The sequence below is a fragment of the Oryx dammah genome, unplaced genomic scaffold (assembly GCF_014754425.2).
Source record: "Oryx dammah isolate SB20612 unplaced genomic scaffold, SCBI_Odam_1.1 HiC_scaffold_10, whole genome shotgun sequence".
In the NCBI taxonomy this organism is placed as follows: Eukaryota; Metazoa; Chordata; class Mammalia; order Artiodactyla; family Bovidae; genus Oryx; species Oryx dammah.
In genome coordinates, this window is record NW_024070194.1 from 51,288,948 (window position 1) to 51,361,036 (window position 72,089).

At 39.1% G+C, this 72,089-nt stretch overlaps 1 protein-coding gene and 2 long non-coding RNA genes across 4 annotated transcripts; 2 read left to right on the forward strand and 1 right to left on the reverse strand.

Moving 5' to 3' along the window:
• The first annotated feature begins 15,514 nt into the window (after positions 1-15,514).
• On the forward strand, positions 15,515-39,579 carry HACD1 (3-hydroxyacyl-CoA dehydratase 1). Of its 2 annotated transcripts, none has more exons than XM_040248093.1 (7): positions 15,515-15,606; positions 26,856-26,973; positions 27,149-27,167; positions 27,251-27,339; positions 28,850-28,971; positions 33,625-33,803; positions 37,529-39,579. In XM_040248093.1, the coding sequence occupies exons 2-7, from the start codon at positions 26,878-26,880 to the stop codon at positions 37,609-37,611; spliced, it is 588 nt and encodes a 195-aa protein (XP_040104027.1). In that variant the 5' UTR covers positions 15,515-15,606; positions 26,856-26,877; the 3' UTR covers positions 37,612-39,579. The 2 variants fall into 2 exon arrangements, with proteins under 2 accessions (XP_040104027.1, XP_040104026.1); XM_040248092.1 differs by lacking the exon at positions 15,515-15,606 and adding an exon at positions 16,462-16,778.
• LOC120869043 lies at positions 19,895-22,177 on the forward strand. The gene is made up of 2 exons (XR_005722408.1): positions 19,895-20,405; positions 20,450-22,177. It is a non-coding gene; the product is annotated as an uncharacterized LOC120869043 (long non-coding RNA).
• Positions 38,841-40,460, reverse strand: LOC120869042. Its single transcript, XR_005722407.1, has 2 exons — positions 39,787-40,460; positions 38,841-39,614 (listed from the first exon to the last, which is right to left on the reverse strand). It is a non-coding gene; the product is annotated as an uncharacterized LOC120869042 (long non-coding RNA).
• Positions 40,461-72,089: the final 31,629 nt, after the last annotated feature.

Below are 72,089 nucleotides of genomic sequence, written 5' to 3' on the forward strand. Positions count from 1 at the left end.
TAACCTAAAATATCCAATGTGTTTAACTGAACTGGAAAAAGAGGAAGCAAGATTTACAGAACTGACAGAAGAAATAGATACATCCAGAGTTTTGTTATCTATTTTAATATTCCTCTCTCAGGTAAAGATAGAACAAATAGAAAATTAGTAATTACATAGAAGACAAAGAACGCTCTCAACCAACTTGACCAAATTGACATTTGTGATGGCCCCACTCAAACACTGCAAGACAAACATTCTTGTCAAGTAGATAAGAACAGTAACAAAGACAGACAATATGCTGGCTGTATAACGACTCAAAATAGTTTAAAGGATAAAATTAAGTAGATTGTTTTCTTGACTAAAACAATTACCTTAGAAAGGTAACAGAAAGCTCTCTGAAAATTTTCAATTTATGTAAGGATTAAACAATACAGTTCTAAATAATCTGAGTCAAAGGAAAATCAGAGACTATTTTGAACTAGTTGAAAGTGAAAACAACAACCAACATTTGTGAGATGCAATTAAAGTAATGCTTAGAGGAAGTACTTTAAGCATTAGCTATTAGAAAAGAAACTCTAACATCAACGAGCTAAGCTCCTACCTTAAGAAGATAGAATTCAAGTAGAAGAGGGAAATAATAAAGATAAAACCAGAAATCAATAAAACACAAAGTCAATAAAATCAAAATTCAACCTTCCTAAAAGTCAAAATTGATAGCACTCTACCTAGATCAAAAGATTGATAAGAGGAAACAAATTACCAGTATCAACAATTAAAGAAGCATCATGACTCTAGATCCTATAATTAAAACATTACAAAAAACATTCATAAAGGAATATTCTTTTAAGAATCTTTAGGTTGATAAATTTGATAACATCAGTTCAGTTCAGTCACTCAGTCATGTCTGACTCTTTGTGACCCCATGGACTGCAACACACCAGGCCTCCCTGTCCATCACCAACTCCCAGGGTCTACTCAAACACATGTCCATTGAGGCAGTAATGCCATCTAACCATCTCATCCTCTGTCATCCCCTTCTCCTCCCGCTTTCAATCTTTCCCAGCATCAGGGTCTTTTCCAATGAGTCAGTTCTTCGCATCAGATGGCCAAAGTATTGGAGTTTCAGCTTCAGCATTAGTCCTTCCAAAGAATATTCAGGACTGATTTCCTTTAGGATTGACTGGTTGGATCTCCTCGCAGTCCAAGGGACTCTCAAGAGTCTTCTCCAAAACCACAGCTCAAAAGCATCAATTCTTCAGCTCTCAGCTCTCTTTACAGTCCAACTCCCACACCTATACGTGACTACTGGTAAAACCATAGCCTTGACCAAACGGACTTTTGTTGGCAAAGTAATGTCTCTGCTTTTTAATATGCTGTCTAGGTTGGTCATAGCTTTTCTTCCAAGGAGTAAGCATCACACATATTGATATATATATATATAATACATATTATTTATATTTATATATATCAATGTGTGTGGTTAGTCACTCAGTCGTAACTCTTTGTGACCCCATGGACTGTAGTCTGCTCAGCTCCTCTGTCCATGGGGATTCTCCAGGCAAGAATACTGGAGTGGGTTGCCATACCCTTCTCCAGGTGATCTTCCCAACCCAGGGATCAAACCTAGGTCTTCCACATTGCAGGTGGATTTTTTTTTTTACCTTCTGAGCTATATATATATATATATAGCCCATATATATATCAGTACCAGAAATTAAACTCTTAATTACACTTTACAAAAATCTCTAGGCCCATGAGTTCAATTGTTAATTCTATCAAACTTCTAAGAAAGAAATAATATCAAACATTTACAAAATCTTTTAGAAAATACACCAAATGAGAACAATTTCCTAATTATTGTATGAGACCAAAAGCATCCTGACACCAAAATCAGATGTTATAATTATCAAAATTATTCTAAAATATAATATTTTAAAATATTATAAAATTATATTAAATAATACCTTTATTAATAGAAATATAACAATCCTTTAAAAAAAGAAATTTATAGGAATATGAAGAGAATACATCATGACCAAGTAGTGTATCCCAGGACTATAAAGTTACTTTAGTATTTGAAGATCAATCAACATAGTTCACCATACTAACAGTATGTAAGAGAAAAACCATATGAAAATTTCAATAGCCACAGAAAAATACTATTTGACATAATTCAAAACCTTTGTGATAAAAACAACAAAGAGTAGAAGAAACATTTTTCAACCTGACAGAAGTCATCTCCAAAAAACTTAGACCTAACATCTTACTCAATGGTGAAAGAGAATGATTTTCCTATAGTAAGAAGCAACAGGAAAATGCCCATTTTTATGCTACTATTTAATGACAATCTTAGTGCTAAAGTCATGGAGAAGGCAATGGCACCCCACTCCAGGACTCTTGCCTGGAAAAATCCCATGGACGGAGGAGCCTAGAAGGCTGCAGTCCATGGGGTCGCTGAGGGTCAGAGACGACTGAGCGACTTCACTTTCAATTTTCACTTTTCACTTTCATGCATTGGAGAAGGAAATGGCAACTCACTCCAGTGTTCTTGCCTGGAGAATCCCAGGGACAGGGGAGCCTTGTGGGCTGCCATCTATGGGGTCGCACAGAGTCGGACGTGACTGAAGTGACTTAGCAGCAGCAGCAGTGCTAAAGTCAAGAAGAAAAAGGAATATACTTTTCAGACTTTGCCTTTAGCCAAGATGGAATAACAGAGACTGGATTTGCCATTTTGCCAGAAACAACTGAAAACTAGGCTAAATGATTATAGTTGGAAATTTCAACTCCCCATCTCAATAGTAGAAGACTTGAATACACTATCATCAAACTTGGCTTAAATGAAGCTGATACAACACTACATCTGATGAAAGCTGATTACATAGTCTTTTCAAGTGCATGACATATTTACCAAGATAGAGAGTATTCCATGCCATAAAACAAATCTTGACAAATTTAAAAGGAGTCAAGTCATACAGATTATGTTCAGTTCAGTTCAGCTTAGTCGTGTCCAACTCTTTGCGACCCCATGGACTGCAACACGCCAGGCCTACCTGTCCATCGCCAACTCCCAGAGTCTACTCAAACTCATGTCTATTGAGTCAGTGATGCCGTCCAACCATCTCATCCTCTGTTGTTTCCTCTCCTCCTGCCTTCACTCTTTCCCAGCATCAGGGGTCTTTTCCAATGAGTCAGTTCTTCACATCAGATGGCCAAAGTATTGGAGTTTCCGCTTCAGCATCAGTCCTCCCAAAGAATATTCAGGACTGATTTCCTTTAGGATGGACTGGTTGGATCTCCTTGCAGTCCAAGGGACTCTCAAGAGTCTTGCTCCAACACCACAGTTCAAAAGCATCAATTCTTCTGCACTCAGCTTTCTTTATAGTTCTTCAGCTTTCTTTATAGTTCAACTCACCCATCCATTCATGACTACTGAAAAAACTATAGCCTTGAGTAGCTGGACCTTTGTTGGCAAAGAGTATGTTCTCTGAGTGCAAATGAATTAAATTAAAAATAAATTACAGAAGGCTATTTAAAAGTCCCCAAATATTTTGAAACTAAGTAACAGTTCTAAATAACCCAATGGTTAGAGGAGAAATAAAGTGAAAAATAGGAAGTATTGAGAATGGGTTGATACTGAAAATATAAAATAACAAAATTTATGGGAAGCAATTATAGCAGTATTTAGAGGGATATTTATAATATAATATAGCATATATGGGCTTCCCTGGTAGCTCAGCTGGTAAAGAATCCACCTGCAATGCAGGATACCCTGGTTTGACTCCTGGGTTGGTAAGACCCCCTGGAAAAGGGATAGGCTACCCACTCCAGTCTTCTTGGGCTTCCCTGGTGGCTCAGATGGTAAAGAATCACCTGCAATGTGGGAGACCTGGGTTCAGTTCCTGGGTTGGGACGATCCCCTGGAGGAGGGTATGGCAACCCACTCCAGTATTCTTGCTTGGAGAATGCCCATGGACAGAGGAGCTTGGTGGGCTACAGTCCATGGGGTCGCAAAGAGTCAGACACAACTGAGTGACTAAGCACAGCACAACATATAGCATATATACTGGAAAAGAGGAAAGTTCTCTAATCAATTATCTTGATTTCATTTTAAGGATCTAGAAAAAACTGCAAATGAAACTCAAAGAAAGCACAAGGAAGGAAGTATTAAACATCAGAGAGGAAAGCAATGAAAAAGGAAATAGAGAAACAATAGCAGAAACCACACTTAAAGTTAATTTTTGAGGAGATAAATAAAATTGATAAAACTATAGTCAGATTGACAAGGGAAATAGGGAAAAGATACAAATTACCAGTTTCAGGAATTAAAGAAGTGACATCACTACAGATGCTACACATATTAAGAGGATAATAAGGGAATATTATTACAGCCAATTCTCTTTAAAACATAAATATATATAGGCCTCACAGCTTGCAGTATCTTAGTTCTCTGATTACGGATGGAACCTGGGCCCATAGCAGTGAAAGTGACAAGTCATAACACAGGACCACCAGGGAATTCCCATATTATGGCCTACTCTATACCTATAAATTAGATAAGAAGAAAAGGCAAATTCCTTCAATAGCACAAAATTCTAAAGCTCAAGACAGAAATAGTTCACTTGAATAGCTCTATTTCTATTAATGTAATTTCTTACTGTCACTCAATTCCTGACTTCCACTTTGACCCCTTTCTTATTATAAGGATTATATATTTTCTTTAACCTAATAACTGCTAATGACTGGGTAACTGGATTAGCAACACTCATCAGCTGGTTCGGGGTTTATGGTGATTCTGCTGACATAGTTTGCATCTAGTGTATCATGAAGGATGTTAGAAAATAAAGACATGCCCAAGAAATCTGCTCCTCCCCAGCATTTACCATTCAAAGACTTTTCAGAGGCTTTCATGCATGTTAGAATAAGCTACAGATTTTCAAAAGAAATAACTACAGTTATGAAGGTGGCTCAAAGTTTCAGGGCAGAATGAATCAAAATATGTAAAATTTCTAACCATACCAAGTGTTCTCTGGGATGTAGACCCATTGAAACTTCTCCACTGTGCTGGTGGGAACGTAAAATGGTACAATCCCTTTGGAGAACACTTTAGCAGTTTCTTTGAAAATTAGACAAATATCAACCATGTGACCCAGTCATCCCACTCCTAACTATTTATCTAAGAAAAGTGAAAGTGTGTCTCTGTACAAAGACTTGTCAACAAATATTCATAGTTGCTTTATTTGTAACTGGGAGAAAAAAACACAAATATGTAAACATGAGTAGATAAACTATGTAGTAAATAGATAAACAAACTTTCGTATATCCATGCAATAGAATGCTTCTCAGCAATAAAAGAGAGTAAATTACTAATACACACTGCCACATGGATGAATCTCTAATTCATAATTGGTGGAACACAGAGAAAAATGAAAATGTGCATTCCCTCGTTCATATATTATTAAGAATTTCAAAACAGTGACAGCAGAGCATTAAAACAAGTGCCAAGCCCGTTTATGTACAAGATCCTATAGGACTGCACCAGCCACATGCCTGTGAAGCTGGACCTGCTCAAAATAATTATCCTGAGTGAAGGAAGACAGACAAAAAGGGCACATAACATATGATTTCACTTATTTTTAAATTAATTTTTACTGGAGTATGGTTGTTTTACAATGCTTCGTTAGTCTCTGCTGTACAGCAAAGTGAATCAGCTATATACATACATACATCGCCTCTTTTGGATTTCCTTCCCATTTAGGTCACATCAGAGCATTGAGTAGAGTTCCCTGTGCTATACAGTAGGTTCTCCTTAGGTATCTATTTTATGTACATGCGTGCTAAGTCACTTCAGTTGCGTCTGACTCTTTGCGACTCTATGGACTGTAGCCTGCCAGGCTCCTCTGGCCGTAGGATTCTCTAGGCAAGAATACTTGGAGTGGGTTGCCACGCCCTTTTCCAGACGATTTTCCTGACCCAGGGATCAAACCCTCATCTCTTGTGTCTCCAGTATCGGCAGATGGGTTCTTTACCACTGGCACCACCTGGGAATCCCTATGTATTTTATATATAGTATCAATAAGGTATGTATGTCAATCTCAATCTCCCAATTCACCCCACCACTCTCTCTTCTCCTCTTGGTATCCATAAGTTTGTTCTTGACATCTGTATCTCTATTTCTGCTCTGCAGATAAGTTCATCTGTAACATTTTCCCTAGATTCCACGTATAAGAGATGTAAATAAAATTACGGAAAATGCAAATTTATCTAAAGTGATAGAAAGCTGATTGGTGGCTACCTGAGGAGGAGTAAGAGGAGGGATTTAAAAGGAGCACAAAGAAGCTCTTTGAAATGATGTATATGTTTACTATCTTGATTGTGGTGAAGGTTTCACAGATGATACAGTTGTGAGCTGTGCCATCCAGCCCAGGTACTGACCTCTGGAGAGTTTTCCACACTGAAGAGCCTACTTTAACAGCAGACAAAAACAGTGTTTTAGAAAAGTTCTAAAAAGTTTTAAAGTTCTAAAAGTATTTTCTTTGCTAAAAAAAAAAAAAGTTCTCAGAGCATCTTATTTTGTTCTAAATCCAACAAATCACTTTCTGTGGGGGGAAAAAATCACAAAACACTACTTGGCCTTTGAAAAGGATTTTTAAAAAATACAGTGCATGATCTCTATGCAGTTCTTCACCACAGCCAAAACACACACGGTCCAGTTCAGTTCAGTCGCTCAGTTGTGTCCAACTCTTTGCGACCCCATGAACTGCAGCACGCCAGGCCTCCCTGTCCATCACCAACTCCTGGAGTTTACCCAAACTCAAGTCCATCAAGTCAGTGATGCCGTCCAACCATCTTATCTTCTGTCATCCCCTTCTCCTCCTGCCCTCAATCTTTCCCAGGATCAGTGACTTTTCAAATGAGTCAGCTCTTCACATCAGGTGGCCAAAGTATTGGAGTTTCAGCTTCAACATCAATCCTTCCAATGAACACCCAGGACTGATCTTTAGGATGGACTGGTTGGATTTCCTTGTAGTCCAAGGGACCCTCAAGAGTCTTCTCCAAAACCACAGTTCAAAAGCATCAATTCTTCAGTGCTCAGCTTTCTTTATAGTCCACCTCTCACATCAATACATGACCACTGGAAAAAATATAGCCTTGACTAGATGGACCTTTGTTGACAAAGTAATGTCTCTGCTTTTTAATATGCTGTCTAGGTTGGTCATAACTTTCCTTCCAAGGAGTAAGCGTCTTTTAATTTCATTGCTGCAATCACCATCTGCAGTGATTTTGGAGCCCAGAAAAATAAAGTCTGCCACTGTTTCCATTGTTTCCCCATCTATTTCCCATGAAGTGATGGGACCAGATGCCATGATCTTTGTTTTCTGAATGTTGAGCTTTAAGCCAACTTTTTCACTCTCCTCTTTCACTTTCATCAAGAGGCTCTTTAGATCTTCACTTTCTGCCATAAGGGTGGTGTCATCTGCATATCTGAGGTTATTGATATTTCTCCTGGCAATCTTGATTCCAGCTTGTGCTTCATCCAGCCCAGCGTTTCTCATGGTGTACTCTGCATATAAGTTAAATAAGCAGGGTGACAATATACAGCCTTGACATACTCCTTTTCCTATTTGGAACCAGTCTGTTGTTCCATGTCCAGTTCTAACTGTTGCTTCCTGACCTGCATACAGTTTTCTCAAGAGGCAGGTCAGGTGGTCTGGTTTTCCTATCTCTTTCAGAATTTTCCACAGTTTATTGTGATCCACACAGTCAAAGGCTTTAGCATAGTCAATAAACCAGAAATAGATGTTTTTCTGGAACTAAAACACACACAAGTATGAGTTAAGTAAAAGCAGAAGATGATATGTAATTAACTGCTAAAATTAATGACACATTACCAGTAGAGTTTTATTTGCAGAAGTATAAAGATCTAGCAGGATTTGAAGCCATCAGGGAAAGCCAATAGAAAGGCCTGCTATTGAATATAGCGTTGAAGAGTGAATGAGACTTACACAAACATAAAAGAAGGGAAAATAGCAGTTTGGGTAGAGAGAAAAGAATGAAGATTTGGACTAAAAGTTATCCAGATCAGTTTACAGACAGTGAACACACCTGCTTGGTTGGGTCAGTGTATTTTGGTGACAGGCACTTAATAAGAGATAACATTTGATTGGCTCCCCAGGGTTAGGATATTGTAGAGAGCTCTGAAGGTAAGCTGAGTAATCCATTTTTATCTGAAAGAGAAGGGTTAACGCGTAGGGTGATAAAAAATGTTGTGAGAAGTGAAAGGAGGTTATATATAAAATGCTATTTCAAATATTCTTTGTTTGGGGGACTCCTTTCTTTCTTTTATTCTTTTTAAACTTTTTTTATGTTGGAGTATAACCGATTAACAATGTTTTGAGTTTCAGGTGAACAACAAAGGGACTCAGCCATACATATACTTGTATCCATTCTCCCCCAAACTTTCCTCCCATCCAGGTTGCCACATAACATTGAGCAGAGTTCCCTGTGCTATACAGTAGAACCTGTTGGTTTTTTTCATTTTAAATATAGCAGTGTGGACATGTCCATCCCCAACTCCCCGACTATCCCTTCCCTGCATCCTTACCCATGGGCAACCACAAGTTTCTTCTTTAAGTCTGTGAGTCTGTGTTTTATAAGTTCATTTGTATCATCTCTTACTAGATTCCTCATATAAGAGATGATGTCATGTGATATTTCTCCTCTTTCTGGCTTAGTTCACTCAGCGTGACAATCTCTAGGTCCATTTATGTTGCTGCAAATGGCATTAAATTAGGCTCCCACCTCAGCTTTCTTTTTCCTTGCCTCAAAATATCTCCACCTCCATTTCCTTTATTCCTGTCTGAGAAAGAAGTGTCCTTTCTCTTTTTGAAAATGCATTCCTCCATCTATCTTCTTAATTGCTTATCCTCTCACATCTTTCTTCATGAAGTAACCTATTTCACATAGACAGTCTCTTCATATCTTAATGGCACCTTTCCTTCAACAAATAAGAAAATAAAAGCTTTTGCTTGGACTCTGCTGTGTCTTCAAGAAAATTAGAGATTCCAAGATATTAAGAAGAGGTGGCAAGAATACACAGAAGAACTGTACAAAAAAGATCTTCATGACCCAGATAATCATGATGGTGTGATCACTCACCTAGAGCCAGACATCCTGGAATGTGAAGTCAAGTGGGCCTTAGGAAGCATCACTACAAACAAAGCTAGTGGAGGTGATGGAATTCCAGCTGAGTTATTTCAAATCCTGAAAGATGACGCTGTGAAAGTGCTACACTCAATATGCCAGAAAATATGGAAAACTCAGCAGTGGCCACAAGACTGGAAAAGGTCAGTTTTCATCACAACCCCAAAGAAAGGCAATGCCAAAGAATGCTCAAACTACCACACAATTGCACTCATCTCATACGCTAGTAAAGTAAATGCTTAAAATTCTCCAAGCCAGGCTTCAGCAATACGTGAACGGTGAACTTCCAGATGTTCAAGCTGGTTTTAGAAAAGGCAGAGGAACCAGAGATCAAATTGCCAACATCTGCTGGATCACGGAAAAGCAAGGGGGTTCCATAAAAACATCTATTTCTGCTTTATTGACTGTGCCAAAGCATTTGAGTGTGTGGATCACAATAAACTGTGGAAAATTCTGAAAAAGATGGGCATACTAGACCACCTGACCTGCCTCTTGAGAAATCTGTATGCAGGTCAGGAAGCAACAGTTAGAACTGGACATGGAACAACAGACTGGTTCCAAATAGGAGTACATCAAGGCTGTATATTGTCACCCTGCTTATTTAACTTATATGCAGAGTACACCATGAGAAACGCTGGACTGGAAGAAGCACAAACTGGAATCAAGATTGCCAGGAGAAATATCAATAACCTCAGATATGCAGATGACACCACCCTTATGGCAGAAAGTGAAGATCTAAAGAGCCTCTTGATGAAAGTGAAAGAGGAGAGTGAAAAAGTTGGCTTAAAGCTCAACATTCAGAAAACGAAGATCATAGCATCTGGTCCTGTCACTTCATGGCAGATAGATGGGGAAACAATGGAAACAGTGGCAGACTTTATTTTTCTGGGCTCTAAAATCACTGCAGATGGTGATTGCAGCAATGAAATTAAAAGACGCTTACTCCTTGGAAGGAAAGTTATGACCAACCTAGACAGCATATTAAAAAGCAGAGACATTACTTTGTCAACAAAGGTCCATCTAGTCAAGGCTATGTTTTTTCCAGTGGTCATGTATTGATGTGAGAGTTGGACTATAAAGAAAGCTGAGCACTGAAGAATTGATGCTTTGAACTGTGGTTTTGGAGAAGACTCTTGAGAGTCCCTTGGACTGCAAGGAGATCCAACCAGTCCATCCTAAAGGAGATCAGTCCTGGGTGTTCATTGGAAGGATTGATGTTGAAGCTGAAACTCCAATACTTTGGCCACCTGATGTGAAGAGCTGACTCATTTGAAAAGTCACTGATCCTGGGAAAGATTGAGGGCAGGAAGAGAAGGGGATGACAGAAGATGAGATGGTTGGATGGCATCACCAACTCGATGGACATGGGTTTGGATGGACTCCGGGAGTTGGTGATGGACAGGGAGGCCTGGCGTGCTGCAGTTCATGGGGTCGCAAAGAGTTGGACACAACTGAGCAACTGAACTGAACTGAGCTGAACTGCTGTGTCTCAGAATATTTCCTCATTCATTCCCTGCTTTATGCTGTGGTTGACCAGTGACCTAGTTCTTAGGTCGGTGGCTTTATTACTTCTTAGACTGAAGTATCTCCTTTCCTGCATGCCTTCAGCATTTACTATACTGCTCTCAAATTAACCTTGGGAAAGAAGCTTCTTTAATATGATTTTCCTTCTCTTTAGTCTTCAGAAATTCACTACTGCCTTTTAAAATAGAGTGGTTTTCAACGGATTTCTATACTACCTTTCTCATGGTGCTTTTAAGACTTAGTCAAACGGCACAAATCACTTTTCCGCAAGTTTGTTTGCTTTTCCTGCCCATTCCTGGTGAGATCCCAGCTTGCAAGATCCTCTTGCAGCTGTCTGTTGGAATCAGATTCATTCTTCAGGTATTCAAAAGTAATTTATTGCATGAAGCCTTTTCTGAGCCCCCCAAACAAGTTACTCCTATAGCTCTGTGCGATTCACTTTTCAAGTTTATTTTACTCTGCATTTGATGATAGAATACAGACTTTGGTGTCAGGCGGAACATCAAATGTTCTACTTGTTAGCTTGTGATCTTGGGCAAGTTTCTTAATCCTTCCAGACTTCAATTACCTCGTTTGAAAATGCAGATAATAATACCTATCTGTAAAGATTGTTGTATGGATTAAATCAATAGAAGTGCCTGACGCATGAGAGGTGGTATGTTTCTAACATTATCTTGGCATACATTTGTTTGTATAATTTTCTTAGCCACTAAAAAGTACATTTTTGATACTTATTTGTACATAGTATAATTTATCTACCTTTTAAAGGGACAGTTTTATTTATTTTTAAGTTAACTTTATTGAAGTATAGTTGTTTTACAATGTTGTGTTAGTTTCTACTGTACAACAAAGTGAATTAGCTATATGTACACATTTATCCATACTGTTTTGGATTTCCTTCCCGTTTAGGTCACCATAGAGCCCTGAGTAGAATTATTACTTGAGCTATACAGTAGGTTCTCATTAGTTATCAATCTTGTGTTGTTGCTGTTCTTTAGTGGCTAAGTCGTATCTGACTCTTTGTGACCCCATAGACTAGCCTGCCAGGCTCCCACTGTCCATGGGATTTCCCAGGCAAGAATCCTGGAGTGGTTGCCATTTCTTTCTTTGGGGATCTTCCGGATCCCCATCCACATCCACTTCATTGGCAGGCAGATTCTTTACCACTGAGCCATAGAACCAATAGTATATATATATGTCAATCTTAAAGGGATAGTTCTAGAAGTCTGTTGGCATGTTATGTATTCTTCAGTTCAGTTCAGTCGCTCAGTCGTGTCCGATTCTTTGCGACCCCATGAATCGCAGCACGCCAGGACTCCCTGTCCATCACCAACTCCCGGAGTTCACTCAAACTCACGTCCATCGAGTCGGTGATGCCATCCAGCCATCTCATCCTCTGTCGTCCCCTTTTCCTCCTGCCCCCAATCCCTCCCAGCATCAGAGTCTTTTCCAATGAGTCAACTCTTTGCATGAGGTGGCCAAAGTACTGGAGTTTCAGCTTTAGCATCATTTCTTCCAAAGAAATCCCAGGGCTGATCTCCTTCAGAATGGACTGGTTGGATCTTCTTGCAGTCCAAGGGACTCTCAAGAGTCTTCTCCAGCACCATAGTTCAAAAACATCAATTTTTCGGCTCTCAGCTTTCTTCACAGTCCAACTCTCACATTCATACATGACCACTGGAAAAATAGCCTTGACTAGATGGACCTTTGTTGGCAAACTAATGTCTCTGCTTTTCAATATGCTGTCTAGGTTGGTCATAACTTTCCTTCCAAGGAGTTAAGCGTCTTTTCATTTCATTGCTGCAATCATCATCTGCAGTGATTTTGGAGCCCCCCAAAATAAAGTCTGCCACTGTTTCCACTGTTTTCCCATCTATTTCCCATGAAGTGATGGGACCATGATGGGACCAGATGCCATGATCTTCGTTTTCTGAATGTTGAGCTTTAAGCCAACTTTTTCACTCTCCTCTTTCACTTTCATCAAGAGGCTCTTTAATTCCTTTTCTCTTTCTGCCATAAGGGTGGTGTCATCTGCATATCTGAGGTTATTGATATTTCTCCTGGCAATCTTGATTCCAGCTTGTGCTTCTTCCAGTCCAGCGTTTCTCATGGTGTACTCTGCATATAAGTTAAATAAGCAGGGTGACAATATACAGCCTCGACGTGCTCCTTTTCCTATTTGGAACCAGTTTGTTGTTCCATGTCCAGTTCTAACTGTTGCCTCCTGACCTCAGGATATTTCAAAGTTGGGTTTTTTTTTCCCCCAAAATGTTACATTCAACTTTGCAAAAACATACAGCCATTCTGAAAATCAGTTACATCTCATATCATGTTCAATGTTTTAAAGTAACAATTGGAGGAAACAATATTAACTATTAATACACAAACCCATTCTGCCACAAAATTTGGATTTTATGCTAAACATATCAATATTGTAAATGTTACACTTTAAAATATTTCTTATTCAGGACACTTTAAAATCAACTCTAATTAATAATTTATATACATAAAATACATCTGCTTTATGTGTTTTCTGTGATGAGTTTTACCAAATATATACACCTGTGTAAAACCACAGTCAACAAACAGAGCACTTATATTGCTCCAAAAGGATTCCTGTGTCTATTCTCAGTCTCTTCTCTTTGTACACATCCCCAGCACCAGGCAACGGCTTTCCTGTTTCTTGTCACTGTAGATTTTTAGATTTAGATTTTCCTTTTCTGATTTCATGTAAATATAATTATCTACTATGCACTCTTTCTCTCTGATTTTGCTCAGTGTAGAGTTTATGAGATTCATTCATGTTGCATGCACAATAGTTCATTCCTTTTCATTGCTGAGTCATGTTCCGTTGTGTGAACATACTACAGTTTGTTTATTCATTCACATATTGATGGACACACTGATGATTTTCAGTTTGAGGTTACTATGAACAAAGCTGCTAGGAACATTGGTGTCCAAGTCTTTGTACAGACCTATTTTCATTCTCTTGGTTAAATACCTAGGAATGAAATTGCTGGGTCATATAGTCAGTGTATGTTGATCTTTTAAAGAAATTGCCAATTTGTTTTCCAAAGTAGTATTCTCTTTAGCCATAAATGAGAATGTCAGTTGCTCTGCATCCTTGCCAACCTTTAAAAATACTAGATGTAGTGATGTCTTATTGTGGGTTTAATTTGCATTTCCCTAGTGACAAAAAAGATTGAACATCTTTGCTTGTGCTATTATTTCCATATGTTCTTTGAGATGTGTCTATTCAAATATTTTGCTAATTAAAAAAGTGTTATTGTATTCTTAAGTTACAAGGATTCTTAATATATTCTGGATACAAGTTCCTTGTCAGATACATATATTGTGAATATTTTCACTTTTTTATGGTATCTTTGGGATAACAGAAGTTTTACATTTTGATGAAGTCTAATCATATTTCTTATGATTAATGCTTTTATTTTTTGGTTGTTGTATCTAAGAAATCTTTGCCTTCCAAGGTCACGAAGATTCTGCTGTTTCCTTCTAGAAGTTTAGAGATTTATCTTTTATGATAAAATTAATCAAATCAAATTAATTACACACAAATCAAATTAATACTTGTCTAAGGTGTAAGGTAAGGGTCAAGCATTTCCTTTTTTTTTTTTTTTTAATGTGGTACCTAGTTGTTTCAGCACTGTTTGTAAAAAAAGAATTAGCTTTGTATCTTTGTTAAAAACCAGTTGACTATATGTAAGGGGCCTGGACTTAATTCATTGATCTGTATATCTAACCTTATGCCTATCACACTGTCCTGGAAACTGTAGTTTTATACTAAGTTTTCAAAACAGGTACGTGCATGTTCCAACTTTGATTTTTCTACACATTTCTGTATAAATTTTAGAGTTATCTTGTCAAATTAAAGAAATATTCTGCTGAAATTTGCAGAGAACTGACAGTTTAACAATTTGAATTCCAATTCATGAAGCTGTAATCCTTATTTATTAGGACTTTCTCTTGTTTGTGATTTATCACATTCAGGGTACAGGTCTTGCATGTGTTTTATTGAATTTATCACTCTATATTTCATGGTTTTGGATGCTAAGTATTATATAGTTTTACTCTAAATTTCAATTTACTGATTTTTGTAACATTGACCTTGTATCCAGCAACTAGTTCCAGTAGCTTTTTTGGGTGTGGATTCCTTAGGTTTTTCTAGTAATACAATGTTGTCACTTGTAAATAGTTTTATTTATTCTTTTCCAATGTAAATACCTTTAAAAACACTAGTTCATAGTTTTCATCAAAACTTCGACAATTTTCAGCCAATATGTCTTCCCCAGGCACACCTCAGACGCCTCCTCCCCTATTGCAAGTCTTGCTAAATTATGTCTAAGTTCCCTGTATCAGGCTGGAAGTGCCTCCTGGGTGGCCCACCCAGATCAGAGCCCAGTGTGGAACAGATCCAACTTTGGTCTTTCTGGTCTTCAGGTGCTCCTCCCCTCCCTGAGGTCTGGCTCAGGTTCCAGGTAGCTGGAGAGCGTGCTCAGTCAGTCCTGCTGGACTCTTGCAACCCTGGTGGACTATAGCCCACCAGACTCCTCTGTCCACGGGATTTTCCTGGGGAGAATTCTGGAGTGAGTTGCCATTTCCTTCTCCAGGGGATTTTCCCACCCAGGAATTGAACCCAGGCCTCCTGCGTCTACTTACTGCATTGCAGGCAGATTCTTTACCACTGAGCCAGCAGGGTAGCCAAGAATGACCTAACAAGCAGATCGGTTTCCTTGGCCCGTGCAGCATTTCTTTCATTGGATGAACCGAACCAGGAATTGTCCCAACACTGATAACACTGATTTTGGGTGACTCAAACTGTCAGGCCTGTGAGTGGTGTACATGAACGATTTCACTTAAATCTCACAACGACCCCACGAGGTAGGTTTTAAATTTATTCTCATTGAGGAAATTGAGGTATGAAGAGATTTTAGTTTCCCAAGTTCACACAGCTACTAAGACTGGTGGAGCCACGAATTTGGGGGTTGAATTTCAGTAATCTGACTCCAGAGCCTGTCTTCTTAACTATGTGCTTTTAGAGGAAAGAGGAAGAGCTATCAGGAGCATGTGTATCTGGAGGAAGGGTTTTTTTTTTTTTTTTTTTTTTTTTGAGGGAGATAGAGTGGATAACAGTGGGATACTATATTTCCTGCGGGAAGGGTTCTTGTTAGCTTTACAGCTATAGATTGCCTCTGCCTGTTCAAACTTTTCTCCTTTTATGTCTTGTCACGTCCTGTTTCCCCCTGACTTTCTGTGTTCCGCGCTGCACTGCAATCAGTGCCCTTAGATCACTGGCTCCAGTGGAATCCAAGCAGGTGGGGCGATCCGACTGCACCTCCCGCCCCCCAATACCTGCTCCACTGGCTGTGAAAAGGGAAACAGGGTGAAGTGGGTGCTCCTTCCCCAGAATCTCTTAAGAATGAGTCTTTGGCGGGAAGATACCTAGGCCCCTCCCCACAACCAGAAATTTATCTTACAAAAGTCGGGCGGGGCAGGGCTACTCCAAGTCCAGGTGGGTTTAGACTCCGTGCACTAGCAAGGCTCCCGTGCACTAGCAAGACTTCCCCGGCGTTTCTAAGTGGAGGTTCCCCAGTCAGTGAGGTTTCCCCGGTAGGGGGGCAAAAGATCGTAACCAGAGTATCCCAGGACCCCCGCGCCCCCGCGCCCAGGCCGGGCGGCCAGGCCCTCGCGCGGCGCGCGCTCCCGAGGGCCGGGGGCGGGGCGGCGGCCGGGGGCGCCCGCTCCTCCCACTGCGGGCGGCTGGTCTGGCGGCGCCGAGCCCCCTGCGCGCGGCACATGGGGCGCCTGACGGAGGCGGCGGCAGCGGGCGGCGGCGCTTCAGCGGCGCGCTCGGCCGGGCCCCCTCCCGCTCCCCTTCCCCTCTCGTCCACGTCCCCCGGCTGCGCGGCCGCCATGGCGTCCAGCGAGGAGGACGGCACCAACGGCGGCGCCTCGGAGGCGAGCGAGGAGAGGGAGGCGGTGGGCAAGCGGAGGCGCCTGGGTTTGTTGGCCACTATCTGGCTCACCTTCTACAACATCGCCATGACCGCGGGGTACGTGCGCCCAGAGCGGGCCCTCCCGCGCCGCCGCGCCCCCGACTTTGCGCGCTCTGGTCGCTGGCGGAGCGTGCCCGGCTCCCGGGAGGGGCGGCGAGGGGCCGGGTGCGCGTGCGCGCGGGTAGCCGGGTGGTCGCGGCTCAGGGGTGCTTGCGGCGCAGGAAGGGGGCGCGGGCTGCGGCCGTGGGGGGAGGGGCGCTGCGCCTCGGGGCTTGAATGGAGCGGGGCGGGGGGGCCGGGCCGTGCTTGCCCGGCATTGCCTAATACGGTGCAAGGCGCGCGCGGCGGCCGCGGGGCGCGGGCCGGAGGTTAAGTATAGACCTGGGCAGGAATTCGGGGCCGACCCGCGGGGGAGGCGGCCCCCGCGGGCGCCACCGCCGCCGCTACTGGTGAAGAAGCGCGGAGTCCCGCCGCCCCCGAGCCCGGAGCTGTCCGGAGAGTGGCCCCAACCTTCTTTCCCGGTCGCCGGTCCCTGGACTGCACAACCTCGGGCTCCGGATCGCTGGGCAGAGTTTGCTAACTGTTCCTGTCTCTGCGATTTTTTTTTTTTTAAGTAATAGTGCGCCCGAGAGCTTCTTACCTGGGACGATTTTCCAGATACCCTGCGGGATCGGAGCGTGGGACTGGTGTCCAGGATCTGTGGCTCCGTGACTGATACTCTGTACTTTTATTTCTGGCTTTGAGTGCGATTTACAAGTTAAAGTTACACAATGACTATCATAGCTCTGCAAAGAGCTGCCGCAGTGACTTTTAAAAACCTGCTGGGAAATGCTCTTCCATTTCTAAATGGCATTGCCTTAAAAAAAAAAAAGCTGTTTCCCGTTATCCCACTAAGTATTACTAACCTCTGGAAATGTGAAGGGAAGGCTTAATATCGAACTTTCTCTAGAGATTACAGAAAAATGTGATTGACCGAGATTTAATAAATGATTTGAGGTAGTGCTGAGTACTTATGTGCTTAATGCCTAACGAGGACTCACTGTGGGGCAGGCACTGTGTCGGTCCATCTAGGTGTAATGTGTCATCATTGGTCCTCTACGACTGTGAGGGGCGCATGATGTTACATTTGATAGAATGGGAAACTGAGGCACAAATCGATAAGTAACTTGCTCAAGTTCACACAACCAGTAAGTGTCAGACCTAGACTTAAGCCCAGACAGTTTGACTCCAGAGCCCTGCTACTTCTGCTTTCCACTCTTAAGTTTTCTAATCTTGAAAAAGAAAACTAATTGATTCACAAGCTACTGGAGCACAGTTGGGTAGCCACTGTGTTCTACAGCCTGAAAAAAATTGTCTCTTCTGTGCTAGTCTCATCCAGTTAATAAACACTGGGGAAGCCTGCCGTTTATTAACTTGTCTGCGTTCCCTTTCCTTTCCAGGCCACTTTCCCTTTTGAAGGCCGAGTTACCTTTTAAAAAAATGAAGATCAATGCATACCTCCAGTTCAAAGCCTTCAGTGACTCTGCATTACCTCCACTGTAATGGAAGGGATTTAGGCTGTCATTCAAGGCAATAGCTGCCTGATTACTCTTCCCAGTTTTATTGCTTTTGGCATCTCCTCTCACTCAACTTTGCCCTCAAACCACCCTGCAATTTTATTTTCGCGGCTCTCTCCATCTTTGCTCAGGCTGTTCATCCTGTGGATAATATTCCCTGTGTTCCTGCTATGACTGTTAACCAAGTCACCTCTTTGAAGTTTTCTGGGTGTCTTACCCTACCTGGAGCAGAATTAAATGTTCTCTCCGTTGTGTTCTCAAACTTCATTCCTGACCTTCCTACCTGGCTCGGCAAAATCACTGCTTCCCCAGAAACTTTTCTGTTTCTCAGTTGTTCAAAGGCAAGGGGAGCAGAAATGGAATAATCCATATAACTAACTCTTTGGAAGCTTTCTAGAGGCCTTGAGATTTGAAGAAAGAATAGGATTTGCGTATGTAGAAGGTGGTTATTTCAAGTGAGATGAGTTCTGAAAATAGGCATGAGACGCAGTGAAGCTTCCTGATTTAATTGAAGGGACATAGTGCAGACATTATGCAGATGAGGTTGGAAAAACTGTGGTATTCGAAGTGGGACACACATGTCTACATTGAGTGGTTTGGAAGTTCTTTTTTTTTTTTTGCCTGCTTTTTTACCCCCAGCTTTTTTGAGTTGTAACTGACACCTAACACTGGGAGTTTAAGGTGTACAGTATGCTTGCTTGATGTATTACTTGGTATATGTATATATTATGAAATGATTTTCATCATAAGATTAGTTAGCACATCTGTCACCTCACATAGTTGCCATATATATTTTGGAATGGAGAACATTTAAGATTTAGGATCCTAGCAACTGATTTTTTAAAAAATTGAAGTTTAGTTTACAGTGTAGTGCCAATCTCTGCTGTATATATGCTCTGTAGCATAGTGAGTTATACACATATAGACATTCTGTTTTTATATATTCTTTTTCATTATGATTTATCATAGGGTATTGAATATAGTTATCTGTGCTATACAGTAGGACCTTGTTTATTTAGTCTATATGTAATAGCTTACATCTGCTAATGCAGATTTCTTTTCGTTTATTTGCTTGGTTTTTTCGCTTTTAGAAGAACTTTGGAAGGTTTATTGATTTTTTTGGTAATAGTTTTGAAATTAAACAATATCTGAGAATGAAATTTTTACAAAAGTGTAAAAAAGAAATTGCCGAATCTATAAGCTCAGCATGACTTTTCATGTTTCCTTGTAATGTCTCATCTCATGAGAATAACTTTGTTCAGATTTTTACTCAAATTACCATACTCAGGCAGGCCTTCCCTGGCTGTCTTCATTTAAGTAGCAGCTGCTTACAAATCACTCCTTATCCCCTTTGCCTGCTTAATTTTCTCCATCATGCTTGTTACCATATAACTGTATGATGAATTTTACTAAATCATCTTGTTGTTTATTGGTCTGCTTCTCAGACCCTATACAATGTTAGCTCCGTGAAACTCTCAAGAAATATTGGGTTGGCCAAAAAATTCGTTTGAGTTTTTCCATAACATTTTACAGAAAAACCCAAAGGAACCTTTTGGCCAACCCAGTATTTGTTGAGTAAATGAATATTATAGAGTATTGTAGTTACAATATCTACTCTGTTGGATATTCAGTTTTCATGCACTATTTCACCAAATATTTCCATGTAGTTTTCAAAATTACACTCTTTCATGGTTATATAAAAGTGAATAGAGTTAAGTTACAGTGATAGTCCAAATCATGCCTCTAATAATATTATCCTTTAATTTGTTTCTCTTGAATTACTTGTTTAGGATGAATTCCCAGAGTAGAACTACAGGATGTAATTGATTTAGTTAAGTAATAATGTAATTTAAAGGATGTGAGGATTTTTATGGTAGTTGTTCACAATAGATGCTTGGCTAGGAGTATTTTCTCTCTCTTCTTTTTTGTTTTGCCACAAACACTTTTGAAGCCTGCATGTATTTGTGCATTGTCTTAGGTCAAGTGAGAGACAAAAGCTAAATATTTTAGGCCCTGCGCTTGGAGAAGTGTTACCAGGGACATTTATAGATTGCAGTAAAAGATGGGATGAAGTAAGTGTTCTGCAGAGGTGTCATGTCTATAGGTAGGGAGAATCAGAGAAAGGGGTGTGTGTAACCATTGCATTCTAACTGAGCTTTGAAGGATGAGCAGGATTTACTTGGCAGGGTCAGGAGTTAGTGTACAGAGATGTGACACCACTTGACATGCTGTTGGGGTGAAAACAAGTGGGTCTGAAGCATAGGCTGGGACAGAAAGATGGGCCGGTAACCTGCCCCTTTGTGCAGGCCTGACATGCTTCCCTAACATGTTTGGATTCTAACCTGTAAGCAGTACGGGAAGGTGATAATTGAAGGTTATGTTTTCACCCCTTTTTAGCCGGCTAACCTCAGATAAGTTCCATAACCTCTCTGACCCTGGGTTTTCTCATCTGTCAAAGGAACAACACAACTACTTTGCTAGATTATTACAAGGAATTAAGTGGATATGAAGTGGTCGACAGAGATGCCTGACACATAGTGGGTGTTTAGAAACGATAATTCCTATTCCTAGTGGTGAATTGAAAAGTGCACTTTGTGCAGAAACTGAGATATTCTCACTGTGTACATGGTGTATGTTAGCAGAGCACCAGACCCAAGGTTCAAGCATGTACATTTCTCAACATGTTAAGTAACAGACATATATTTTATTCCTGGGGAGGATGACTCCATGTGTGGATCTGTGACAGCTTTTGTTTTTTTTTTTTTAATTGGAGTATAGTTGCTTTACAATGTTGTACAACAAAATAAATCAGCTATATGTATACATATATCCCCTCCCTCTTGAACCTCCCTCTCACCCCCCACCACCCCACCCTCCTGCATACCACCCCTCTAGGTAATCACAGAGTGGGGTTATACTGCTGGGCTCCCTGTGTTATACTGTAGCTTCCCACTAGCTAGCTATTTTATACAATGTAGCGTATATATGTCAATCCTACTCTCCCAATTCATCTCCCACCCTCTGTGCCCCCAGGTCCACACTCTTGTGTCTGTGTCTCTCTTTCTGCCCTGCAGATAGGTTCATCTGTACCATTTTTCTAGATTCCACATATATGCATTGATATATAATGTTTGTTTTTCTCTTTTTGACTTACTTCACTCTGTACGACAGACTCTAGGTCCATCCACATTGCTACAAATGACCCGATTTCATTCCTTCATTATGGCTGAGTAATATTCCATTGTATATATGTTCCACATTTTGTTTATCCATCCATCTGTCAAAGAACATTTATTTATATAAATTTATTTGTTTTAATTAGAGGCTAATTACTTTACAGTATTGTAGTGGTTTTGCCATACATTGACATGAATCCGCCACAGGTATACATGTGTTCCCCATCCTGAACCCCCCTCCCACCTCCCTCCCCAAAGAACATTTAGATTGCTCCATGTCCTGGCTATTGTAAATAGTGCATTTTATCCATTCAAACCACTCAATGTCTTCGACAGAAAAAGTTTTTGAGAAAGAGAAGGGAGGAGAGATGAAAGGATAGATGGAAGGAGGCAAAATGTATAGATCGACATAGTCATAAAAGACGTAGCAACTAATTACAGTGAATGAATCTTATTTCAGTCATGATTTTTTTTTTTTTTGGCTGTATTGTATATGAAATCTTGCTTCACCAATCCAGGTCACTCACATGCCCCCTGCATTGGCAACACTGAGTCCTAACCACTGGACCACCAGAGAATTCCCCCAATTATGATTTTTAAAAATTCTGAGACAGTTGTATCTTAACTCTTAAGTTTTGTGATTGAAGAAGTTCTCATTCAATTCTTCACATGGGATAGTGGTGTTTTGGTTCCATTTATGGAAAATAAACCTTTGAGAAATACATCATTAGGCATTTATCAGTCATATTATAGGATGTATGAGATTTAATTCAGAATAATCAGAGAGGAAGGCTTGTGGGGAGAGAAGTGAATAGAAGTTTGGATGAAACACAGTTATTTGTAAGATGATACTGTTTGGGTCTTCCTGTGGTCCAGTGGTTAAGACTGTGCTTCTATTGCAAGGGGCACAGGTTCAATACCTGATTAAGGAACTAAGATCCCACATACCTTGTGGTCAAAAAATAAAATGAAAAAGATGGTACTGGTTGAAGCAGGGCAGTGGCAAACAGGGTTCATAGTACCATTCATGCTCTCAGTTCAATTCAGTTGCTCAGTTGTGTCCAGCTCTTGGTGACCCCATGGACTGCAGCGCACCAGTCTTCCCTGTCCATCACCAACTCCCGGAGCTTGCTCAAACTCATGTCCATCGAGTCAGTGATGCTCTCCAACTATCTCATCCTCTGTCGTTCCCTTCTCTTCCTGCCTTCAGTCTTTCCCAGCATCAGGATCTTTTCCATTGAGTCAGTTCTTAGCATCAGGTGGCTGAAGTATTTGGGTTTCAGCTCTACACCTTTCATTCATGCTCTACACCTTTGTATATGTTTAAAGTTGTTCATAAAAATTTTTTTAAAGTAGTGTTGAAATTTTAAAAAATAGGAGATATAGGTGTAGATAACCAAGTTCTTAAAAAAGCAGGTAGTCTCCAAGAGATATTAGGAGAAAAAGAGGCACCAGAAGACATCTGGAAGAGAGAGCTCCACCTTCAATAAGATTTTTTAGGGTCATCACAGCCATAGCGCGTAAGAAGAAGGAGTTTAGTGAGTGCCATAAGGTGTTTAGGAAATGATACGTCTCTCTCCTGCTGCACTGTTGTGTTGTCTCCACTTACTAGAACTATGTCTTATCTCTAATTCCCTAGGACCTAGCACAGTACCTGGCATAGCAGTAAATGTTGATACTGAAGCTGAATGAATAAACAAATGAATCAAGCAAGAAACCTTCTACATGTGGAACACATGTTTATATTTTCCAAAGAGAGTGTTTTGTTAAGGACTGAAAGTGTCTGGGTTCACATTTGTGTAATTGATAGCTCTGAAATATTTTTTAAGAAAACTTTCCAGAAAAGAATTCGGAATTGTAGAAGCTCTAGTTGCTTCTGGAAATCTTTAAAATTATAATGACTCAATTAATGGGGGTAGCAGTCCAGGGTTACTTAAATGCAGGGCCTGTAAGAGAATTTTGATCCTCACCCTTTGTGATGGAGGGCTTAGGAGGTGAGAATGGATTAGTTCAGATGAGCTTTATTGAAAAACAGGTGAGAGGTTAGCATAGATGGTTTCATGGTCCTTTATAACCCTAGAATGTTCATTTTTTTTATTTCCAACAGGTTAGTGGTGGTATTCTCCTAATACTGTAGTATTAATAGTTGGTACAATACTGCCACCTATGGGACAACAGTAAAATGTGTTACTGTTAAGGATGCTTGGATTTTTATATCATGCTTTTAAAAATATAGAAAACTTATCATCTCAATGAATCTTCTGATGAATTCTTTGGTAGTGTAATAATTTTTGTTTTGCACGTGTGGTATCTTCCTGGTCCAGGGATCAAACCCGTGTCTCCTACATTGGCTGCTGCTGCTAAGTCACTTCAGTCAGGGCAGGCGGGTTATTTACCCTGAGCCACCAGGGAAGCTCCGAATTAAAACAACTTATGAAGCTTGTTTTCTTACTAGAAGTCATATAAGGCCTTGAAATTGAGGATATTGAAAATCATAACATTTTACAACTGGAAGATGCCTAAAATATCCTTCAGATGAGCACACTCAGATGAACCCAGCACAGGATTGAGTGTTGGGTCCAATGTGGGGTGAAACCATGAGCTGAATCCAGGAAGCCATGGTGTAGTAAAAAGAGAACAGCAATGGGCTTTAAGAGACCTCCACCATGAAATTACTCTAAGCCTTAGGATAAGTCCTTAGATGTCTCTGCATGGTGATTATCTTGTATTGAACAATGGCCTTCAAACTTTCCTGATAGCATACTACTATCAGCTGAAATATCTGAGTATAACAACCTGTATAACTTTAAAAATTACTACAATTTAGATCCATGTGTTTTTATGATTAGCTAATATCCCCAGGCTGGTAGTTTCACTGGTAAAGAATCTCCCTGCAGTATAGGAGACCCCCACTTGATCCCTGGGTCGGGAAGGTCCCCTGGAGAAAGGATAGGCTACCCACTCCAGTCTTCTCGGGTGGCTCAGATGGTAAAGAATCCACTTGCAATGCAGGAGACCTGGTTTGATCCCTGGGTTGGGAAGATCTCCTGGAGGAGGGCATGGCAACCCACTCCAGTATTCTTGCCTGGAGAATCCCATGGACAGAGGAGCCTGGTGGGCTACAGTCTATGGGGTTGCGAAGAGTTGGACATGACTGAGTGACTAAGCACAACACACCAGGTACAGTGTATACTTAGGGCCCGACCAGTACAGCGGAGTAGTTGACGAGCATAGACTGTGAGATAAGTGGTGGGTTTAGGTCCCAGCTGACTGCCCTATGGCCATTTCTCCTATTTCCACAGCAGTGAAATAGGATAATAGTAGGTGCTACCTCATAGGGTTATTGTGAGGATGAAATATTAATATGTAACTATATATATATATATATATGACAGTGTCTAGAACATTGAAAGCATTCTAAAAGTGTACTTGCTATTACTTCAATACGTCTACATTTCAAAGGTCTTTGTGATAGTTTCAGACATTTGCCTGATTTCATGTCATTCTCACTAGAAAGTGATTGATCTTTACTCATTCTGTGCTGAGGAGGGAGCATTCCCAGGGTTGAAGTACTGTTCTACTATTTTCTCACTGTTCTATTGAATCTGCTTTTCATCCCACTCAATCAGTCATTTCTTCACAGGTACCTTTAAGCCATTTGTCTATTTTATGAGTGCTTTTTAATTAAAAAGTTAAAACTGTGTAATAATTTTTTAATTCATAAATCCATTTACCTAGTCACTTTGGAGACCACTGTTTCTAAAAGCCTGGGGCAGCTATTCATTTCCATGAGTGTGTTATTAAAGATGTTTAAAAGTTACAGGTGATGCAACTTTTTTAAACTTCAAAGTGCTTTTGTAATTTCAATGGAAAAAATGACCTCTTATCAGGGACTCTTGGAGACTGAGTATCTGACTGGTGAGAAAGTTGGTGTCCACAGGTTTGATTTGTGTTTGTAAGTACCATTAATTCACCACAACTACATTTAATGTATAAGTGGACAGAGGAGCTGAGTGGGCTACAGTCCATGGGGTCACAAGAGCCGGACCCAATTTAGTGGCTAAACCACCACCAAGTTGAAAGGGGATGGGGATGTGCATTTTTTCTTTTTTGAAAATGAACCCTTTTTAAAAAAAGTATAGTTGATTTACAATATTAGTTTCAGGTGTGCAGCATAGTGATTCAATATTTTTATAGCATATACTCCATTTGAAGTTATTATAAAACAATGGCTGTATTTCCCTGACCATATGATACATCCTTATTCCTTGTTTATTTTATACATAGTAGTTTGTGTCTTTTAACGCCCTATTCTTGCCTTAATCCCTCTCCCCTTCCCTTTCCCACTTGGTAACCACTAGTTTTAGAATCAGGCTTGGGGCTTCCCCTGGTGGCTCAGTGGTAGAGTCCGCCTGCCAGTGCAGGAGACATGGGTTCAATCCCTGATCTGGGAAGATCCCACATGCCGTGGAACAACCAAGTCTGTGCACCACAACTATTGAACCTGTGCTCTAGAGCCCGTGCTCTACAACAAGAGAAACCAGTGCAATGAGGAGCCTGTGCACGACAACTAGAGAGTAGCCCCTGATCACAACCAGAGAACACCTGCATACAACAATAAAGACCCAGCACAGCCAAAAATAAAAGATAATAAGTGAATAAATAAAAAATTTTATAAAGGTTATAAAAGCAGGTTTACATCTGACCTTCTATACGTGTTCCTTCTGCAGCACCACAATTATTTTTATTTAATGGAAATTATAAAAAACATTAATGGTTCTTATTAATGACTTTTACTTATAACTATATATTTGTATAAAATACATATTTATACACATAGAGCTCTTTACATCAAATCTTTATATAGTTATGAAAGGGACTTTATAATGACTTCATTTTTGATAGAGAAACCTACTTCTTCAGTCTGTCAGTTTATCTGCTGAAACCAAAAATAGAGTGTACATTGTTTGACATTTGTATGTAGCTGATCTTGAATATGGACTTCCCTGATAGCTCAGTTGGTAAAGAATCCACCTGCAATGCAGGAGACCCCAGTTCGATTCACTGGAGAAAGGATAGCCTACCCACTGCAGTATTCTTGGGCTTCCCTTGTGGCTCAGCTGGTAAAAGAATCTGCCTGCAATGCGGGAGACCTAGGTTTGATGCCCAGGTTGGGAAGATCCCCTGGAGACGGGAAGGGCTATCTACTCCTGTTTATTTCCTTGAGGAGTCAATGTAAAAATGATGTTTGTCATTTCTTCCTGTGGGTTTTTGAAAATAGAATAATGAACTGAGCATATTAACACATACATGCTAGTACTGTATAAGTTATGACATATATTTTCAGGATTCAGGAGACTTCATTCTGGTAGAACTTTATAAAATGCTTTTCTTTTCTCTAGGTGGTTGGTACTAGCTATTGCCATGGTACGTTTTTACATGGAAAAAGGAACACACAAAGGTTTATATAAAAGTATTCAGAAGACACTTAAATTTTTCCAGACATTTGCCTTGCTTGAGGTAAGTTTTCAACAATGCTTGTTTTTATATCACATTTATTTGAAAATATGTCTGTTGGAGCAGAATCAGTCTTATTTTGCTTATTACTTACTCCCCATAGATTCACTTAAAACCAGGTGACAGGGATTTATTTTATGCTATTGACATGTGATTTTTTTTGTTTCTTTGCTTACAGATAGTCCACTGTTTAATTGGTGAGTTTTTTTTTTTAAATTTGATTTTTATGTTTGGCAGAGATTGCATTTGGGGCAGTGGTTGACTTGTTTTTCTTTTTAAGGAATTGTACCTACTTCTGTGCTTGTGGCTGGGGTCCAAGTGAGTTCAAGAATCTTCATGGTGTGGCTCGTTACTCACAGTATAAAACCAGTAAGTGACACGACACTCCTCCTACTTGAGCCAGCAGGAAAGCTTTCTTATTAACAGGAACCGAAAATATTAACCTGACTATATTTCAGGAAGCAGAACCCTTGGCCAAAGAAGGGTTGGGTTTGGATGTAAGTGGGATTGTACATTGACTTAGCACTTTCATAGAATGGCTTTGAAATACCAGCAAACCCCCAGACTGGCATTTTTATGGCCATAATATACTTTCCTGTGGAGTTTTGCAGTTTTTAAAATCAGTGTTCTTCTGCTCAGTGTTATGTGGCAGCCTGGAGCGGGAGGGGAGTTTGGGAGAGAATGGATACCTTTATATGTATGGCTGAGTCGCTCTACTGTGCACCTGAAACGACCACAGCGCTGTTAATCGGCTATACTCCAGTATAAAATAAAAATTTTTTAAAATAAGTAAAATAAAATGAAGTAAAATGTTCCTATTCTGTCACGTAGTGAAATGAGAATTTTCTTTTCTGTTGAAGTTGTATGTATTGTATTTGATTATGTAATTGAAGTTGTCAGTATAAACAGTTCCTTCCTCATTTAGCATCGAGCATTGTAGCTAGAGACACATAAAGTTAATCTAGCTCTGTAGCTCTGAATACTTGGAAAAGACTCAATTAAAAGTTAGAAGAGTTAAGGAACTTAGAGAAAAATAAGCTTGCTACTTATTGAAGCATGACAGGAGAGAGACTCGAGTCTAATTAATGGCTTAAAGCCTTTTAGACAAACAAACACCATGTTTAGCATTTCTAGCCATTGGGCCTCTTAAACCCATGACAGAAGCATTTCCCACATGGGCCCTCCTGACCTTCTTGACAGCCTCTGGAGCCTCCTGTCTACTTGAGGACTGCTCTCTGGCCTCCTCTCCTTTCCCTCAGATGCCTGGCTTGTCCTGTCTGCTTGTGGTGACACATAACCTCCCTTCCATGGCCTGCTGGGCTCATGGCCTCCAGTCTGCATGGGGACAGATGGCTGACCTTCTGCCCTTTACTGCTCTACACTTCAATCCTCTCGACTAGAATCTTTCACTCAGCTGACTCAGTCCACCTGGTCCCTAACCAGTGCCTGCCATACAGATGGCAGTGGACACACATGTACATGTATAAAATCAGGCCCTCATTCAGATTGCCTTGTCATTTAAGAGCAGGAGTCCAACCGATAAATAAAAGAGATCAATCAAATAAAAAGAGATGCTATTCTGGACAGTGCATACTGGTTCTGAGAGGCTGATATTGTCCTGGGATGGTTGAGTTATTGGCTGTAGCAAAAGGGGACAGAGAGGACCCAGTAGAAGTTCAACCATTCCTCTGTTAAGGGCATATTTAAATCTGATGTTGGTAAAGACCTAGGTGGTGGTGACTGCATTGAATTGTCTGTATTGCATCTTTCTAACCCTAACTCTCCATTATAACAAAAGGTACGTAGTAAATAATGAAAAAAAAAATATTCATGGAGAAAGAAGTTGAACGAACCTGTGACTTTCTCTGTAATTCCGCAGATCCAGAATGAGGAGAGTGTGGTGCTTTTTCTGGTCGCATGGACGGTGACAGAGATCACTCGCTACTCCTTCTACACATTCAGTCTCCTCGACCACTTGCCATACTTCATTAAATGGGCCAGGTGGCAATGATGTCTTGCAGTTTATTTGCTCATGGTGCTGCGCATGCGTGTTTTGTGTGCTGAGCTAACACAGAAAATTAAAATGTGTGTCTTAGCCATGTGTTGCTAGCAGGCTGTCGTTTTGAATATTAGCAGTTTATAACTTGCATTCTAAATGCTTAATTTAATGACTAGGAAACAGTCATATTAACATATATCTTGAGTGAAAGCAATGCCAGACAAATTATGTTAGTATCCTTAAATAAATTCCAAACTGGTCATTCATTTTTCCTTGAAAGCAAGATATACATCTGTGGAATTATATTAAATCAACTCTTGACCCAAAATGTGGCATTTTGTCTGATTGACTAAAATTTTCTTTTTGACGGCTCACAAACTCTTTATTCTACAAAACAAAGTTAGGAAAATAAACTAAAACACTAAAACTATAAAACAGGCGAGCTTTAGAAACAAAATGGATATTAAAGAAATTATTGGAAACTTTCAGCACCTAGAAATTTTTTTAACATGATAGACTTTCACTGAATTAAATACATAATGTTCTTGTAATTGCTAAAAGTGATCCTTATATCAATCAGTCATTAACTTAATATTCAACCTATGTCATATCCACACTTTTAGTATCTTGTATTTACAATGTCAGCTTTGTGTGTGTATTAAGTAGCAGAGACAGACAGTTTTTAAACATCATCCTTATTTGGAATTGTGTTATTTGGAAGGAGGACATTTATATTTCAAAGGTTCTAAATATAGCTCTCCCAAAGCAACAGTTTGTAAAGTAAAAGATATTCTGTCCTTTTTAAAGTTTGCATTCTTGAGCAGCTGCTATTTTACAAAATTATTATAAAAACAAGACTGCTCTTTGGAGAACAAATCACAAACCAGCATAGATTTGTTCATTTCATTCTCTACATACTTATAATCAGAAATAACAGTAATAATAGTAACATACCAGGTGTAAGGACAACAAAATCTCTGTCCTCTTCTGATGCAAGAGAAAAAAATAAAATGACTAATAGGTCTGAGAAACACTGGGTAGGGAGAAATGTAGGGAGGCTGTTAGGGTAAGAGATGTTTGTCCCATATATGGCTATGTTTTGGATTGGCCAAAAAGTTCATTTGGGTTTTTGGCCAACCCAGTAGGTAGACAATAGATAGATATTAGTAGATAGGTGAAGTGTGTTGGTTGCTTAGTTGTGTCTGACTCTCTGCGACCCCATGAACTGTAGGACTCCAGGCTCCTCTGCCCATGGAATTCTCCAGGCAAAAATACTGGAATGAGTAGCGTTCCCTTCTCTAGAGGATCTTCCTGACCCAGGGATCGAACTCGGGTTTCCCACATTGCGGGCGGAGCATCTTTACCATCTGAGCCCCCAGGAGAGCCCTTAATATATAGATAGATGGATAGATATCCCACATAAGTAGGATAAAAGAGTTTGATGGTATCTTCAGTCTTTAAATTTTTAAAATTTAGCTATGAAAGTAGTATGTTTTCATTATAAAAAACACAGTTTTTAGTCTGTATAATAAACATTGAAAGTTCTGTTAGTATTCCTACCTGATCGCCCTGCCCTCCCCCTAGAGAAAGTTGGGAGTTTACCATCCAGACTTTTTCTTCTTAACAATGGGAACACACAGATGTGAGTCTTTGAAAAATAAATGAATGACATGATACTTGATTTTTGTTTATATGTTGGAGCTCTTGTTTTCTTTTTTAAATTGGTACAGGTCCATTTAGAGCTTGCTCTCTGTCTCTTAATGCTGCGTCCTATTCCATAGGATGAATGACTCAGTTCTCTATTGCCAGAATTTAGATTACTTCTGGTTAGGGTTCTTGATTACCATATACTAAAAACCTAACACTTTTTCTTAAGAATAAAAACTTAAAATTGTCTATATTCCCCTTATCAAAGATAATCACTGTTAATTATACTATCAGTATATATCCTTTCAAACTTTTTTATATTCTCTAGCTCTTTTTTCTGTGGCTTACCATTTTGTATATAAAGTGAGTGAGTGAATGAAAGTTGCTCAGTCATGTCTGACTCTGTGACCCCATGGACTCTACAGTCCATGGAATTCTCCAGGCCAGAATACTGGAGTGGGTAACTGTATCCAGGGGATCTTCCCAACCCAGGAATTGAACCAGGGTCTCCTGCATTGCAAGTGGATTCTTTACCAGTTGAGCTACCAGGGAAGTGCTTGTATATAAAATAAGGCTTTAAAATTATAATATGAGCTTAAACATTTTATCTGCTGAAGGTTACATTACCATTTATAAGCGTTTGGTTGGTTTTCTTTTTCCTGTACCAGAAAATTTAATCACTCTAGCAGTTGGGCCTTTCACAAGATTAGCAGTTTGGAATGTGGCTGGATGTTAATCCCAGAATGTGACTCACTGTCATTTTGCATGACCTCAGTCTTTCAGACCCTCCAGCACCTTTGAAAATACTAATTCAAGATATAGTCTCTTTTTATTTGCTGTATTTATAAAATTTGTTTGTGGAAGGTAATGGTCTTTAATATTTTGTCTGCCTTTAGAATGCATTTGCATGTCTTGAATTTCTGGAAAAGTTCAAAATTCTACCATTGCATGTTTAAATTTGCTGTCAGAAATCCTTTGTCAGTTGCCTTAATGGTAAACAAGTTTCTGTAAAATCTTTCAACTTTGAAATGCATATTTTAACATAATACATCATATCAGTTCATCATAATCAAGAATAATTAATTACGTTTCATGTAAAAACTCATAAAGATCCCAAACTCCTATAGGTATTTGCCCACCCCATTAAACTAACCTAAAATAGCATTCAATGTTCAAATGTTGAAGCCGTTCTTAAATAAAACTTGACTTTAAAAATGGCTTATTTATAAAGCATTGCCCTACTATGATGATTTGGATATTTGGATATGATTTGATTCTATTTATTTGTTAAAAGTGTTCTTAGAAAAGCTCACTGTATATTGTTATGTTTTCATACTGATTTCTTTTTATTTTCAAAAATGCATTCCCTTAAAAAATTTTTGATGACAATTGGGAATCCATAAGGAAGCATCATATCTTTTTTGGAATATTAGTTAAATCTCTCATGGTGCTGCAGAACTTAGAGAATTGGTGACATACAGCCTTTTTAAAGTGCAAATAAAGTCAAATAAATTATGTAATTTCTCCCCATTTCATTGAAAATAATTACTGTTTTTATGACTTTAACATACTTTATTTTGAGTGATTTTTTTTCAATTAAAGAACAGTCCTACCCAAAAAAAGTCATCTGAGAGCCACATAAAGTTAAAAAAATACTTAAGTTTGAATGTCATACTTGAGAAAGGAATATAAAATGTTCAGTTATGCGCTTTTAAGTTGAGATAGGAAAAGATTGATTTAAGTGATATACACAGAACAACACAAGGCTGACGAGAACTGTGCTATGCACAAGGCAAGGAGGGGGCATGCAGGGACTGTTGAAGAATCATTCTTCTTTCTTTACCCGTTCATCTATTTTGGCAAATAATTCTGCCTTTCTCTGTCATCTCTTGTCTTTGCATACATATCCTTGACACATAGAAGTAAGGCGACTTTTAAGTCGTCTCCAAGCTCCTTCTGTATTCACACATTTGACTTCTCTTTACAAATATGTCTTAATCCCAACAAAATGATTAAAATCCAGATCAATTTGCTTGCTTGCTTTTTCCACCTAAATTTTGACCTTAACTTCTGTGGCAACTATTATAGAGCAACTGACTTGGAGAAAACTGATTTTTTTAAAATGGAGAAATGTTATTACCTGGGGTGCTTGAGGCTGCCCTGTTGGTCCACCAGTGGAGACTTCACAGGGTACCTCTAACTATAGGTGGAAGTGATGCCAGGCACTTGCAGGCCCAGTGTGTGTGAGAGGACCACCTGCAATCCAAATGAACAAACTGTGATTTGGATTTTGACTAGAACTTTCTCAGCTCCATTTTAAGTAATCTAACTATTCCTTTAATATGCAGATTCAGGAAATGACCTATCTTCCTTGTTTTATCATAAAAGCAATTTTAGACAATATGTCAATTAGCAGTTATTGATGATACTTCAGATGGTTTTTATCAGTTTTCTAAAATAGGAGTTCCTTTTCATTAATAACCACAAAGGGTTTTCCGAATGCTTCCAAACAACTATTTTGGTAGTTTCAAAATTTAGATCTAAAGTTAGAATCATAACTGGCCTTTTAAAAACATAGCATTGGATCAACAAATGACTAGCTGCAGGGAAAAAATTCAGTATGATTCCAGGTGCCCAAGCAGTTACTTTTATAATATCTTACAATGCTTATATTTACTTTATAATAGACTGTAATAAATACTTGTATTATTTATCATACTTAAAAATCAATCATTGACTTTAAAATTTATAGTTCAGTCCTATAAAGTAAGTTGACTTCTTTCTTTATTAAAATCTTACTGTTTAAAATGGGAACTGCTAGAAGAAAAAAAAGTGATAATAATTAAATTACTAAGTGAATGATTAAAGTAGAAAAGATTAACCTTGTATGTGAGGTTAATATAAGTATATAGGAAGGAGAATTTTTAAACTTAAATAAAGTAGTAGCAAAAGAATTATAAAACCCAGTAATTATTCTAGAAAAATAATTCTGATTATTCTTTCTCCAGATATAATTTTTTTATCATCTTATATCCTGTTGGAGTTGCTGGTGAACTTCTTACAATATACGCTGCCTTACCATATGTGAAGAAAACAGGAATGTTCTCCATAAGACTTCCCAATAAATACAATGTCTCTTTTGACTACTATTATTTTCTTCTTATAACCATGGCCTCATATATACCATGTAAGTATGTATCTGTTAGCACTCTGATATAGCATATGCTGTGAAAGTGCTTCAAAAGATGTCAGAAGATAGACATATATATACCATGATGTATGAAATAGATAACTAACCAGAATCTACTGTATGCACAAGGAACTCTGCTGTGCTCTGTGGTGACCTAAAGGGGAAGGAAATCCAAAAAAGGAGATTTATGTGGACATATAGCTGATTCACTTTGCTATACAGTAGAAACAAGCACAATATTGTAACTTTACTCAAAAAAAAATTTTTTTTAAGGGAGAAATAATGTCTTACAAATACATCAAAACCTCTGTTCAGTTCCATAATTTGAAGTAATTGAAAGGCAAATTGTGAGGAAAAAAAGTCAGTAAATTAACACACAAATGACTGCCTTCTCAAAATCATTTAAAAATAAGCTTAGTATGATTTATGTTTTTAAAGAAGAGATAAGCCTACAGTGAACTCTTTGAAAGCATTTAGAATTATGCATCTGAACAGAAATATTTTATCCAAGGAAATCTGAGGTCATTTCTATTCATTAAGTACATACTTAGAAAAAGTGTCCCAAAGTACTTTTTAGTCTTATGTATGTTTCCCTATGTACTAGAAAATAATGAATAAGCTACTTTCTTAAGATGTTTCTAATAACTCAGCCTTTTCACTAGTTTCTTCTCATCTTTCAAGTTGCAATAAATTGATGAGACTCTATTCATTTCATTTAAATACAGACTGGTGTATTTTTATGTCAGATTTTGATAATCATTAGCAGGAAATGTGAAGATACAGCAAGACTGTTGTTTGCCCTTGTCAATAAAATTAGAGACTCTGAGGTCAGTGCAGGAGAAAAAAGAAATGAGAAACATTTATGGAATCTAAAATCAGCATTGTGACAGTATGAAATATTTCATTTAGAGAGGATGAACATAAAATTTGGCCACTTCTTCAGGGCCTCCAACTTTTAAGTTTTTCTGAAGTAAAAATTGGCTTGATGGTCGTATAGTGTTTTTATTTTTAGTTTAGTTTTTTAAATTAACTTTTAAAATTATTTGGACTGTAATTCTTTTACAAGTTGGTGTTCATTTCTGCCATATAACATTGTGAATCAGCCAGAAGTAATACATTTATAACGCCTCTTCTGGAGCCTCCCTCCCAGCCCCCACCCAGTCCATCCATTTAGGTCATCACAGAGCACCAAGCTCAGCTCCCTGTGCTGTATAGCGGCTAGCTATCTGATTTATATATGGTGGTGTATATATGTCTACTCTCTCTGTCTCCCTTCTCCCTCCTCCCCGTGACCCCCATGACCCCCACGTTCACTTCAGCACTATTTACAATAGCCAGGACATGGAAGCAGCCTGGATGTCCATTGACAACTGAATGGATAAAGCAGATGTGGTACATAAATACAATGGAATATTACTCAGCCATAAAAAGGAACAAAATAGGGTCATTAGTAGTGATGTGGATGAACCTAGAGCTTGTGATGCAGAGCAAACTAAGTCAGAAAGAGAAAACCAAACATTGTATATTAATGCATATATGTAGAATCAGTGGTACCAATGAACCTATTTGTGGGGCAGGAATAGAGAGAGATGCAGACATAGAGAACGGACTTGTCATATGTTTTTATTCCTTGATCCTCTCTCTTCTCAGTCTGACTCTCTTCTTTTTCTCTGCCAGAACGAGTTCAGGGGGGCTCAGGGATGCTAAGCCTAAATACTTGTTTCTTCCCCTGATTTTCCCAGCATCTAGTGAGTAGCAGCACACCTGGAGCAGAACCACACTTGTCCCCTGATACTTACAGGTTCAGGTCTTGAGTTCCCTTTTTCTTCACAGTCACCAAGGCATATCTGTGAAAACCCAGGGCCCAAGAGATCATGGTTTGAAACCATGAAACCAGTAAGTTGTAAGAGCGCATTTTCAGGTGTCCTGTGAAGACTGGCCTTTGCCAGTAGCAGCTTCTCAGTTTATCAGGCTGTCAGTTACCTGAGACCCCACCTCCTGCTGGAGGATCAGTCAGTCAGTAGGGGATGTTTTTCACTTGATTAGTATTAGTTTTGATGTTGTTGTTTAGTCTGTAAGTAATGTCTAACTCTTTTAAATGCTTTGCCGGTTACAAGTATAAAAGTATATTTTGAGCACTTGTCTTAGCACTCAAAACAAGTCTGATCTAATCAGGATGTTACAGACTTATTTGCAAAACTTGGTCAGTTAGCTTGAAGTCTACATTGCCTGAATATATTTAGACTCTTAGATATAATATGATGGTTACATTTATGAAGGTGGATAGTACCTACTTAAATAAAAAGTAAAATCTTTCATGCATTTTGGCTCCATTTGAGCTAAATTCTATAAGTACTTATCCACAGTTCCCTGAGCAAAATATTCAGAGCTTGTTTTGTCATTAGATTCATTCATTTTGGTCATTCTGTATCATTTTCAGATGTATTTTTACATTTGTATTATTTATAGCTGGTGTTAATTTGCTCATCCACTAGCATTTACCTTATAATTCAAAGTACTGGTTCAAACTGACTCAAAATAATTCTCCAAATTCGACAGGGTGGATAACAATTTGTTTAACTGACCTAATACATGTGCATTTGTGTGTTTGTAGATAACAGACCACCCTTATGCCCAACCAGTAGGGGTTTTTGCTCTGGGCCCACACTGATCACTCTTCCACACAGGACCCCTTTCCTTCAGATCACATCCTAGAAAGCTGGAACCATGGAATTTGCTACCCAGATGGCACTGGGCATGCATCCAGGGACTGCCTTGCTCTCTTCCCCAATCTGTTCTCCTGAGGGTTAACTATGTCACCTGTGTGCACGTCCCTGAGACAAGGGGAAGCTATTTGGGAGGTGGATGGATGCAGCTGGGTTGCGTGGGGTTGGACATCCACACAGATGTTCCTGAAACCCCTCATGACATAGGGCAGCTGATAGAACACAGAGAAGGGGCCAGGTTTCTTTGTGCTGCACTGTTTTGGCACAGTATTCCTAAAAGTTATAGAAATCTTCTTTTTTCTTAATTGGAATTTAGTTGCTTTACAATGTTGTGTTTCTGCTGTACAGCAAGGTGAATCAGCTATACATATGCATATATCCACTCTTTGTCACCACAGAGCATTGAGTAGAGTTCCTTGTGCTATACAGTTGGTTCTCATTAATTACCTATTTTATACATAGCAGGGTATACATGTCAATCCCAGTCTTCCGATTCATCCCACACCACCCCCCGCCTTGGTGTCCATACGTTTGTTCTCTATGATTGTGTCTCAGTTTCTGCCTTGCAAATAGGTTCATCTGTAGCATTTTTCTAGATTGCACATATATGCGTTAATACATGATGTTTGTTTTCTCTTTCTGAATTACTTCACCCTGTATGACAGTCTCTAGGTCCATCCAGTGTTATAGAGTTCTCAATTCAAACATGGCCTTCCATGTCATTATAAAGATATATTTAAGAAAATATTTAAGTTTGCTAAAAAAATTGACAGTTTATGGTGTTAAAACATTTAGGCATATGGTACAGGAGCCTCCATTGTACCCTTACGTCTGAGCCCTTACATCTGAGCTCAGGGCATCTGAGCCCTGTATTGATTAGGGCGGTAGCCATGGTGCATGATGGGCTTGCTCTCAAAGATTACCATGTTTGAGAGGCTGCAACTATAAAACATTTCCAGCAAAAGCTTACCTTCTTGTTCTCTTTTCTCCATTAAGTGTTTCCACAACTCTACTTTCATATGTTACGTCAGAGAAGAAAGGTGCTTCATGGAGAGGTGATTGTCGAAAAGGATGATTAAATGATCCCCACAACAAGGTGCTTTTTCCAGAATAACCAGGATTACTGGAGTCCAAGTTTGAATAATAAGAATAAACAACTTGATAAATATTGCGGGTTGTATTATTTCTTAAACTATAACTTGGGGCACATGGTATTTGCCAATATTTGTCTTCAGATTGTGCCAGCTCCATTTGCTACAAGTATAAACTCCTGGGTAGGTGATGATCATCAAAAAAAATAATTGGGTATATTACCTGGAGTGGGGGTGGGGCAAAAGCTTCAGTAGTTTTTAAGTTTCACTAAGTAATTTTTGCTACATAGGTTCAAAGCTTTTAAAATCAATATTTAAAAATTAGTTTAATGATTTAACATTATAATGCCTGCCGGTGATATTTGTGTGATATTTATAAATGAAACTAAATACAGAATTAGAATAACTTGTTAATAATGTATTGGCATTTCTTGAACCCAGGGTCTATTTCTCTGAAGTATAACAGGTAGCATTTTTTCTCGATAACAGCTTTTGGAAACGTGGACATAATTTGCTAGGATAAATCTTTTGATTTAGATAAAGTAGCCGTATAAAAGTCAAAAATACTCAAGAAAATGGCACCGTTGGAAAATAGTCTTTAGAAATATGTTTAGGCCATTGAAATTACTGCTGCTGCTGCTGCTAAGTCGCTTCAGTCTTGTCCGATTCTGTGCGACCCGAGACGGCAGCCCACCAGGCTCTCCCCTCCCTGGGATTCTCCAGGCAAGAACACTGGAGTGGGTTGCCATTTCCTTCTCCAATGCATGAAACTGAAAAGTGAAAGTGAAGTCGCTCCGACTCTTAGTGACCCCATGGACTGCAGCCTACCAGGCTCCTCCGTCCATGGGATTTTCCAGGCAAGAGTACTGGAGTGGGGTGCCATTGCCTTCTCCTGAAATTACTGCTAAAGCACATTTATTTTCATTTGAATTGACTACTCAAGGTCAACCTTTCCAACTGTAAGGATTTTAACAGATTAGAAAGAATATAAGTGTATACCTGGTTTCACTTGTAAAAAGAAAAATGATAATATTGAGTCTGATGGTAACATTGGGTCTGTTACATTGGGAACTCTGGCTGAAAAAGGCTGCTCTATACTGTGGGATCATCTAATAAAATTCATCTTGTGATACACCTTTGTGGTACTTAGATAACAGAAATTTTAGGATATGATCTAAATTGGACTTATTTTATTCTGAATTTTGTTGACCAGTAAAAAGTCTTATAATAAAGCTTCTGTCCACATGTTTAATAGAAAGTTACCCTGAAGATAATCTAATCATGCTTTAATTCTTAAGTATATCCCTTAAAATTTTCCCCTCTAATATTAAGGTATATTGCTTTCCTGACCTGTTTTAAAGAGAATTTTAAATATGTGACTTTAAAAAAAAGGAATTTTTTGCTTGCTATCGATGTGTAGGTATAATTTTGGCTTTAGTCGTTCTGTATTGTTTCCATTTATAGTTGACATGTAACTTTTCACTTTTCAGAATTGCTTGTTTTGCATTATCACTTCCTCTTCAAATGATTTCATGTGGAAATTTGTAGTTCAGAATAGTTTTGCAAACTTATATCTTAGATAACTTGATTTTTAAAAGGTGCTATTTCTTTTATTACATTTTAATATTTTCTCTGTAATATTAGGTTACTAATTTTCAAATATGCAATGTTCATTCTGTATTTATTTGACTTTGATTGTTTTTATCTTGAATTTTTATATGGAAGAAATTTTCAGGGACTTTTCCCCTTTGGTAACATAGTACAAGAAGTTCACATGTTTATCCTGTTAGATGCCTGTCTTATGAAAAGTATTTTCAGTCTTCTTCCTAAAATTTGCATTAATTCACCTTGTACGCCTAACCAGCAGCTTTAATACTCTTTTTTCCCCTTAAGTGATGGAATATCTTGAAGTAGAAATTGTGATCAACTTTAATAAAAATGTAATACATCAGACTATTCAGAGACTATGTTAATATGCTCAAGGAACATCGCTCAGTTGTGTTCAACTCTTTGCGACCCCGTGGACTGTAGCCTACCAGGCTCCTCTGTCCATGGGATTTTCCAGGCAATAGTACTGGAGTGGATTGCCATTTCCTTCTCCAGCGGATCTTCCCAACCCAGGGATCAAACCCGGGTCTCCCTCATTGTAGACAGACGCTTTACCGTCTACTTTAGATTTAGTTTATCTTTGGGATCTTTTATTTCAGCTAATTCTCAGCCATCTTTTGTGTAGAAAATAAAGTGCTTAAATGGTAATTTGATTGCAACAAGGAGAAATATTTGAAAGTCCTTTGCACTTGTCTCCTGTGATAGAATCTTCTTTGGAAAATCTCCCAAAGCCACTATAACATTCCTTTGAGTATGCACATCAGGCTTGAATCAAATAGATTTTAAATTCAGTCATGAAGATTTTGGATTTGACAAACCATGTACCAAGAAATTTTGATGCCAGCAACTTCCAATGGGATTTGACATTCCTTACAATTCTAGTTTTAAATTTTTCATAGCTCTATAGTTTAATATATCACACAATAATAGATATAATATGCATTTTTAAAATTTTCCACAGTCTTTTTTTTTTTTTTTTTAACTTTTCATGGTTCTCAATTTGTTATTTTTGTAGTTGTTGTTCTTTGGCTATACCATGTGGCACGTGGGATCTTAATTTCCCAGCCAGGGACTGAACCTGCATCCCCTGTAGTGGAAGCACAGATTCCACACAGATTCTTAACCATTGGACTGCCAGGGAAGTACCTCAGTTTGATATTAATAAAGCAACTTCCCTAATAGTTATAACTTAATTATAAAATAATTATTAATTATTTAATAAATATTAAATAAATATTAAAAGTCACTTTTCACCAAAGGCTTTTGTTCTTTGACATCTGTAGGATCTCGGAAACATTACATCTTCAGATTATTAAGGATCTAATTATTATGCCACTATCTCATGGTTTCTGGTGTTACATTATAGAAGTGATATAAGATTGTGCAATAATCCCTTCCCCTCCTCTCTGCCCCCAAGAATATTTGTGCTCATTGTGTGCCAAGGACTGTTTTAGGGAATTAACATCTTCCTCCTAGCATACGTCTGTCTATCCAACATACACAGTGAACCTCTGACATAATTACCAGGTCAGATTGGTTAGAAAATCACAGTGTGAAATGATTACTTGTGCTTTAACAAAATTGAGTGCATAGGTAACCTGATGAGGCAGAGTTTATTGGCTTTTTAAAAACTTTTTATGTATGTTGAAGTATAGCTGATTAACTAGGTTGTGATAGTTTCAGGTGGACAGCAGAGGGACTCAGCCATACATAAATATGTATCCTTTCTCCTCATCCAGATGTGGCAAGGTTCTTTGTTACTCACCTTTATAAGTGTATCAGACTGCCATTAAAGAGGTAATATTCTGGTTTAAATTTATTTTCAAACCCTTACAGATATGCAGCTGTTAAATCATCAAGGTGCGATGCTGAAGGAAGAATAACTGTAAGAAGCGAGATTTAAATGAATGTGTAAAATGTAGACATATTTTCCATCAATATATACATAGATCTGGAATATACATATATATACGATAAAAAGAGCAACATAGTTTTGTAATTTCCAATATGAAGGCATTAAATGAACTTGAAAATTCAGTTTGTTTAGCCTAAATTTATGAAACAGATAGATATTTGTTGTTCCTCCAGACTGAAAGCTTAAAAATATGTTCTTAAAATTTTATCTTTTTTTCTAGTGTTCCTTTTCCAGCTTTTAAAAATACATGGTTCACTTTTTATTTTGAAAGAATTTCAAACTTACAAGAGAGTTGCAAGAATGCTAGTTTTCACTTGAATCCCTACTTGTTAACATTTTGTGATTTTGCTGTAACATTCTATTTGAAATATTTTGTGAACTGTTTCTTCAGTGTATGATCTTAAGAACAAGGACATTCTCTTTAAAAGGCCACAGTATGATGACCCAAATGAGGAAATTAAAACTGACAGAATATCTAAACTACGAAGTGTAAGTGAAGTCATTTTAATCGTGTCCAACTCTTTGCAACCCCATGGAGCCTGCTAGGCTCCTCTGTCCATGGGATTCTCCAGGCATGAATACTGGAGTGAGTTGCCATTTCCTTCTCCAGTGGTTCTTCCCAACCTGGGGGTTGAACCCCGGTCTCTTGTGTTGCAGGCGAATTCTTGACTCTCAGAGCCAACAGGGAAACCTAACTAAACTACAGTCCTTCAAATACCAAGAGGGAAGTTCTGAACATATGTTGTGGGTCAAGAGCCCATCCAGGTTCAGGCACTTCCTTTAGTTGTCATCTCTTCTTGTCTGGAATGATTCCTTGGCTTTTCTTCATTTCATGGTTTTAATATTTTCAACAGTACAGGACAGTTATTTTGGAGAAAGTCTCTCAGTTTGGGTTTGTTTGATATTTCCTCATGACTAGCTTTAATTTATTCACTCTTCCACAGGAATATCGATTTGTCCCATTTACTGGTGATACTAACTTTGATGTTTTACGTGATTTGTGTCATATTTTGGTTGTAGAGTAACACAGGTCTTTTTGGTCTAATTCACTGGACTTTGGCTTTGAAATGTGGCATTGGTATTTTTTTTTTTTAACCTGATTAATATGCCTTGCTCTGATACATGAAGATTGATGTCTTTTTAAGGGATTAAAAAATGCTAAATGATTTTTACACATGGAATTTCCAGGCATTTTATGAAATCAAGCTTTATGTTGATGTTTAAGCTCCTAGACTGTAAAACTCTGTGATTAATTAATATACTTTGGTTTTGCTTACAAGTTCTTAACTACAGTTTCTGTTCTACTTTACTATATAATATCACCATGATATTCTGCTTTACCAAAATGATACATAATGCAAGCTTGAGCGTGCTCTGAAAATACATTTTGGGTCTTCCTTGGAGGGACAGTGGTTAAGACTCCAGGCTTCCACTGCCAGGGGCACGGGTTCAATCCCTGGTTGGGGAACTAAGGTCCCACATGCCATGCAGTGAGACTAAAACATTAAAAAAAAATTTTTTTAATACATTTTATTTCTTGATTTAGGGTATTGCCTTCCCCCTGTATTTTAAAATGTCATTTGTACAACCTGAAAATTAAAATTGTTCTTTAAATCCACTTAACATTTTGTGAATTTTACTTTTAGGATTAAGACTGTATAAAAAAGGATTTTGACCACAGCATCTATAAGAGTGATCCTAGGACCCCAGACCTTCTCCCTTAGAGATTCTGCATCAGTGGCTTGGTAACTGAGAAATCTGCATTTTTTGCAAGGTCCTGGACAGCTTGATATAGGCAGTTTAGAGGTTCCACTATCCATTTGAGAAACACTGCCTTAGAGAAATACCAGGGGGCCGAGAAAGGTGACTTCTTACAAGTACTGTATTTCATGTACTTACGTAACTGAAAAAAGTCTGCATTGCTACGTTGTTCTATTGTCTCTTGCCAAAATGAACACTGTAGCTTTAAGTTTATGTAGATGAAAACCTTGATATTTGCATAGTGTGAGATAGTAAGACATTTTGTATGTGTTTTTAAAGTATATATTATTTTATAGCCATGCAATTGATCTGTCTGTTCACTTAAGTAGTGTAGAACATAAGACAGAGAACAGTATTAAAATCCAGAGTGATAATCAGGTTATTTATTGTACCGAATTTAATCTTATGAAATAAATGGACATCATGACAGTTAGATTTTAGTTTAGTAGTAGTGTTCATGGAGAAGGCAATGGCAACCCACTCCAGTACTCTTGCCTGGAAAATCCCATGGACGGAGGAGCCTGGTGGGCTGCAGGACACGATGAGCGACTTCACTTTTACTTTTCACTGTCATGCACTGGAGAAGGAAATGGCAACCCACTCTAGTGTTCTTGCCTGGAGAATCCCAGGGACAGGGGACCTGGTGGGCTGCCATCTCTGGGGTCGCACAGAGTCGGACACCACTGAAGTGACTTGGCAGCAGCAGCACTATTGTTCATTGAACAACTCCTAGTCTCTTTTGGTAATTAAAGACACACACGCCTCTTAAAAGGAATATATTCAAGATTTTGAAAAACATGTGTAACTGTTTTTGAGAAATATGCACAATAGAAAGTAATTATAATTTGCATGAGTGATTTATAATTTAATCATCACTTGACTAAAATAGGTTTGTGGTTAAATGAATATGTTCTGAAGCTCGTTTTATTGAGTATACTTTAACTGAACTTTATTAAAAACTTTACAAAAGAAATTAATCTTAGGAACTGAGGAAATGGAAAGACTAATTTACAATAACTTTACTCAAGAAGGAAAAAAAAATGACTTAAACAGTTTTCAGCTGGGAGAATGTTGATTTTTATCATCAATTTTTTTTTTTCAAAGGTACAACTTTGTGACTTTTATGCATAAGCATTTGCTCTAAAATCTAGTATTACTTTTTGTTTCAATTCCAAAATGAACATATATAAGATAATTTATATAAAAGCTGATTTTTTTATCATTAAAATGTATCACATTTTTTAATTGGAAATTTGCAAATTTCAGGATAATTTTTTTTTCTGCAGAAGAGTTGATACTATATGTAGTAGGCAGTGTGAACTAACAATGTGATAGGTAACAAAAAAGTTAGGTATGAGCATAAGGTAGCAAAAAAAGCCTATAAAAACAGGTTTGTGAAGATGTTGGTTATTTTACAGGTTGTACATGTTCATAGTTATGAAGCATTTTTGGCCCTGAAAAATCCTTACTGTATATTATGCTTATGGAATTATATACTTTATGTAAATACATTCAGATGGTTTTTGAAGAAGTATTTTAAAATATTTCCAGTGATTTAACTTTAAATGCTTGTATACCTTGAAAACACTTACTGAGTTTGCTTATTTTTTGTGTTTTAAAAATTAAATTTATTTTTGGTTTTTAAAAATTGAAGTATAGTTGATATACAATGTTGTGTTAGTTTTAAGTGTACAGCACAGTGATTCACAGTTATGTTATATATATATATGGTGAAGGGAATGTCAACCCACTGCTTGTCTGAAATTCCCAAGACAAGTATTCTCTGGAAAATCCCATGCACAGAGGCTCCTGGATCCCTACAGTCCATGGGATCCCAAAGAGTTGGATACAACTAACACACACACATACACACACACACACACATATTCTTTTCCCTTATAGGTTATTACAAAATATTAAGTATAGTTCCCTGTTCTGTACATTAGGTCCTTGTTTGTTATCTATTTTATATATCATAGAACAGTTTGCTTATTTTAAAATATGTGTTTTGTTCAGTAAACATTAAAGGAAGAAATCATTACCACATTAATTTTGAACTTCTGTGGGATTAAGGCTGAGTTGTTTTAGTGCTAATTCTAGTCATGTAGTGAATAAAATGGATTCATCAAAAGCTATAAATATTTATTTTGGGGTAAAGTATCCACAGATATATTTCCTGAAAAATACTAACAAAATAAAGTTATAAGCAATACCGTAGGTTATTATTATTAGATATTTTAAAATTCTCTAATCAGCTATTTTCAGCAATAGAATGGTGACAGGTATAATGGTTAAGACCTGGAGCCTGGGAGTGAGACCTGTGCTAGATTTGGGGGGAAATACTTAATTTTCTTAAGCTTCAGAGTCTTCTTCTGTAAAATGGGGTTAGAAATTGCCTGAGATGCAAATGAGATAACATCTACAACTATGTAGCACAGAGCTTGGCAAATAGAAATAATCAATGCTAATTGGAATTAATGACAATTTGCTTCTAATGGTTTTATAACAACTATATTGTGCCAGGTGAAATTTCTGGTGTCATATCAAACTCACTCACTTTAATATCACATCCAGGGAATTGCTTTGGTGGAATTTTCTTTTTCTATATTTTTTCTATTTTTATCCTTTTGAATGAAGGCTTCTATTTAGCTGTTTTCCTTATCTTGAATTAGAAGAGAAGGCTAGGGCTTCCCTGGTGGCTCAGTGGTAAAGAATCCACCTGCCAGTACAGGAGACATGGGTTCAATCCCTGGTCCACAAGGATCCCATATGCTGTGGATCACCTAAGTCCATACATGAGCCCACATGCCACGACTGCTGAAGCCAGTGTGCCCAGAGCCTGTGCTCGTCAACAGGAGAAGCCACCGCGGTGAGAAGCCTGCACATGGCAACGGAGAGTAGTCCCCACTCACTGCAATTAGAGAAAAGCCCACACAGCAACCAAGAGCCAGCACAGCCAATAAATAAGTGAATAACATCATTTAATTAAAAAAAGGATTATAGTTTCATTTAGCAGGAGAACAGTGGAAAGGAGCAACCTAGGCATTATCTCTTTTAGGATATATGTGGTATTCTGATTGGCGAGCCTTTTGATAGTGAATATTTCCAATTATGCAGAAGTTGTAGTGAGATATTTCCCAGCCAACCTGGTCCTCTGGCATCGCTCACAGGAACAGGGGGAGAGGAAGTGAGCTTTGAGTCACTGACAGGAGGCCCTGTGCTGAAAGGATGTGAGCACTATCCTTACAACAGAAGATCTTTTTAGAGAATTCTCTTGTGTCAGCATATTACTAATAATTGGGGCTTTCCTGGTGGCTCAGATGGTAAAGAATGTGCCTGCAACATGGGAGACCTGGGTTCGATCCCTGGGTTGGGAAGATCCCCTGGAGAAGGGAATGGACAATCCACTCCAGTATTCTTGCCTAGAAAATCTCATGGACAGAGGAGCCTGGCGGGCTACAGTCCATGGGGTCGCAAAGAGTTGGACATGACTGAGCGAGGCACAGTATATGCTTAGGCCCCGACCAGTACAACGGAGTAGCTGATGAGGATAGACTGTGAGATGAGTGGTGGGTTTAGGTCCCAGCTGACTGGCCTATGGCCCTTTCTCCTATTTCCATAGCAGTGAAATAGGATAATAGTAGTTGCTACCCCATAGGGTTATTGTGAGGATGAAATATTAATATGTTAACTATATGCAAAGAGTCAGATATGACTGAGTGACACTTTCACTTTATATGTATGGTATTAATCAAAGGATGCAAAAGTATTATAGGTTTCTCAAATGAAGAGTTCCTTCATCAGAATAAGATGAAATAATTTTGTTCAGAAATGCTTCATTAATCTGCCGTTTTTAGCAATAAAATGATTTTCCAGAAACCTTCAGCAACCCTATTAAAAAAAATACAACCCCATTAAAAAAATAGATATAAATCTCTGACATCCTAAGTGGTGTGCAGAATCTAGATTATACATTATCTTCTTTCATTTCTAATCTGAAAAACTAGATGACCACATTGGTTAGAGTTGACTGAAGTCGTATGGTCCAACTGTTATGGTTTCAGGTAAGTCAAGTTCACGGGTTTTGTAAGGAACATTGCAGCCTCTGTTGGCTGTTCAGAAAGATCAAAATCCAGGCAATACAGAGTGACTCACAGTGAAAAAGTATGTCTTTTCACTTTTCCCTTTTGTTCCAATACTTTAGGCATACATAACAGCTTGGTATCTTTTAGACCTTTATAAAACACATTTATTTTTTCTCTTCCCCTTTACACACACACAGACACATACACAAATTGTTACATAAATGGAAACAATTTAAACATTTTATATGATTTTGCTCACATGTCTTAGAGATTTCATGTGTATACATATGTGCATATGCATGCTGCTACTTAATATATGATGGACATTTTTTTTATAATTTATAATGATTGAAAAGTCCTGAAAATAATGAGATGATAATGCTAATTGTAATATCAGTGTATAATAGGTATATATAATATTTGACACTTATTTACCAGACCGTTTATCTCACTTAATAAGCAAATGAGATATGCATATTTTAATACATACTTTATCAATGAAGGATCAGACTTAGAGAAGTTAAGTAACAGTCTCAAGGACTTTTGGACCTTTGTACAGATGTATTCACGTAAGAGAGATTTCTCAGTGTAAAACTGTTATGTTAAAGAATACCCGTTTTAAATTCTGATTGATGCTACTAAATTGTGCTCCAAAAATTTTATATCAATTTAATCCCAACAGCAAGATATGGGAGTACCTGTTTCTTCATATTCTTACACTAAATACCGCAAATCTTTTCATTTTTTCCCATTTATATTTACCCAGTTATTTAAATTGAGTGTATTTTCATGGATTTATTAGTTATTTGTATTTTTTTTCTGTGAATTGCCCTCCCATATTGTTTGCCCACACTTTAGTTGAATTGGTAATCGTTTTTATTGATTTGGATAAGCATATATATATGTATGTATATGTGTATACATGTATATATATGTGCATTCTTTGTCACATGTGTTTCTATGGTGCACTTATGTTTAGTTTATGATGGCTTTTGTCTTATAGGAGATTTAAATTTTCAGGTACAAAGTCTGCCAGAGTTTCCCCTGGTTTTATGTTTTGCTTAAAAAGACCTAGACATCTCAAAATCTTAAGTAATTTTCTTATCCTTCTATGGCTTGTGTAACTTTCTTTCCATTTGAAATTTTGAGTGTTACGGTATGGGGTAGGGTAAGAACTAATTTACTTTTACCTTTTATGAATCTCAAATTGTTCTAACAAGAATAATTTGAACAAGACCTTCTTCTCACCAAAGTGGGATGCCTGTGTATATATCAGGGAAACATTTCATTTCTGCTTTACTTGAATATACATTACTGATATGAGATTAAAGGAAAGACCTTTTTTAAAAATGAGATTATTTATTTATTTTGCTGTGCCAAGTCTTAGCTGTGGCATGTGGGATCAAGTTCCCCAACCAGGGATGAAAACCTAGGCCCCCTGCATTGGGAATACAGAGTCCTAGCCACTGGACCACCAGTGAAGTCTCTTGGTATTTTTTTTAAACTTTATATTTTTTACTGGAGTATAGCTGATTTTAAAACTGACTTCCCAGGTGGCTCAGTGGTAAGAATCTGCCTTTCAACACATGAGACGCAGATTCGATCCCTGGGTCAGGAAGATACCCTGAAGGAGGAAATGGCAACCCACTCTGGGATAATTCCATGGACAGAGGAGCCTGGTGGGCTACAGTCTAAATAATAAAATAATAAAGTAGTTGCTCAGTCATGTCTGACTGTTTGCAGTTCCATGGACTGTAGCCTGACAGGCTCTCCTGTCCTTGGGAATTCTCCAGGCAAGAATCCTGGAGTGGGTTGCCATGTTCTTCTCCAGAGGGTCTTCCCAACCCAGGGATTGAACCCAGGTCTTCCACATTACAGGTGGATTCTTTACTGTCTGAGCCACCAGGGCTGTCTGTGGGGTCACAAAGAGTTGGACACAAAGTTATGACCAACCTAGATAACATTGAAAAGCAGAGACATTACTTTGCCAACAAAGGTCCATCTAGTCAAGGCTTTGGTTTTTCCAGTGGTCATGTATGGATGTGAGAGTTGGACTGTGAAGAAAGCTGAGTGCCAGAGAATTGATGCTTTTGAACCTTGGTGTTGGAGAAGACTCTTGAGAGTCCCTTGGACTGCAAGGAGATCCAACCAGTCCATTCTGAAGGAGATCAGCCCTGGGATTTCTTTGGAAGGAATGATGCTAAAGCTGAAACTCCAGTACTTTGGCCACCTCATGTGAAGAGTTGACTCATTGGAAAAGTCCCTGATGTTGGGAGGGATTGGGGGCAGGAGGAGAAGGGGACGACAGAGGATGAGATGGCTGGATGGCATCACCAACTCGATGGACGTGAGTTTGAGTGAACTCCGGGAGTTGGTGATGGACAGGGAGGCCTGGCGTGCTGCGATTCATGGGGTCGCAAAGAGTCAGACATGACTGAGTGACTGAACTGAACTGAACTGAAAGCACACAATGACACTCATAGCCGATTAACCAATGTTGTGATAGTTTCAGTGGACAGAAAGGAACTCAGACATATATATGCAAGTATCCATTCTCCTACAAATTCCTCTCCCACCCAGGCTGTCACATAACACTGAGCAGAGATGGGAAAGGCTCTTGAACTTATCACAAATGGAGGTGATTTGTGTGTTTCAGGTCCCATTCTTTTCTCTATTTTGTCTCCATGTCTCTTCAAGTACAAGCATGGGTCTACTTAAACTCTGAAATTGAAATATTTGTTTGGCAGAGTTATGTTTTATGCTAATAACTAGAAATGCCCTGAGCCCGTACTACCTAGGGGAGCCCCAACAGACACTCCACTGACTGGAGCCAGTCCTGTGATGGTGTGGCTGGTCCAAGGCTTGTGGTTCTTGATATGATTGCAAGACACACCTCAGGAACAACCACCAGGGGACTTTGAAAAGACAAGGTTTGTGACTCACAAGTCTCTGTGGATTACACAGACACACAGGGCCACACAGCAAGATTGTGGGGAGAGAAGGAGAGCTAACTTGGGTTCTGCCTTTATTGGGGTCAAGGATGCGGTATCTAGGGTTTTTTGGATTCACACTTTATAGGTGAATTTAAAACATAAGAGCAGGAATTAAAGTGCAGAAGGGGAAAGTGGGATCACTCAAGTATCATCAGTTATCTAGGTTATCCAGGGCTTTTGTAAAGGGGGTCTTCACGACTGGGGGTGCCTGACCCTTTGTCCCGTTGTGCATCTGGCAATGTGTTTATTCGAGATAGACGTCTCTGAAATAGATGCTTCAGCAATCAGAAGCTTAATGTCAGGCACTTACATTACAATCAAAAAAATCTTGCACAAGATGAAATAGGAAAAACCCATTGTGACCTACTTACTGATTATTTTATCTCCTTTAAGGGCAGGCCTCAGAAATAGTGCTTTTGGGGGGCTGTTTGTGAATCTAAACAGGAAAGAGCCACCTATGTTCTAAAATCTCTTACATTTTTGTGGGTGGTCTAGAAATTCTTCAGTGGGATAAACAGCATTTTAATCTAAAACTAGTCATATGGCAGAAGTTTTTTTTTTTTTAAGGAATATGATTTAAAAAATCAAGTTCCTACCATGTAAAAATCCTCCAGGATGTGTTGTTAATGTGGACTAGTGTAAGTTGCATATTTTGTTTAAAAAGTGGGAAGAGGAGAAACATAATGTATATTTGTTTGTATACATAGAAACTCGAGGAAGATATCTTACAAAATACGAATGATTTTTACCTATTTGGGGCAGAGATGGGAGTGGAATTGGCCAGGTGTGGAAAAAAAACTGAGAGGAAGCTTCTTGCTGGTGACAATTTTAAGCTTTCCAGTTTCTGAACTATATGAAAGTATTACCCATGCATTTTTTAAACAGGGAATGGTCAGTAATCAAATGCAGCAGGAATTTCAGAAAGGCAAGAATGGGGCATGTCTATCGTGTTTCCCAACAATTTGTTAAATTACGAATTTTACCGGCACAGACTTGCGGGAGTGTGAATGGCCAGAGCAAGACTGCATGCAGTGAACTAAAATGTGAATGAGAAGTATTTTGTAAAGAAACCACTCCACGACTTTCCATGGTTTGGACTCACACTTTCATTGCTGGGTCCTGAAATCAGTCCTTGGTTGAGGAACGAAGATCCTGCTAGCTGTGCAGTACAGCAAAACAAGAAAAGACCCCACCATCTCAAAACAACTTAGTGGCTTAAAGCTCATCATTTTACTCTCCCACTAGCCTCTGAGTTGACTGGGCTCAGGTGGAGGGTTCCTTTTCCCCATGTGATGTCAGCTGAGGTTGCAGTCACCTGGGACTCAATGGGTCAGAGCACCCATGATAACTCACACATGTGGCTGTCACCTGGGAGCTGAGCTGGAGCTCTTGGCTGGCTTTCACATGTTTTTTGTTTTTGTTTTTGTTTTTGTCTGGGCTTGGCTTCTTTGGGGTAGCTCAGTGCAGAGAGGCTGTGTCCCCAGAGCAAGAAGGGGAGTGAAGTGAAAGTCACTCAGTCGTGTCCACCTCTTTGCGACCCCATGGACTATACAGTCCATGGAATTCTCCAGGCCAGAATACTGGTATGGGTAGCCGTTCCTTTCTCCAGGGGATCTTCCCAACCCAGGGATCGAACCCAGGTCTCCCACACTGCAGACAGATTCTTTACCAAATGAGTCACCAGGGAAGCCCAAGGAAGCAAGGAGGAGAGGCTATACTCAGAACTGGTTCAGCTTCACTCGAAACCCATTCTGTTGTTCAGGCAGACCTAGGGTCAACCTGGAGTCAAGGGGAGAGGACACGAAGCCACCTCCGGATGCAGAGAGTGATGATTCATTTATGCCTATATTTCTTTTTATTTTGGCTCTGCTACGTGGCATGTGGGATCTTAGTCCCATAACTAGGGATCAAACCTGTGTGCCCTGCATTGGAAGCAGGGAGTCTTTTTTGTTTTTTGGTTATATAATTTTTTTTATTATCTTATACATGTATATAGTACCTAAATAAAAAATTCCAGCAAGCTTATATTGAGAAATAGCAGTCACTTGGGTTGGTCTTTCCCTGCCCTAAACTCCTTTCTGTAGATTAAAACATTTTCTTTTCTTTTACATTGTTCTGATGATATTCCTTAATATTTCTACATAATATGCTTGTTGCTCTTCTTCAGTCGCTCAGTCATGTCCAACTCTCCTCAACCCCCTGGACTGCATCACGCCACGTTTCCCTGTACATCATCTCTCGGATTTTGCTCACACTCATATTCATTGAGTTGGTGTTGCCATCCAACCACCTCATCCTCTGTCATCTCCTTTTCTTCCTGCCTTCAATCTTTCCCAGCATCAGGGTCTTTTATAATGAGTTGGCTCTTCTTATCAGGTGACCAAAGTATTGGGGCTTCAACTTCAGCATCAGTCCTCCCAATGAATAGTCGGGGTCGATTTCCTTTAGGATTGACTGGTTGGATCACCTTGCAGTCCAAGGAACTCTAAAGTCTTCTCCAACACCAGAGTTTGAAAGCATCAATTCGTCAGTACTTAGTCTTCTTTATGGTCCAACTCTCACATCTGTACATGACTACTGGAAAATGTAAAATTATATATTTATTGTTGCTTAAGTTTGCAATGTAAGATAATAAAAAGGAGCAATATAGTGTAGTGTTTAAACGCTCAGGCTTTTAGATAGCATGAATTTCTATTTTATTTTTTAAGATTTTTTTAAAATATAAATTTATTTATTTTAATTGGAAGCTAATTACTTTACAATATTCTATTGGTTTTGCCATACATCAACATGAATCTGCCACAGGTGTACGCGTGTTCCCCATCCTGAACCCCCCTCCCACCCCCTTCCCCATACCATCCCTCTGGGTCATCCCAGTGCACCAGCCCTGAGCATCCTGTATCATGCATCGAACCTGGACTGGTGATTCATTTCACATATGATATACATGTTTCAATGCCATTCTTCCAAAACATCCCACCCTTACCCTCTCCCACAGAGTCCAAAAGACTGTTCCAGACATCTGTGTCTCTTTTGCTGTCTCACATACATGGTTATCGTTACCATCTTTCTAAATTCCATATATATGCATTAGTACACTGTATTGGTGTTTTTCTTTCTGGCTTACTTCACTCTGTATAATTGGCTCCAGTTTCATCCACCTCATTAGAACTGATTCAAATGTATTCTTTTTAATGGCTGAGTAATACTCCATTGTGTATATGTACCACAGCATTCTTATCCATTCATCTGCTGATGGACATCTAGGTTGCTTCCATGTCCTGGCTATTATAGACAGTCAGTGCTGCGATGAACATTGGGGTGCAAGTGTCTCTTTCAATTCTGGTTTCCTTGGTGTGTATGCCCAGCAGTGGGATTGCTGGGTCGTATGGCAGTGCTATTTCCAGTTTTTTAAGGAATCTCCACGCTGTTCTCTATAGTGGCTGTACTAGTTTGCATTCCCACCAACAGTGTAAAGTTTCTCTTTTCTCCACACACTCTCCAGCATTTACTGGGAAGCAGGGAGTCTTAACCACTGCACCACTGGGGATGTCCCTCTGTCTTTAAGCAGTCACAGGAAGCCTTTACTAGAAATTAATTGCAACTCAAATGTGCACTACACAAGTCATATTAAAATAAATCCTAGAAAGGAGATTTACAAACTTATTTGAAGAAAGTTTTAAGATTATAGGTTAACAAAAAGTCTGCATGTCCCACCCCCTCAGAACAAGGAAGAATGTAACTGGCTCAGTTCAGTTGCTCAGGCGTGTCCGACTCTTTCTGACCCCATGAACCGCAGCATGCCAGGCCTCCCTGTCCATCACCAACTCCTGGAGCCTACCCAAACTCATGTCTATTGAGTCGGTGATGCCATCCAACCAACTCATCCTCTGTCATCCCCTTCTTCTCCTGCCCTCAATCTTTCCCAGCACCACGGTCTTTTCCAGTGAGTCAGCTCTTCACATCAGTTGGCCAAAGTATTGGAGTTTCAGCTTCAGCGTCATTCCTTCCAATGAATACCCAGGACTGATCTACTTTAGGATAGACTGGTTGGATATCCTTGCAGTCCAAGGGATTCTAAAGCGTCTTCTCCAACACCACAATTCAAAAGCATCAATTCTTCGGCCCTCATCTTTCTTTATAGTCCATTCCCACATCCATACGTGATCACTGGAAAAACCATACCCTTGACTGGATGGACCTTTGTTGACAAAGTAATGTCTCGTTTTTAATATGCTGTCTAGGTTGGTCATAACTTTCCTTCCAAGGAGTAAGCGTCTTTTAATTTCACGGCTGCAGTCACCATCTGCAGTGATTTTGGAGCCCCTAAAATAAAGTCTGCCACTGTTTCCACTGTTCCCCCATCTATTTCCCATGAAGTGATGGGACCAGATGCCATGATCTTAGTTTTCTGAATGTTGAGCTTTAAGCCAACATTTTCACTCTCCTCTTTCACTTTCATCAAGAGGCTCTTTAGTTCCTCTTCACTTTCTGCCATAAGGGTGGTGTCATCTGTATATCTGAGGTTATCGATCTTTCTCCCGGCAACCTTGACTGCAGCTTGTGCTTCTTCTAGCCCAGTGTTTCTCATAATGTGCTCTGCATATAAGTTAAATAAACAGGGTGACAATATACAGCCTTAATGTACTCTTTTCCTGATTTGGAATCAGTCTGTTGTTCTATGTCCAGTTCTAACTGTTGTTTCCTGAGCTGCATACAGGTTTCTCAAGAGGCAGATCAGGTGGTCTGGGATTCCCATCTCTTTCAGAATTTTCCACAGTGTATTGTGATCCACACAGTGAAAGGCTTTGGCATAGTCAATAAAGCAGAAATAGATATTTTTTCTGGAACTCTCTTGCTTTTTCGATGATCCAGCAGATGTTGGCAATTTGATCTCTGGTTCCTCTGCCTTTTCTAAAACCAGCTTGAATATCTGGAAGTTCATGGTTCATGTACTGCTGAAGCCTGGCTTGCAGAATTTTGAGCATTACTTCACTAGCTAACTGGCTAATTTAGTAACTGGCTACTTAGTCCCAAATATTTAGGTAGCTTGAAAAATTGTGTTTAGTGAGTTTTGTTCTGGAAATGCCCTGTTACCTTGAAGGAATCAGTAAACCATCACAGGCAATCTGCTTCTGCATTTCTCTGAATATGGATAATATCCTCTACATTACCTATGTGAAGAGATTAAAGAATTTTTTCCAAATCCTAAGTGCTAGGAAACATAATGAGAAGCACTGGGCTGGAAGAAGCACAAGCTGGAATCAAGATTGCCAGGAGAAATATCAATAACCTCAGATATGCAGATGACACCACCCTTATGGCAGAAAGTGAAGAGGAACTAAAAAGCCTCTTGATGAAAGTGAAAGTGGAGAGTGAAAAAGTTGGCTTAAAGCTCAACATTCAGAAAACTAAGATCATGGCATCTGTTCCCATCACTTCATCGGAAATAGATGGGGAAACAGTGGAAACAGTGGCAGACTTTATTTTAGAGGCTCCAAAATCACTGCAGATGGTGGTTGCAGCCATGAAATTAAAAGATGCTTACTCCTTGGAAGGAAAGTTATGACCAACCTAGATAGCATATTAAAAAGCAAAGCTATTACTTTGCCAACAAAGGTCCGTCTAGTCAAGGCTATGGTTTTTCCAGTGGTCATGTATGGATGTGAGAGTTGGACTGTGAAGAAAGCTGAACACCAGAGAATTGAAGACTCTTGAGAGTCCCTTGGACTGCAAGGAGATCCAATAAGTCCATCCTAAAGGAGATCAGTCCTGGATGTTCATTGGAAGGACTGATATTGAAGCTGAAACTCCAATACTTTGGCCACCTCATGTGAAGAGTTGACTCATTGGAAAAGACTCTGATGCTGTGAGGGATTGAGGGCAGGAGGAGAAGGGGATGACAGAGGGTGAGATGGCTGGATGGCATCACCGACTCGATGGATGTGAGTTTGAGTGAACTCCGGGAGTTGGTGATGGACAGGGAGGCCTGGTGTGCTGCAATTCATGCGGTGGCAGAGTCAGACACAACTGAGCGACTGAACTGAACTGAACTGAACTGAAGTGCTAGGAAGTCTTTTATTTTCTGTGAATAACTGATACACTTGTTTCTTACAGTCAGTACAAAACTGATTATAAAGAACATCCAAAAAATTTACAGGTCAAATTTAATAATACTATAGCATGTGATCTGTATAAATTTATGTGTTAATTACACCCTAGTGATGATTTTCTATACTAGCTAGACATTCCATGAAGTTATTTTCTATCTGTATTTCTATTTTCCCAGTTTGGTATATATAATAAATAAATCTAAAATCTTTTGTGAAATAAAAAGTACATGAATGAATAAAACAAATGACAAAACATTGCTATACTGATAGAGATTAAATATCTTAAATGTATATCCTATTGACTGAAAGCCAGAGTTTGTTTAATAGAAAGACTCAAGCAGGAGACTGTTGAGTCTCTAAGTATCCGAAGAAATCTCAGAGGCATTAGAAAGCGGATCCTGGAGTCCCAAAGGTACTTTATCACTCAGAAACTTTTGGTTATATCTACGCTGTGCTTTAAGTTGAAAATGAAAGGGGTTTTCTTAAACGAGGACCTTTTATCTACAAAAAATCCACAGCAGACGTCATATTTAATGAAGGTGATCTAGGGAAGGGGTTCCCAGCCTCCAAGATCTAATGCTTGATGCTAGAGGTGGAGCTGACGTAATAACAATAGAAATAAAGTGCACAATAAATGTAATGAACTTGAATCATCCCTGGTGGCTCAGACAGTAAAGAATCTGCCTGCAGTGCAGGAGACCTGGGTTTGATCCCTGAGTTGGAAAGATCCCCTGGAGAAGGGGACGGCTATCTGCTCTAGTATTCTGGCCTGGAGAATTCCATGGACAGAGGAGCCTGGCAGGCTACAGTCCATGGGGTCACAAAGAGTCGGGCATGACTGAGAGATTTTCACCTTCACTTTGATTCATCCTGAAATCACGATCCGCCCCTGTCTGTGGAAAAATTGTCTTCCACGAAACCAGTCCCTGGTGCCAAAAAGGTTGAGGACCAGTGCTCTAGTGAATGTTTCCCTTCTCGTAACAGGAAACATATGTCTGCTATTATGTTTTCAATTCAGCTTTGGCCTGGAGGTCCTGCCTAGTGAAATAGGAGGAAAAAGCATGAGGAAGAGAGAAACAAAGCTGTCATTCTTCACAGGTGATACTGCAGAGATTCAGGCAGCAAATGAAGTTCTCCTGGTTATTAGGAATAGAGGAGACTGAGAGCTGGAATAAAGATTGCAGAACTAGAAACGTTAAGTGACAAATGAAAGGTGACATTCTGCTTTGTAATTGAGACTTATAGTCATCCCCCAAATCTGTTCTCCTCTTTATGGTAATTGAACCCTTGAGTTACAACTTGCCACGGGGAATAAAGGTATTTCCCAGGGTCCCTTACATCCAGCATGCCTGTATGACTCAGTTCTGGACGATGGCATATGAGGAGCAGTGACACATGCAGCTTCCAGTAAGTCTGCTCTTGATGAAATGTGGATGCAGTGGCAGCAGTCCATCTTGGAGCATGATGCTTGGAGCAATCCAGCTTGGAGCTCCCCAGAAATAACAGAGCAGTAGGAAAGAGGAGCATGGATTTCTCCCATTGTGGAGCTGGTACAGGGCTGCCGAATACGACTGTGCAGTTGGAAATGACATAGTGGATATCCTTCCCAGGGTCCACAGTGTGAACAGGACCCCATAGAATTATGCAACAGACATCAGGAAAAATGAGTACACAGCATCCCAGAGTCACCTGCCCAGGTAGGGCTCCCCTGGAGGGAAGATTACACCTGGATCATTTCAAATATTGTTACTTTGGGGAATTCCTTGGCAGTCTGTGTTTTCATTGCTGAGGGTCTGGGTTTGATCTTTGGTCAGGGAACTAAGATACCTCAAGCCATGCAATGCAGTCAATAAAATAAAAATTAAATAAACTATGATGATTAACAAGGACCTACCATAAAGCACAGGTAACTATGCTCAATGTTTTGTAGCAGCCTGGATGGGAGGGGAGTTTAGGGAATGGATACGTGTATATGTATGGCTGAGTCCCTTTGCTGTCCACTTAAAATTATCACAATGTGAAATTATCATGTTGTTATGTTGGCTATACTCAAATATAAAATTAAAAGTTTATAAATAAATGCATGACTGTTACTTTGGATCTCTGCTACAGCTTCTGAACCTCCATTACAGTTAATGAAAGTGTGTGTGTTAGTCACTCAGTTGTGTCCAACTCTCTACGACCCCATGGGCTGTAGCCTGCCAGTCTTCTCTGTCCATGGAATTCTCCAGGCAAGAATACTGGAGTGGGTAGCCATTCCCTTCTCTAGGGGATCTTCTCAACTTGGGGATTGAAAGCTGGTCTGCTACATTGCAGGCAGATTCTTTACCATCTGAGCCACCAGGGAAGTCCCGTTACAGTTAATACAAGATTCTAAGTCTGGCATAGGTCCTTTTAGCAAACAAAGGAAGTCAAATAGAGTAGTAGCCATGGGGCAAGATGAATTTCACATTTGTTGAGTGAATGCTCTGTGCAAAGATCAATGGTCAGTGCTGGTGGAATATACATAAAGGACAGTTCCTGCCCTCCAAGAACTTAAAGTCTAGTGAGGAAAAATCCATTTATAAATTCCAACAACTTTCAAGAATATAACCCTCAAGGAATTTATAATCTAGTGAAGAAAAACATACCAATAATTTCAATACATAGGAGTGAAGTGAGGCTCTGAGGACAGCAATCTGGTAGGAAAAGACATTCATGCCAATAATATTAATATATGGAAGTGAAGTGGGTACTGGAGGCATTTCTTATATTAAGTGGAAAATAACTAGCCAGCCTCAAGTTTTCAAATCACGGCATTCTTCAGTTTTCCATTCAGATAGCCTTAAGTTATGAGATGCAGTACTAATTTTTTTCAGTGCCCTTAGACATTTGGCTTTCTGTAGCATGGAAGCAGTTTGCCTATTGTATTTGAAAGAATTTTTCTTAGTAAAAGAAAGGGAAAAATCAATATTTTTTTATTTGCTCACAGAAATGAAAACATACTTGGCCTCAAAGGAACAAAACATCTGATTTACTTTGCAATGTTTTCTAAGTGTTGCTCCAGAGAGGCTTATTTATGGAGAGTATCTGAATATGACCTTTAAAAAACTTACATTGATTTGGTGGTTTTTTTTTTCTAAACAGACTATGATAATATTAATACCCAATAAAAGAAAATGCATTTGAAAAATAACATGTGTGTGTACTGGTTATGTGTGGGTGGGGACCAACCACAAATTCTGAAAATCTTTTCTCAATATTAAGACTCTTGTCACTGCAAGAACAATTTGCAATTTAAGCCTACCATGGATATTTATTGAGGATCTATTCTGAGCTGTGCTCTGCTGGGCACTGTAGAGAGTGGGCAATAAAAAAAAAAATTCTGCATTCTCATACAGTAGGCCACTATCCAAAAGGATATATATATATCCTTTATATATACATATATAGAAGTGAAGTGAAGTCGCTCAGTTGTGTCCGACTCTTTGCAACACCATGGACTGTAGCCTATCAGGCTCCTCCGTCCATGGGATTCTCTGGGCAAGAATACTGGAGTGGGTTGTCATTTCCTTCTCCAGGGGATCTTCCTGACCCAGGGATCGAACCCAGGTCTCCCGCATTGCAGGCAGACGCTTTAACCTCTGAGCCACCAGGGAAGCCCCATATACATATATATATGTATATAAAACCAATACTTTTTTTTTTTTAATTCAACATTCCAGACACTAAGATCATAGGATCTGGTCCCAACACTTCAGGGCAAATAGATGGGGAAAAAATGGAAACAGTGATAGACTTTGTTTTCTTGGGATCAAAAATCACTGTGGAGAGTGACTGTAGCCATGAAATTAAAAGATGCTTGCTCCTTGGAAGAAAAGCTATGATGAACCTGCTGCTGCTGCTGCTGCTAAGTCGCTGCAGTCGTGTCCGACTCTGTGCGACTCCATAGACAGCCTCCTACCAGGCTCCTCTGTCCCTGGGATTCTCCAGGCAAGAATCCACTGGAGTGGGTTGCCATTTCCTTCTCCAATGCATGAAAGTGAAAAGTGAAAGTGAAGTCACTCAGTCATGTCGACTCTTAGCGACCCCATGGACTGCAGCCTACCAGGCTCCTCCGTCCATGGGATTTTCCAGGCAAGAGTACTGGAGTGGGGTGCCATTGCCTTCTCCGTGATGAACCTAGACAGTGTATAAAAAACAGAGATAGCACTTTGCTGACAAAGGTCTATCTAGTCAGAGTTACGTTTTTTTTTCCCAGTAGTCATGTATGGATGTGAGAGTTGGACCATAAGGAAGGCTGAGCACCAAAGAATTAATACTTTTGAATTGTGGTGCTGAAGAACACTCTTGAACGTCCCTTGGACAGCAAGGAGATCAAAGCAGTCAATCCTAAAGGATATCAACCCTGAGTATTCACTGGAAGGACTGATGCTGAAGCTGAAGCTCCAGATGCTTTGGCCACCTGATGTGTAGAGCCAACTCATTGGAAAAGACCCTGATGCTGGGAAAGATAGAGGGCAGTAAGAGAAGGGGGCAAACAGAGAATGAGATGGTTGGATGGCATCACCAACTCAATGGACATGAATTTGAGCAAACTCCATGAGACAGTGAGGGACAGGGAAACCTGGTGTACTGCAGTTCATGGGGTTGCAAAGAGTCAGACATGACTTAGCAACTGAAAAACAGCAATCAATATTGAGTGCTAAGTAGAGACCCAAAGAAATGTGATTACGTCGGGGAGGAAAAATATAATTATTTTAATTTAAAAATTATTTACTGCAAGGAGTGGTGGGTGGGTTTAGCAATCAGGCTGTAGTTTTCTGATCTTGTTCTAGAAGCAGAAAGACTTCAGGTAAGGATCTTCCTTTTTGGATGATAAAAAACAATCAGAAGTGCCTTAGGTCAGAGCCTTTCCTTCCCTGGGTAGCTTGATTTATTCTTTTAAGATAGTATGTACCCTTAGAGTGCATTCCTAGCCTAAAAGTCATTGCCATGGGAATTAGGGCTCTGATCACCTGTTACAGCTATTTTGGTCCATGAAGAGGGACTCATGGAATCTACTTCTTTGCCTGTGTTGGAGATGTTGTAAGGGAAAAGTCCATGGTCTCATTCTCCAGTTGTTGGCCAGTCTGGCAGGAGACTGGCTGATCATCGTCTCAGAGCCTAAGCACAAATCTTCACCCACACTTTTACACACCAGGGAAAAGATGAATTCTTATCTGATAAAGCTTAAAGTCTTCATTAGAATGATAGGCATTAAAGTTTATCCTTTTACTGCTTATTCATTCTATATATAAAAGCTCACATCTGATAATCTCAACTTCCCAGTCCAATTCTCCCTTTCCACACCTCTCCTTGGCAACCACAAGTCTGTTCTCTATGTCTGTGAGTCTGTTTCTGTTTTGTAGATAGGTTGATCTGTATCATATTTTTGAGTTGATATATAAGTAATATCATATGGTATTTCTTTCTCTTCCTGAATTACTTCGCTTAGTATGATAATTTCTAAGTCCATTCATGTTGCTGCAAATGGCATTATTTCATTCTCTTTTATGGCTGAGTAGTATTCCATTGTGTATATAAAATCTTTTTTATCCATTCATCTGTCAATAGACATTTAGGTTTTTTCCATGTCTTGACTATTGTAAATAGCATCTGATGAGTAAAGAGAAGCACTTCATTAGGAACTTCTGGTAAACTACTGCTGGTAAATTGTAACTGGAAAAAAAAAAAAAAGCCTAGTCTTAACAAATCTAAAATCTACAAGATCGTAGTAATCATGCTGCTTCACTGAGTTTTGCAAACTAAAAATTTCTGAGGTGTGTGGTTAGGTTAACAAGTGATTTGGGCATCATTTTTCAAAACAGCTCTGATCTGCAGAAATCACCCAACCAATCATATAACAAATTCATTAAACAACTATATGTTAACACTGTGCTCTGGGCATGGAAAGATGGGAGGTTTAACCTACTCTTAAGTGTGTCACAGTCCGTTAAAAAGTCAGCTTGGAACTAAAACTATGTGTGCTGAGTGCTTTGTGAGGATGCTATGGCGGAGTGGAGGCGGGCACAGAAGAGAGGCAGCTAACCCAGTAAAGAGTCCACAGAGGTGGTCAGGCGGCTTGGAGGCTTATGTGGGTTCCATGGAAGTGGAAGAGATGGGACGGGTCATGTTGGGTAGAGGCTATTGCAGCTGTGGGCATACCATTCTGGAGGAATTTGGGAAACTCCAAGTAGTTCTTTGTGGCTGGTACACAGGTGCCTTCCGAGAAGTGATGAACATGAGGATGGAGGTGGAGGAAGAGCCTAGATTATGAAATAGAAGTAGATTCAAAACTAATATATGATGGTCATTCTGAACAGGGCACATTGTGATAGAAAGGGGACCTGTAGAGACAAGGGGGTGAAGCAATCCATACATGTTGTCATATCATAGTTGATATTTAATTTGGGTGTTGTTTAATAGTACTTTTTCTAGAAAAACTGTCAAGTATGATATGGTTAAGTATAAAAATAACTAATACTGAACCTGAAGATTCTCATACTGAGTAAAGTAAGTCAGACAGAGAAAGACAAATCTTATTTGTGGAATCTAATAAAAGGCTACAAATGAACTTATCTACAAAACTGAAATAGAGTTACAGATGTAGAAAATAGGCTATGGTTACCAGGGGGTAAAGGTGGGGAGGGATAAATTGGGAGATTGGAACTGACATATACACATTATTATATATATTATATATATATAGACATATACAGATATAGACATATATAATAGATATATATGTCTATTCAAGCCCTGAGTCAGGAAGATCCTCTGGAGAAGGGTATGCAACCCACTCCAGTAATCTTGCCTGGAGAATCCCATGGACAGAGAAGCCTGGCGGGCTACAATGTGTGGGGTCAGCAAAGAGTCAGACATGATTGAGCGACTAACACACACATACGTATATATATTTGTATAACTAATTCACTTTGCTGTATATCTGAAACCAACACAACACTATAAATCAATTATATCTCAATGGAAATTAAAAAAAATAAATAATACTTTGGTCACACATCAATTTTGATTAGATTAATTGAATGGATAAGTTAAACATAGATGGAAAGTTACACACTTCTGTTCTATTTGTATCAGGTAAAGTTAATGGTGAAATTTGTGATTTTTAAGATTTTGAAAGTATTTTCCTTTTTGCTTTGAAAGTTCCTATTTCCGATTCTGTGTTCCTGTTTCAAGGTACAAATAATTTTGTCAGCTCTGTAAGGCCATCCCCACTGTCTGAGGGCAAACAGCCCTTAACTACAATTGCAGGAGTTTTAGAGAAAATTCCTAGGCTTTGGAGCAGTGGAAGCAATCTCTCATGTTCGACTACTGATGGTTAGTGGCTGCTGGGGTGCTATGCTAAGGACTCAGAATCATGCCAAGATCAAGAGTGACGTCTGCATGGGAGGAGGTCGCCAGTGCTGGCCTGTGTCTCTGTGTTATCATCCCTGCTGAGGACAGTACACTCTGTCAACTCAATCTGGTGGTGCCAAGAAATTGGACCACTCTTTTAGCCTTCTCCTTCAAAGCCTTTGTACTCTTGGAATTTTCCAAACCATGCTGACTTTTAAACTCTTTGAATCATAAGAGACACAGGGATTGAATTTCAACACATGAATGTGTTTCCTGGCCATAAACTCTCAGACATCTTTTTCCTTGCTCTTGATCTTCCTTTGGCTGCTAGATAGGCTACCTATGTCTGCCAAACACCCACCTGGTTTAACTGGTTGTGGAGCAGTCAACCAGTGATGCTCCTGCTTCCAAACATATCAGGTAGGACATTTTCAAATGCTTATTGATATGATAATTAGACACCAAAAGTATGAGTTTTTGCTTAGATGAAAACATAAGAAGGGGCGTGGCAGAGCACAAATTGGAAGTTTTCTTTTTAAATGAAATATAACCGACCTATAACATTATATTGGTTTCAGGTATACAACAATAATCCAGCCTAAGTGTATACTGCAAAATGATTGCCATACTAAGTCGAATTAACATCCTTAGGGAAAAGGTTATCCTTATAGAATCAGGGTTATGTGCATGGGAACTACAAAGTTCTGATGTGGAATTTTTGCAGGACAAAGGTTCAGCTTTTTTCTTACTTACTGTTTGCTAAAGTTAATTAGAAACCTCAAACTAAAAGTCAAGGGGTAGCAGAGGAAAACTAGCACTTCTAACTAGTATATACAAATGTCTTAGAAACTTACTATAAAGTAAACAATGGATTGTGAGCAGCTCGCTCCAAACAGTGATTGGGGATCCAGACTCTCTCCCATGGCTGTGTCATATTTCACATACTGCGTCGGAGAACAATGAGCCTGTCTGTATCCAGGGAGTCCAACAGAAAAGACGTACAGATTCACATGTAGGAAGTTTTATGGGCCAGATGTGACCGTGGCATTCACAGAGGTTCCACTGGCAAAGACTTTTTCATAAAGCCAGAGCAAATACTGAAAGATGCTGGTGCCCAGGAGGTAAAGCAAACAGGCTGCTGAAGAACTTCCATATTTTTCAAAGGAAATAGATATATCACAGATTTGCTTTTTTCTATAAGGTGCCCATCGGCTGGTGCCTATTGATAAAAGGGCCTCCAGTTTTGTTTTTGTTTTTTTAATGTTTTTGACGGTGCCGCTCGCGTGCAATGGAGCCCAGGTCCCCGCGGAGCCCCAACCCCAGGCTGCATATCTCCACTTTGCAGCAACTAAGCTGCTCTGGAGCCCCGAGGGATGGGCGGAGCGACCCTGCCCAAGCCCCGCCCCATCCCGCCCCACCCCGCCCCGCTCATGACAGCCCCGCCCTTAACGGACGGACCCCAGGAGGCCAACCCACCTGTGAAACCAGGTCGGTCCTCCCGCTACGCACCATGTTGGCCTCAGCATCCACAGCCTCTTTTCACGGAATCTCATAGTAACTTGTGGCCTCCTGCAAGGCCAGTTATCGTCACAACTTTGGTTGACCTGGATCTGGGAGTCTCCACGCGACGGCTTTGGGTTCTGGACAACGCCTGGCTGAGGGGACATAAGACAGGAGGTCGTTGTCCTCAGAACACACTGAGGCTTCAGCTTCTGGAAAACTCTGGGTCCTGTCCACGCAGACAGGAACTCAGTGTCTTCAGGACCCGCTGAGGGGCGCGACTGCTGGAGTGAAAGGTGAAGAAAAATTGGGGAGCAGCTTCCTGAATGTGGCTGGCTGCTGAGGAGGGAGGGGTTAATTTTCATAGGAGCCCCCAGAGGAAGGGCTTGGTGTGGAAAAATGCGGGTTTCAGGTAGTTTTTTTGGCTGTGGTGTAGACAGTTCCTAGTGTGTCTCTGTGGTGTGTGATGGGGTCTCTAATCTTGGGGCCACAGACCAGTACTTCCTGTCATATCGGTGATGGCAATAGATTAGAAATAAAGGGCACAATAAATGTAATGTGCTTGAATCATCCCGAAACTATCCCCACCCCATCTCTGCTCTGTGGAAAAATTGTCTTCCTCCAAACCCGTCCCTGGTGTCAAACAGGTTGTTGTCTGCTGGTGTGTGGTATCTAGTTTCCTTGGCATCTTTTTTTTTTTTTTCAGAACATAAAAGGTTTTCTGTTTTATTTAAACCTTTCAAATTTCACTCTAATTTCTATCATAGCTGACCATGTTTTGAACCTAAAGAGAAAATTTTCAAAATATCATTCCAATTTTGGTAGGTTGATAGCATATAAAGCCACCACAGTTTCTAATGTGTAAAACATATATTGTATTGGGTCTTTCATGATAACATGAAATAACATTGGATTTTAAATTGATGTTGGAGGTGTTATCTTTTTGAATGCTTCTTAATTTTAAAGACTTTGATTCTGTACCTGATTTTACAGACACTTTCTAAATAATGACTAATTATCTCTTCCTTGTGCTAAAACCCTTATTTTTATTTTGCTTTCTTTGCATTAGCCAGGACTTTGAAGTATTACAGTATTACCTTGCCATTATTTTTGAAGGAATTTTCTGCAGTATATGACCTTGGCAACTGTTATAAATTAACGGACCAGATTGTTATTGTTTTCATTGCTAAATTGTGACTCTTTTGTGACCCTGTGGACAGTAGCCCACTAGGCGCCTCTGTCCATGGGATTTTCCAGGCATGAATAATGGAGTGAGTGGCCATTTCCTTCTCCAGGGTATCTTCCTGACTCAGGGATCGAACCTGCATCTCCTGCCTTGGCAGGCGGATTCTTTCTCATGGAGCCGTCAGGAAAGCCCAACGGACATAGACCTGTGGGGTTGATTTCTGGGCTGTCTGTTCTGTTCCTCTGATGCGTTTTTATGCCAGTTCCACCCTGTTTTGGCTCCGTAGCTTCGCAGTGTAGTTTGAAGTCAGGGAGCAAAGTTGACTCCAGCTGTGTTCTTTCTTAGAATGGCTTTGACTATTTGGGGTCCATTTTGGTTCTATACAACTGAGAGGACTATTTGTTCTGTTTTTGTGAAAAATGCCATTTTCGTTTTGTTCAAGATTGAATGTATCCAATGCTTTGGCTGATGAGCTTTTTTCTTAAGATTTTTTTTTTTTTTAATGTGGACCATTTTTAAAGTCTTCTTTGAATTTTTTACAAGTTGCTTCTGTTTTATGTTTTTGCTTTTTGGCCCTGAGGTATGTGGGATCTTACCTCCCTGACCAGGGATTGAATCTACACCCTCTGCATTGGAATGTGAGTCTTAACCACTGGACCACCAGGGAAAACCCTAGATGAATGTTTTAGCAATATTCTTCCAATTCCTGACCAAATAATTTTTTTTTAGTTCTTTGTTTCTTCTTCAGTTTCTTTACAAGTGTCCTACAGTTTTCATTATGCAGGTCCTTCACATCACTATTTAGTCATATACCTGGGTTTTTTGTTCTTTTTGATGCAGTTGTGAGTGGGATTGTTTTCTTAATTTTTTCGATACTTCTGCTTCTTTATTAGTATTTTAAAAAGCTCAACTGATTTTTGTGTAGTACTTTTGTATCATGCAACTTTACTCAGTTCATGTATTATTTCTACCTTTTGGTGATTCAATGTGAAAATTGTAATTAAAAAATACAGTTGTTTCTGCTGTATCCCAACTCATTCACAACACCCAAGACATAGTGACTGCTAACATTAAAAAGTGCTGTGGGAACATTATATGTGGATTCTTACAAGAGTAATTAGCTTAACCCTTTGGGGTGAACTGAATCTGGATATGGCTTGTCCCCTATCATGAAGTTTGATGTCTTATCTACTTTTCTGGCATGGCATTGACATGTTTGTTTTGAAAAGTTATTTGCTTTCTAGTAACTTCAAACCTACAGAAAACTTGCAATAGAAGTACAGTGTACTCTTCATCTGTAGGTTCAGATGTCCAGTAATCATTAATTTACCACCTGTGCCGGTTTACACAACAACTTCCATTGTGCTTTACCACCCAAAGGACATTCTCCTAGGGAACACCCACATAACCCTCAAATGAGAAATCATTATGGTTTTCACTTTCTAATTTAATCCTCAGGCCCACTTCCATTTTTACCACCTGCTGCAAAGCATGAAAGTGTCTTGCCATTCTGATCCAGTTTTCTTTTTCTGAAAATGTTCTTGAGACTTTCCCTCATTTTCAAAACCCTGATGGATTTAAAGCACACAGCTGAATATGACCTGGGTGGCCTTTTCTGTATAGCTTCTTTCCCTTAGGGTCTTGTCCATGTTCATGCATGTTGTAACATGTACTGGTACTTCATTCATGTTTTCTATGGTGATTAAAGCTGTCAAATATAACATTTACTGTTTAAAGCATCTAAAGTATGTGTTTCTGTGACATGAACTGCATTTACATTGTTGCACAAATATCCTCACCATCCATCTCTCATACTTTTTCTTTTTTTCCAAGTGAAACCGCATCCATTAAGCACTAAATTTCTTCAACCCTTGTCAACCCCATTCTGCCTTCTAATTCTGAATTTCATTTCTCTGGATACCTCATAGAAGTGGAATCATAATATTCATCCTTTTGTGACCGGGTTATTTCATTTAGCATAAGGACTCTAAAGTTTATACATGTTGTAGCATGTGTCTGATTTTTCCTTAGTTTTTAAGGCCGAATGTGTATATATCACATTTTGTTTATTGTTTCATCTGTCTGTGGACACTTTCATGGGTTGCTTCTACCTTTGGCCAATGTGAATAATGCTGCTCTGAATATAGATGTACAAATATCTGTTTCGCTCTCTACTTTCAAACCTTTTGAAAGTACATGCCCTGAAGTGGAATTGATGGATAATATGTTAATTTATTTTAAGTTTTTGATGAACCACCATACTGTTTTTCACAATCATTGTGCTATGTTACTTTATTTTTGTATATGGCAGAATAATAAGGGAAGTTTATAGATCTACCCTCTTTTGCTTATTCATTCATCTACTGATGGACATTTGAATTGTTTCTACTATTGGGCCAGTGTCAACTAGTCTGCTATGAATATTCATGTACAAGTTTTTGTTTAAGCACTTGTGTAGCAATTATAATGATTTAAAATAACTATGTCATATTTCATGGAACTGATACTATTTACATAATTTTTCTTTTTTTGGATATTAATTTGATTTGATTCTGAGCTCTCCTCCATGTTCATATATGACTGCAGTGAGCAAATTCTAGCAGATAATATTTTCATCTTAAAAATTTTTTTTATATAATTATGCAGTTGCAGTGTTGTATAAATAATTCTGAAGTGAACACATTTCAGCAGAGTTTTTTACTTCTACTGTGTTATTTTCTTGGAATAAATATAAATCAGTTACTTTACTGGTTCAATAGTATGAATGTTTTAATAACTCTGGATGCATTTTTTTGGTTGTGTTGCTTTTCAGACATTTATACTATTTTCTAATATATATTAGTATATATTATATATTAGTATATATATTAGTATATATTATTAGATATAATAATAATAATATAATATATGTACTAGTATATTAGTATATATATTAGAAAATTAGTATACATATAAATGTTATTTATTTATTTTTGGCTGTGCTGGGTCTTTGTTGCTGCACAGGTTCTTCTCTAGTTGCAGTGAGTGGAGATATCCTCTCTAGTTGTGATGTGGGAGCTTCTCACTGTGGTGCCTTCTTAAATTGCAGAGCATGGGCTCTAGGGTGCATGTGCTTCACTAGTTGTGGCATGTGGGCTCAGTAGGTGCAGTTCCCAGACTCTAGAACACAGGCTTAACAGCTGTGGTAAATGGGCTTAGTTGCTCCATGGCATGTGGGACCTTCCTGGAAAAGGGATCGAACCCGTGTCTCCTGCACTGGCAGGTGGATTCTTTACCACTGAGCCACCAGGGAAGCCCCTATGTTAATTTTCACTGCTATTAACTTTACCTTTGTTTTCCAGCCTCACCAGCATTTGTAAAACATTTTCTGAAACTCACTTAATATGTAGGTGTAAATGGTATTTTTAGAGTTGTCTTCTTAATGATTACTGAGCTGAACATATTTTTATTGTTTGCATGCATAGAATGCCTGATGTTTTCTTTATACATTTGAAACAGCTGTTGATCTGGTAGAGATATTTGTCTATTGGTTTTGCTGCAATTTCTTTTCCTCTCTCCTGTTTCTTGTGACTGTAGGTTTTCCATACTTCCCTCTGCATGAACACAAGTGCTTCTGTGTACACAGGCTGTTTATACTTCCCATTGTGATGTTTCACTTTAAAATTTGGAACCATAGAAATTCATGTATAGCGGAATCTCTTTGAGACTGTATGTGTGTGTGTATATATATATATAAAGCGTCTGTCTACAACATGGGAGACCTGGGTTCGATCCCTGGGTCGGGAAGATCCCCTGGAGAAGGAAATGGCAATTCACTCTAGAACTATTGCCTGGAAAATCCCATGGACAGAGGAGCCTGGTAGGCTACAGTCCATGGGGTCGCAAAGAGTCGGACACGACTGAGTGACTTTGCCAATATATATTTGGTTTAGTTGCAGCGTGTGGGATCTTCATTGTGGTGCCAGCTTCTCTAGCTATGCTGTGTGAGCTTAGTTGCCCCACAACATGTGGGATCGTAGTTCCCCAATCAGGGATTGAACCCACGTCCCCTGGATTACAAGGCGGATTCTTAACCACTGGACCACCAGGGAAGTCCTGAGCCTTTGTGTTTTATTCTGTTGGTCTGTATATTTATCTCTGTGTCAATTCTGTATAGTGGGTAGTTGTAAGGGTACAATGTGTGGTAAAAGGAGAAATCAACCACTTAATTTTCTGCATCTAATTTTATTAGGTTGACTTTAAGTCTCTCAAATAATGGATGAGTATGTGTTAGTGTCTGTGTGTTGTTGTGTCTGTGTGTTGTTTTGTCTGTGTCAGAAAGAGGGAGAGGTGAGGAAGAACGCAGGAGGTAGTGATAAATTGTTGGATTGGGATAAAACTGGTGAGCTGGTAAATTGTTTGGCATTCATGTAATAATTAGCCTACATTTCTCTATGGAGTTTATGGATTCCAAACAGCTTCTGAATTGTCAAACTTGATAGAGCATTAACTTTGTATTTGATTATTAATATCTGATTTAAACAAGACTTCAAAATGAGTCATTCATGACAGTGAACTAAATTCAGGTTCTCATATTGTTCCCTAAAACAAATCAGGCAAACAACCTTAAAAGGTATTAAAATTAAAGACATGAAAAAATGCTATCAGGAAGGTAACAGAGTGATGTTTAATAAAATAATTTTGTTTTTCAGAAAGACATGGGATAAATGACTTTTTAAATAAACACTGCAGTAACTGCATGCAGAATTCATATTTTCTTAGGCTGAAAGACAAAAAAAGGGTTACTTCAAGTGCAAAGAAATTTATAGTTCAGTTATGAGACTGCATTGAAAAGTAGAATTATAGCTGCCTGGGGCTTATTTAAATTTATAATGAAGATCGTTCAGAAGGAAAGTACTGAAGACTTAATCTTTCCAATGTTGTGATCATTCTTAAGACTTTCCAAATTTCTTGATAATATAAAACTTAATTGTAGCAGAATTAGTGAAAGTATATGGAAACTGCACAGAATCCAAAATCTAGGGTAGTCCAAGGGAAAAGTTCTTTTGCATGGTGAATATACAGAGGCATGATACACACTAACCTTCACCTATTTATTCTAGTTCATGGTCTGGTCATGTCCCTTGCCAAAGCTTTTCTGGGAAGCTGTAAGGAGAGAATGATTTGTTGGCCTAGCTTCTGACTTGACTTCATTTCTCTCTGTGGGGGATCACTTTACATTTCCTTAATTGCAAGGACAGCTTGTATGGCTGGCAGTTGTTTGAACTGAGAAATGGATTTTAATGAACTACAATTTCTTTTGCTCAGCTGGAATTGTAGTAGTCATTGACTAAATTAACAGTCATGGTCAAAGCTAAGATGACAGCTGTGTCACAGAAAAGGAAAGGTAAGGGCTTATTTTGAGCTACTATATTAGGATCATGCTCTTAAAATAATGGTTTTTGCAACTTCACACTTTTGAGTTTCTTTGTGATTCTTTTCAAAGTACCGAAAGGCTCCTCCAAAGCACTTTGGAAACCTCAGCTGTCAGGATAGGGATAGAAACTTGGCTAAAAGTCATTCATTATTAATCAGATAGTAATTTATATTCATCTTGTGATGAATTAAAGTACATAGTTTTAGATTTTTCTTCATTACAACCAAACACAATAGATCATTAACGTTATTAGTCTTGAACATCTAAGGATACAATGGCAGGTGAATATTAAGACATATGGACCAAACAAAATAAAAATTGAATTATATTCCCTAACTTTTAATTTGGGCTTCCCAGGTGGCACTAGTGGTAAAGAGCCTGCCTAACAATGCAGGAAACTTTAGCGACGCATATTCAATCCCTGGGTGGGGAAGATCCCCTGGAGGAGGGCACAGCAACTCACTCCAGTATTCTTGCTAGGAGAATCCCCGTGGACAGAGGAGCCTGGT

Excerpts from the sequence above, each read along its gene's own strand:
- HACD1 (XM_040248092.1), top strand. The coding sequence starts at position 16,522 with ATGGGGCGCCTGACGGAGGCGGCGGCAGCGGGCGGCGGCGCTTCAGCG. Across the intron at positions 16,779-26,855 it reads AACATCGCCATGACCGCGGG|GTGGTTGGTACTAGCTATTG; the intron begins GTACGTGCGCCC and ends TCTTTTCTCTAG. Across the intron at positions 28,972-33,624 it reads TACTTCATTAAATGGGCCAG|ATATAATTTTTTTATCATCT; the intron begins GTGGCAATGATG and ends TTCTTTCTCCAG.